Source organism: Callospermophilus lateralis, unplaced genomic scaffold (assembly GCF_048772815.1).
Source record: "Callospermophilus lateralis isolate mCalLat2 unplaced genomic scaffold, mCalLat2.hap1 Scaffold_89, whole genome shotgun sequence".
NCBI classification, from domain to species: Eukaryota; Metazoa; Chordata; class Mammalia; order Rodentia; family Sciuridae; genus Callospermophilus; species Callospermophilus lateralis.
This window is the reverse complement of record NW_027517018.1, coordinates 4039045-4111133: the sequence shown is the minus strand read 5'-3', so window position 1 is coordinate 4111133 and position 72089 is coordinate 4039045. Positions and strand designations below refer to the sequence as shown.

Sequence of the window (72089 nt, the reverse complement as noted above, 5' to 3'; positions counted from 1 at the left end):
GCAGAAAGAAGGGGAGACCCTTGTTGCCCAACAGTGCCCTGGACCTCACCTCTTGTGTCAGAATCTGGCTAAGTGGAAACCTTAGATGTGGCTCTAACCAATGCCCAGGTCAGTTCCTGGGGAATAAATATACATGCAGCTATTTTTCAGTTCCTGGGAGCGTTCTGCTGTCACTACCACCTCCTGTGTTTGGAAGCCTCTGGTTAACGTTCAGCACTGAGACCTGGACCAGGTAAGCCAACTTTACTAAGGTGAGCAAAATCAGAAAAGCAGTGCACCCCTTTCAGAGGTGTGTTAACAGGTTATATAAAGACAGAATGCAAATAAAAAGTGTGTTTATGGCTGGAATTTGGGGTTTGGAACATAAGGACATTGCCCAGTCAAGGCAACCCACAGTATCTGAGGATAGAAAGGAGGCTGATTCCACTTAAAAAGGAAGTGTAAGTTAAAGATATGACTTCATTCTTCCTCCATAACAAAAGCCCAGCAGCCCTGCCCTGAAGGGTGTGGGTTCTGAGGCTCTCCATCCCATGTCAGACCTCACTCTGCTTTGCCACTAAGACCTTATTCCTTTCTGCCCTGCCTCTAGCTTCATTGTTCCATGGTGCATTGACCTGGAAAATACTTGTCCCAACTCCAGTCCCAGGGAAACTCTGTGCTTAGCAAAGGCTGTTGGTAGCCCCTATTCACTTAGGACAAAGAAGCCATGATACTTCTTTTCAGTCCTACCCAGGCACACACTAGAACTTTCTTTAGGGTATAATTTCTGCCTTTTTGTTCAGCAGTCTGCAACCTCACAGGAATCATTCATTCACTGATTCCATCCCATCCTTCCTTGAACAAGTATGTAATGTATGGCATCTATCCATCATTTTTATTTGAACTCTTCCTGCATCGCACAGGAAGGTAATGTTGGGTTGGCTAGTACAGCTTATTCACCATTTGCTGGAAATTCTCCTTAGAGAGAGAGGTGAAATATGCTCTCTTGGATGTGGAGGTATTCAAGATTGTACGCCACTTTCGCCTCCTTCTGGACATAGACACATGAAGTCCTTATTCCTGTATGAAGACTAGTATGGCATTTAGATACCAGAGAGGACAGAAATGCTAATACAGAAATAAAAGCTAAAAGGACACATTTCATTAGCTGCTGAACAACTCCCAAAACATAAGCAAATAAATAAAAATTCCCCAAATAACAAAACCAAAAAAAAAAAAAAAAAACCACAAAAAAAACTACCATCAAAACCTGGCTGCTCTTTTACTATTTCTGGATTTGTTGGGTGCTGTTTGACTCTGTCTAGTACAGTCCTGAAGGGAAATAGTCCAATTTTCTAGTGTATTTATTATTTTCAACCTTTGTGACTGACGGTAAAACTTGATGGAACATTCTCTTAAGAAATAGAAGCATTCTACAGCCAGATCAAAAGGAGCCTCTCTGCAGCTATTTGTGATTTGGCTGCTGTATGAGGCTGCTTGTGGGTATGATTGCTCTTATCACATTGGGCCCATATTCTCTGCACTGTTTGCCCAGCTGGTGTCTATTTAGAGCACTATTTAGATTCTCCCATAGAAAAGAAAGCTTTCCATTCTCAGAGAAACCACAGTGATTAAGTACAGATAAGAGAAAAGCATTATGATGACTAATCGGAACAAAATCAATGATTCCCTTTTTGCATTATAAATGATGAGGTTTATAGTTGACAGCTTTTAGCAAGAGTGAGGGTGTGACTTTGGGATGGGTGGGAAGGGAGAGAACCACACAAATACCCCGGAACACAGCACTGGACCTCAGTTGGGGAAAGAATGGAAGCCTTCTTGATGGGATATTCTTACCTATAATAGGAGAAGATATTATTGAAGGAGCCAGAACTTTTGGGTAGCTTATGTATAGTCATTTGAGCACACTCGACCTAACTTTGGTTGTGTGTGGGAAACTTTCTGCAAAACCTGACCTTGAAGCCTGAAGAATCCCACATTGTCCTAAATTTCCATGCAGCAGAGCAATGAAAAGAAGCCTGTGTAGGAATACATCAGGAAGCTCATGATGTAATGAAACTGTTCCAGTTTTTGAATGGTTAATTATTTGGAAGTATCTCCCATTTAGCAGAAATTTGAATCTGTTAGTTTTAGTGCTGCCCTTTAGAACAGTATGGAAAAACCTATCTCTCTTCACATTTGGTTCTTGTGACATTTAATGAAGACACTAGTATTTGCACTGTCTTTCTGGCTCACTGGCTCCTATCATGTATTATGGCCACTTTCTGATGCTAAGGAACAGCACTCATCACTACTTGGCCACCTACCTTTAGGGGTTCCTCAGTTCTGATAATGTGGGATCTATATGTCTTAATCCCTCAAATTTCCATGTGCTTGAGAAGTTGGAAAGGAGCAGAAACAAAAACTTTGTCCTGGTTGCTATTGACTTATGTTCCTTTTATCAAGGATTTTTGTCAGTGGCATTGCATAGATCTTGGACAAATGGAAACATTATTCACTTTGCATTTTTTTTCTTATATAATGGGACAGAATCCTACTAAAATTCTTTAAGAATGGCACTGGAGCTTTTTTAGATTTTGAAAAAAACTCTACATTCTGGTCAAAGCCACATGAGCAGTTCAACAAGCTGAAGATGCTATTCTCAAGAAGGAGCTAACCCCAGCAGAATGAGAAGTTGAAGGGCATTTGTGTGAAGTTTTTACAGAGCCATGGTGTATAGTTTGGGTCTTGAATGTCCTCCAAAGGCCATGTGTTGGAGTCTTGGCACCAGCCTATTACACTATAGAGAAGTGGTGGAAACCTTTGGGAGGTGGGGTCTAGAAGTTAGGTCACTGGAGGTGTGTGCTTAAGAATATTGGGGGAGGGGTAGGGCTATAGCTCAGTGGTAGAGTGCTTGCCTTATACATGGGAGGCACTGGGTTCCATCATCAGCACCATATTAAAAAAATAAATGAAGATATTTAAAAAAAAAAAGAATACTGGGGCCCTAGCCCTTCCACTTCCTGTATTTGCTTCCCAGGTTCCATGAAATGAACAGGCCTCCTCTACTTTGTGTTCCTGCCATGATGCACTGTGCTGCCACAGGCCCAAAGCAACAGGGCAAAGTGAGAATGGACTAAAACCTCAGCCTGAGCCACAGTAAACCTTTCCTTCTTATAAGTAGTTATCTCAGGCATTTTGTCACTATATGGAAAGTTAACACATGGGGAATTCTTATGACATTCTGGAAATGTCATTTGTATGCCTGGTGCTGTGGTGGGATCTGGCTGATGCAAAATTAGCAAAGTTGGACCAGACATAGTCTCAGCCTTCAGTGTCAAGGATGGACTTTGTAGTAACTGCTTTTGATCAGGGCCTCCAAAATAATTTGTTATGTGATTCAAAACTACCTGCTTTGAGTGGACTTGAACTTGCCAGACAGTATCTGTCATCATTGGGGCAACTGTCAATTTGATGACCATCTTGGTATAGAAAGAGGACTGACTCAGGAACAGGGAGTCTTGGCTTTTGGAAAGGAAGGTGTAAAGAACTTCTATGTTTCTATGTGCTGAATCTTTAGCCTGAAGTCCAGGAGCTCAAGTGTGTGTCTCCTTTCTTAGAGTTTCTTTAGCGCTTATGGCTTATATGAAATATCTGGGCACTTGCAAATTTAATTAATAAACTTGTTAACTACTTCCTGTAAGTATGGGATTTTCACTATAAAAATAACTAGGTAAATAGATGTTTAGTTAAACTATGGATATCTAGAAGAATTGGTTTCTCTCTCAAAAGAAAGGACAAGAGAAAAAGAAAAATAGACTTTTAGGAAATTACTATTCTGTACCAGGCACTGAGCCAGGAATCTCTAGTTTTTTTAATAAGAAAGATACATTACTTTATGTAAATAACTTTACATTTGTTATTTCCAGTAATCTCAGTAAAACTCTCAATTAATATTATTATTTTTGTTTTCCAGAAAAGGAAACCAAGTCTCAGAGAAGTTAGGGGACTTGTCCAAGCAAGATACACTGTGGATATTCAGTCCTAAAATCATGTATTGAAATATGTAGATATCCTCCTGAAAATTTTTTTGGTAAGAGCAGCATCTGTGAAGAAGTCAGATATGGTAGAATGTTTTATAATGAAAATATCTCCAAGTCTCTGCAATTCAAGTTGGCTCTTGATAAATGCAAATGGAACTCTCTTATCCCTTTTTACTTTTGACTTGTCTTATATAATTGTAGTTTCAGACATGCAGACTACTGTCCCTAGCACAGACTTAGAATGCAGTCAGGGACATCCATCAGCCAGAGTGAGAGGCTATGAGAAGACTTAAAAGTTTTAAAGTGAAAAAGGGGGTGCATAATTTGTGCAATTTGACTGGCTACTTAGAGCAAAAATCCATATGATAGAGTAGCAGTAGTAAGGAAGTACCAATGGGATAGAATTTATGATGTGAAGCAATTCTGGTTTTCTACATTAAGTTTATTTGTTGCACAGGCATGATTCTTTGAAATTTGTGGTTAATTTCTCAGGTTCAATTAATAAAGATTTGTCAACATCTGAGATGTAATGTATCTTTCTTATTAAAAAACTAGAGACTTGAATTCCAAAAGGCTAAGAGGATTTCACATGATTTTGCAGGTTGTCGTATCTTTCTTTTGTATGCTGAAGTGGCCTTATTGATATCCAATTTGATGACCTTGTCCCTATGTAAGCGTGAGGCTCCTGTCAGACTTAGCTTATGTATCACCTGAATCTTTGTGGCTCTTGCTTAAGTGCTGGAGTAGCCCTAGAAATGGCTTGGGCTTTTTCTGCAGCCACAAAGCAGCTTTCTGCTGCTACCCTTCTCATCCATCAAGCTGGGCTCCATGCAGTACTGACCAGCAGAAAGAGGCAGCTTCACTTGAAGAGATTGGGCGATACATCTTAAAAGTGTGGAGAAAGAAAAACCCCATGGAATGCACTTTGCCCAATGGGACGTGACAGACAGGAGGAGTCTGGTCAGTTGGTTCTCATCTCCCGCCAACAGATTGTTGTTCAGTGGTCCACATGATATTTCTGAAGACCTCACATAGGACCAGACAAGCAGCGAAGCTGTCAAAAAACTTTGGCCAACTCCATAACTCACTTATATTTGGTCTTCCTCTCCCATTTATCACTCCCTTTCTCTTCCACTCCTGCTGCCTTCATTTTGTACTTTTGCAGTGAAGTTTTGTGTCAGCACATCAACATGCTCAGGCTCTACTGTTTGGGGATTACGAGCTAAGAGATTTGGAACCAGTGCTGGCCCTAGACAGCAGGTCCCTGCAAGTCTTGGTGGTAGCAAGTTGGTGGTGAAACCCCCCGAATCCTGCAACATCAGTTGCTAGAGCTTTTACCTGAAACTAATTAGGATAAGAAAGAGGTGGAAAGCTGAGTGTGGACATAGCAAGTCGCTAGGACACTTGATCCATTTTGGAGCAATAATGACCACTAAGGTTTGGGTATGAGGTGTCCCTCCAAAACTCCTGTGTTAATGCTCGAATATTCACAGGTGAAATGATCAAATTACAAGAGCTGTGACCTAAACAGTCCATCCTAGTTTGAATGGACTGACTGGGTAGTAACTGTAGGCAGGTGGGGCATGGCTGGAAAGGTAGGTCCCTGGGGGAGGGGGGCATGCCCCGAAAGGGTGCATCTTCCCTGTGGCCCCTTTCCCTTCTCTCTGCTTTTTGACCCTGCCATGAGGTGAGCAGCTCTTCTCTGCCATGCCTGTCCGCCATGATGTCCTACCTGACATTTGTCCCAGAGCAAAGGACTCCACAGACCATGAACTGAAGCTCCAAAATAATCAGCTAAAATAAACTTCCTCTCCTTTAAGTTGTTCTTGTCAGGTATTTTGGTGACAGTGACACAAAGCTAACACAATGACCATAAGGTTGGTGATGTGGCATGATAACCTTTGAAGTCACTTGAAGCCTTGCAAAAAGAAAATGATGAGTGCAAGGAGCTAATTGCTATCTGGAGGCCCTCTCTGAAAGCTCCTGCATTTCTGTGGTTGCTTTAAGGGAGGTTCTTATCTTCTAAAGCCTCAGGGAAAAAGGTTGGGAAACCCAGGATCTGAGTGGAAGGGTGGACAACATGCAAAAGAAGTGGAATATACAGTCTTAACAATTCCTCAGTGTCAAAGTGAAGTCTGTGATGGGGAAGGATTGGGTTCCCCAGACCTTCAGGTTTCCTGAAGCTTCTTGACTGACTCCCAGAACTTTGAGACAGCATCCTCTTCTCAGGGGATTACACCATGAACTTACCTGGAAGTGTCACAAATTGACCATTGTTTTTTCCAGATCTGTTTCTACTACCCAATCCTCATTGTTTTCAGATCTGTCCTCATTATCTCAACCTCATTTCCTGGCTGATAACCAGAGTTAGGTCTGAGCACAGCTTCTATGAGGAAGTACAATCCCTTGCTCCCAGAGAAAACAATCCGTGTGCCAAAGGACTTTCAGGAAAGGGGCAGGCAGGTATTAATAAGAACTATGTCATGGTCACCTGTTTTGGTCTTACTGTCTTATTGGGGTGGCTTCTTGATTTTAGACAGGATGATCGCCTCCATTTGATAAGGTGAAACTATTGGAGTATATTGGGAATAATTTTGAGGAAAGGGTTAAAGCTTAAGGAGTTGGGAATGTTAGAATGAATTTTCCATGAAAACACTGAGAACATACTATCTGTGTTTCTTCAAAAATTGGAAGATACTTCCTTTACGAAGCATTAACAAATGCACAAGTTAAGAGCTCACTTACGTCTTTGAGAAGCTCAGTGTTTGTCTGGACTGGGGTTCATGGTGATAGATACCACCATGGCACTGGGCTTCTTAATGTTAACAATGGGGGTGCAATCTCAGAATTATGAAAATAGATGGCAGCTCCTAAGCACTAGGGGCAAGGTGGCCATAACGCTCATAGTCAGAAGCACTGACTTCTAGATTATGGTGTTTCTAGACAGGACACAGATGAACCTCTGCCTATTAGAATTGTATTATAATAATAGAAAAGAAAGCTATAGAACTGAAAGGTAAATTTAGTCGCTGCAATGGAAAATTGTATCTTTTCAGTTTTCAAATGTATCCAGCTAATAGATCTACACTTTGTAGACTGAAGGGGAGGCTGAAGTCCTCTTGAAGTACCCTATTATTTTCCACAAGTATACGTGGAAATTTATTCTTCTAATCCTCCCTTTTAAGGTATTTATAGCCATTTCCTTGAGTAAGTAATACTAGAGAATGAGGACTAGCCAATCTTTTTAAAAAAATGTTTATGTTTTAATTGTAGTTGGACACAATACCTTTATTTTTTATTTATTTATATGTGGTGCTGAGATTAAACCCAGGGCCTTGCACGTGGTAGGCAGGCACTCTACCGCTGAGCCATAATCCCAGCCCCACTAGCCAGCCTTTTTATGGACTACTACATATAAAGTCTGAGCCAACACTGATACTAGGGGCTCTGAAATGCTATAGATTGCTCTTCCCCATTAGATTGGCAGCTTTAGGAGGCCAGGTAATAAATTAAGTTTTACCCAAGTCCATTGGGTCCATTAGGTCCACTGAAAACTACCCTGTGGTTATTTCTTAAGTCCTAAAATGTGTAATTGGGGTAGATGTATTTAGTAGTTGGCAGAACTCTGAATAGTTTTCCTGATTTGTACAGTGAGGGATATTATGATAGGAAGGGTCAAGTAAAATCTTGAAATTATTTTCCTCCCTTATCTGAGAAAGTAAATCAGAAATATTGAATTCTAGGAATAATTACAGATATTATTGTCATTACCAAAAATATAAAGAATGCAAAGTGGTGGTCCCCATATCTCCAGTCAGTTTGCCTCTTATATCCCTGTGACAAATAGATGAATCATGACAGATGTTATTAGGTATTGCCTCCTTTGAAGCTGTTACGGTGGATGTGCTACATTAAATGTTGAATATCAATACACATTCTCAGACTTTGTATGTGACTAGTGATCTGGCAATGCTTTTTTCTCTATCCCCATCAAAAGGGAGAATCTATTGTCATTGGCCTTTATATGGCAAGGACAGCAGTGGACATCACTGTCTATGCGTTTGCAGTAACCTTGATCATCTTGACATTTCATGGAATATTGTTCTGGTCCATCTATTAATGATATCATGTCACTTGGACTTTCTGATCAGAGAGTGGCAAGTTTCATAGATGGCCTGATGGTTCTCAACTAGGTGTGATTTGAATCTGGAGATTTGGGAACATCTGGAGACATTTTTGGTCATCTCAGTGGGGAGAATATGAGCAATTGCCAGGTAGTGGGTAGAGCCCAGGGATTCTGCCACACATTATATAATACAAAGGATACCTCTCCACCCCAACAAAGAGTTAATGTGGCCCAAAATGTCATTACTGCCAAGGTTGAGAAACATTACCCTACAAGACACCTGTGTATCAGGGGTGGGAGATTAACCCTATAAAATTCAGGAGTCTGTCATATCAGTGATATTTCTATGGCTTCAGAAGTTTGGAGTGTGCCATAACATTCTACTTTTAGTGAAAGCATAAATAGTACATATTATATAATTAAAAATATTTACTGAATAAGTGAGAGAAAGATATATAGGGAAGTTACTGTTCTCAGGGAAGGCTGCCTGAGAGAGATTACTTCCCAGAGCAAGACAGAAGTTTGCTATGGCCAGAGGTCAGGAGAGGGCCTGAAGGTGTATGTCAGAGAAAGTTGTGGTTTACATGGTTTATATACTGGTTTATATACTATACTATTCATTTGGGCACTTAGCCACCGAAGGTGGAGGGGAAACAACTGGCTTTCACCAAGAGAAAAAGCCTGGTTTATATTTTAGAAAGATCACTCAAGGGTTGATTAAAAAGGTTGTCTTCAACTAGCTTGGCTTCATTTTACAGTGGGCTAGTTGAGAAACCATGGGTACCTGTATTAGGGCAGGATGGAGATAGAGTAGAAGGAAAAACAGATTCTGGAAAGATTTGGGAAGAACAATCATCAGGAATTGGAATTACCACTGATTGAATTTGGGATGTGGGCTGTGGGAAGAGGAATCAAAAGAAATGTTTAAGGACAAGGTAGGTCAATAAGTGACTAGAGAATATAGGAAAATAATATAGCTTTAAATGTGACATCTTTGAGAAGAAATTTATTGAGTTTCATTTTGGATATTTGCAAGTTAATGATGGCGTACACACAAAAGGAGGTGTCCAGCTGGAAAAAATAGGGGGAGTTTCAGCTGAAGGTGGAGACTTGGGAATCTTCACATAATGGGGGTTGTTTGAAGCCTGTGTTTACTGAAGTAATTCCAGCAAAGAAGCCAGATTCTGCTTATAATGTATATTATTATGTTCATCATCAGAACTGTAGTATCATTTCCATTTTGTAGATGAGGAAACTGAGGCTCAGAAAACTTACCTAATTCACATTAACAAAGCTGATGAAAACTGACATTCAAATTTAGTCATTTCTTCCTCTAAGGCTTACACTACTGTCTCCAGACTTACCTTTGTTTATATGTTATATTTTCAAAAATGAGACTTTACTTTAAGGTACCTATGGATGGCAATTTATCAAAATTACCAGTATATTTACACTTTGAACTAGCTATCTCACTTCTATAGAAATTAACCTTAGGGTCAAGGCATGACTGTCCAAAATGACACATGTAAAATGCTTCCCATTGTAGCCTGACTGAAGTAGCAGGAAGACTGGAAACATCAGAGGGGAAGGGGAAAGAAACCATGGTATATCCATATGGCAGACTGTCCTGGAAGAGAGAAAACACTGTTGTGAATGATTCAGGTGGTGAAGAATGGAGTAGAAGGACAAAGTAAGTAGGAGCAGATTTTCTCAATGCATCACTTAGATTTGAACTGTGTGACAATAGCATCTATTCAAAACAATGGACACATTCAAAATGGGTTATATCCTACAACAAGGGAGAATGGGAAGGGAAAGAATAAAAGTTCATTGAATTAGACAAAGGGGAATGAAGGGAAGGGAGAGGGGAGGGGAATAGGAAAGACAGCAGAATGAATCAGATATAATTTTCTTATCCTTATATATGAATACATGGCCAGGTAACTGCATGTCATGTACAACAAGAATAGGATCCTAATTAGAATAAGTTATACTCCATGTATGTATAATATGATAAAATACACTCTACTATCATGTATATCCAAAAAGAACAAATTGGCAAAAAAGAAAAAAAATCCAAAATGGGTTATATCTACCCATTAGCTTTCATTACATCTGAAATTTATTTATGCACATAGAAATACATATTTTGCTTATGAATTTATAATATTCTATGCTTAGCCATCAATAGATCCATCAATTGATGGATCCCTTGATCTATTCATCCAGCCATCATAATCATTCATCTGCATGCCAGGTACTAGGCTAGCCACAGGGGGAATAATTGAGAAAACAGACATAATCTCTAACTGAAGTTGATGCATAAAGCATAGATTAGCCAAATCATTTGCCAAATACACTAAAATGTCAGTCATGCTACAGAGAACCAAGTTATTCTGGGATTGGGATAGGTGTGTGTTGGGAAAGGCTTTTCTGAGGAAATGGCCTTTGAACTTCAGGAAATGTGGAAGGCAATAGGCAAAGAGAGGGAGGAAAGGCCAGCGGGATCACAAAGACTCTGGGGACAGTAGAGCACATATTTGAAGAACCCCAGGCAAGCCAGCATTGCTGTTGTGTAGGAGGCTGAGGAAATGGGGCAGATGTGTTAAGGAAGATCTTGCAGAATATTGATGATGAAGATCATCTTCGTAATGAAAGTCAGATTAGAAGCCACCAGAGAGGTTTAGACTCCTGGAGAACAAAGTGATCCTATCTGTATTTTTAGAAGATCACTGAGCACTCTGTGGAGAATAACGGGATATGGAGCCAGAGTTAGACCATGGAGGGTTGGAGGGCTCTTGCTAAAGAGGAGGCAAAAGGAGACTTTTGTTTGGATTAGGGTGGAGGTTAGGGTTAAGAGAAGTAGAGGATTAGGGAAGAAACGACACCAGGAAGACTGGATTGGGTGACAGGTTGTATAAGGGGTGGAGAAGAGAAGCTGTCAAACTTGGATAAGTTTTGGGTGAGTGCAGTTGAAGAGAGGGTGCTGCCATTTCCTGAGAGAAGACATTAGGGCAGAGTGTTAGGAGCACACACATTCCTGAGAGAAGACATTAGGGCAGAGTGTTAGGAGCACACAAACGGAGGCTGAGGATTCTCTAGCTTCCTGGTAGTCGTCTTTTTTTTCTTCTGGTTCCCCTGTGAAGGCTTAGCTGCTAATCTTCTTTCCTTTATCTCCCTTCATGTTTCATATTTCATTTGTGCCCTTTTATTATTGTTCTCTTCACTAGTTCTGAATATACAAGGACTTTTTAAAAAAATTTCCTTGAGTCTTCCATCGAATGATTTTTGTAACTTGAGACTACCTTGGAGAAGTTAGCCGTTATATTTTCATCCCTTGCAACATTGCTACTGATATTTTCACAGGTCCTGGTTTGATAGTGCTGGGGTTTTTGCCTTTCTGACTTTTAAAATATGACACTGACACTACTTCTTGTAGCTGTGGAAGGGAAATTGGGTCATTGGATATTTCCTGAGGGGAACAGTTTTCTCTATAAAGGGAAAGAATGGGAGTTTTTTTATGTTTCAAAACTTGGCATAAAATTGAGTAGTTCTAAAAAATTTCTGTTTGTTCATGAAAAACTTATCCAGCCACAAAGCCACATTTAGCCAAAGGCACTGTGACCTGTGTGGGGAAACACAACACCCTGAACACCTGAACCAAACTTTGTGGCCTGAAGGCAGCTCCACTAACTTCTAAGAGAGTTATGAGGACAGTTTGTTTGGGAAATGTGTTGGCTTCCATGCTTAACATGAATCCTCTCATCCACCATTCATCATCATCCTCTGAATGATAGATGACTAAACTCTCATCTGGTTGGTAGTTATATGTTTGTGGACAGAACAACAATGGTTCATCAAGAGAAGCTGGTGAGTGACTGAAGGTTACAACTTTAACAAGGACCAGGCAGAGTCTCTAACTACTGAACCACAGGTATGTTTTTTAGAGCACTTTGGAGACTGTGAGAATTATGCCCAACTGTGGCAGGGGATAGTTGACTTTCGGCCTCAGATGCTATGCTCTGAAATGCATCACTCATGGGTACTGAGGCCATTTCTTCTGTGATTGGGCAAGATGGAATACTGAAGCAGGTCCATTTCTGGAAGAGGTAGGATGTTTCTGGCTGTTCCAGCCCTCACCTCTGGCCTTGTAGAACATTCTGGAGAACTGAGCTGCAGTGGAGGAGGAGGCATCCCTTCAACTTCCTTCCTTCCCTATCTCCTTTATTCAGGTCACACCTGCATCATGGCCTAATATCTCCTGTAGCCTCCTCTAGCTCCTCCCCCATGTTCTCTTTATTATGGACTCAATGTTTGTGTCCACCCTAACTTCATATTTTAAATTCCTAATCCCCAATGTGATGGAATTGAGAGGTGGGGCTTGTGAGAGGCAGTTAGGTTATGAGGGTAAAGCCCCTATGAATGGGATTAGTCCCCTTAAAAGAGTCCAGAGAATTCTTTTGCCCTCTATTGCCATGTGAAAATAGAAGGGAAGTCAGCTGTCTGCAACCCAGAAGAGAGTCCTTACTAGAACTCCACAAGCTTGCACCTTGGTCTTGGGCTTCCAGGCTCCAGGACTGTGAGAAGTAAATATATGTTGTGTATAAGTCACTCAGCCTATCACATTTTGTTACAGCAGCCTAAACTAAGACACCCATGAGCATTAACTAAATAACTTTTTACTTAAACCTGTCTTGATTTCTGATTTTTAGAAGACCTAGAACACAGGCCCTCACTTGTAAAAACCCATAAGAACTCTTTAGAGTACTGTTGAACCTTGTCTATTATCTTATATCCAGCTTGATTCACACTCTTATGTTATGTTATGTTACCTGTAGATATTTGATTTTACTTTTCACATCTTGCATTCTCTTCTATAGATAGGAGACATAGAGACAAAGGGAAGGATTGCCAATTAGGAGAATATTACTTATTAGAAATATAAAGCTAAGTTATTTGCTTTCTTAAAAGTTATAGATATCATAATAATATATAAATGGCTCATCTAGTGTGATTTTCAACCATTTTTAAAATTTCATTTTTATTTAATTTGTGAGTTCATACAGTTTTCTTAAAATTAAAAGTTGTAGAATTAAACATGCACTTTTCTGGGGCTGGGACTGCAGCTCAGGGGTAGAGCCCTTGCCTAGCATGTGTGAAGCACTGGGTTTGATCCTCAGCACCACATAAAAACAAACAAATAAAGAAAGACATTCTGTCCATCTACAAATACAAAAAAAAAGATAAAAAATAAAAAAGTAATGGGCCAATTGTAAAAAATAAAAAAAGATGAACTTTGCCTTTTATAAATTTGTGTAATTGTTGAATGGTTAAATTCTCTCCAGTATTTGCAAAGCCTTGCGTTATGCCTACTAATTCCTACTCTTATTCAGAAACAAGTGGATTAAACAACAATTCCCATTTGCACATGGTACATTTGTAGTAGAAATTACCATATGATTTCAATAAGTCACTTTTAAAGTTTCCAAACAAAAAAAAATACTTTCCCAGCTTCTCTTATTAACATTTCCAGTAATTATTTTTATAAAAGAATTTTCTCTATTTTTTTCTTCAAAGCAACAACTCATAAGCCTCCATTACTCTCCTTAATTTCAGATTTCATTGAATCTGAACATTATTATTGTTGTAAGGCAAAAGATGACCTTTCAAGTTGGGAGAACAGAACCATAAATGGAATGTATTTTTTCTACCTTAGAAAGTTTCCATCACCTTCCAGAAAATACATGGATATATCTAAGACCAACTACATAATTTTGGGATCCAGTGAAAAATGCAAATATGGGACTATTTATTGAAAAAGCAGGAAAAAGTGCTGTTAAAGGTGCTAAAATATGCAGTGTTCTTCTTTATTTCATGTGTCTCTTCTGTTTATATGCATACTTCATTGTCCCATTGGATTCCCAAAACATAAGTTCAAAGGTAAAATTATTAAAAATTTCCAGACAGGGACAGCAAAGCATGAAAACAAGCCTGGGGCCTTGCCGAGTGCAGGGCCCTGGGTGACTGCATGGATTTTCCCCACTCACCAAGGGGTCTTAAACCAGCTGGACACCAGAGGAAGCATTTCCTCTTCTCTCTGGAGTTTTAGGAGGTGTGGGTAGGGATCATGGTTGTCCAGCTCCTGAGTGAGTCCAGCTCCCAGGTGGAATGGAAAGCTTGAGGCTTTGCATCAGGTGTGCAGGCACAGGAGCAATCTTTCTTTTTTTTGTTCTTAGCTCACAGGGAATGACTTCACCACGTTGTCTAACCTTCATGGAGAGAAAGGTGATAACTTGTTCACAGTGAGCAATGCTATTTTGACTTCCCATTTTAAGACTTTATATCATTATAAAGTTCATTGAGTGCCTGCTGTATGCTGGCTTCTGTTCTGGATGTTGCTGAGATATCCCTGTCTTCATGGAGCTCATGTTCTTGTGGGAGGAGATCTGCAATAAACAAAGTAAAGGATGGACAAATAATGAATGCCTGGTGGAGGGGACTGTGGAGGTGTCAAATAGAGAAGAAGGATGGGATGTTGGGTAGCTGGTCTACATCCTCAGTAGGATTAGAAAGTGGCATCTGAATGAAGACCTAAAGAAGATAAATTAGGGAGCTCTGCTGACCCCTAAGAAAGAACATCTGGGATAATGGCAGTGAAGAGATTCTATAGGGAGAGCAGAAAACTTTGTTGATTTTTCATGAATGGTGCAGTTATGGCATATGAAGATTTACATGAAAACATCCCTTTCTTCCTTTTTAGGTATAAAAGTAATACTTGTCTTTCATTGTGGTTTAATAGCAATGAGACAGGGTTCTGTACCTGGACTGGAGGTGGCCACATCTCCTCCAGGGCAGCACAGCTGGGTTCTGACAACAGTAACTTGTACTGATGGACCTTTCTTATTAAAGGACATTTCTTGTTAATGGCTGACTTCAAAGCAAACTTTTAAAAAATCCAATCAATTTCTCATTTATTACATTTTGTTTTGTAAAAGATTTTATGTCAGAGATTGCAGAATGGAGGTGCCAATAGTAAAGCAATTGGTTTATAAATGGAAAGTTAATCAGGCATTCCTCTTTACATCATCCTCTCCAAGGTCAGGGCATGACTAAAATGTAAAACAAAACAACAATAACAACAAAAAATAATAAACCATGTTTGTGCAGTAGGTAGGTGACAGTTATATGTGGAGAGTTGCTAACCTCAGTGCTCCCTCTTCAAAGCAAGTGTTGAAGAAAGTAACTGGGTGAGCCTCACAGGAATGGGACATAGTACTACCCAGGGAATTTAAGAGTGGTGCCTATAGTCACAATAATTGGGGCTCAAGAAGTCTCAGGTTTTAGAGCCAGGATAGTCTCCCTGGTTGGGTATGGTGCTGCTGTCTCCAGGTGCATTCCTAAGATACATTGCATTTCCCAGACTCACTTTGAATAGTTCACTGCCAGGGGGGTTGCCAAAAGATTATTTGGTTTTAGCCTCAGCTTTCCTGGAGCATTGGTGCACTTGATGGAAACAAGGGTCTAAGTGTGAGCTACATGTCCTGATTTCAGTGAAATAAAGGGAAGGAATGCCAAGTTCTATTTCCTGTAGCTATCCATATTCACACATTGATAATGAATTTCTTCATGTTATTGACCCAAATGTAGTCAAATTTTGCTTGCTGATGAGGTCTGCTTTGTTGATTGGCTATTTTAGAATTTAATGAGCTTTTGTTGAAGGCCTGTTTTTCTGGAAGATGGAATATTAAAATAGTTGACAATTCTTCCATGACCTGAGCAAAGTTCCAAGAACAACACGTAGGTAGTCCTACCTGATTCACCTTTGAATCTCCACTTTGAATTCTGTCATGAAAAACAACATTCCTCACCTTTGAAAAGAAACGTTCACTTAAAAAAAGAAAAAGAAGAAACTGGGCTCAGTGGTGAATGCCTATAATCTCAGGTGGCAAGAGGATCTCAAGTTCAAAGCCAGCCTCAGCAACTTAGTGAGGCCCTAAGCGACTCTGTGAGACCCTGTCTCAAAATAAAAAATAAACAAGGGCTGGGGATGTGGCTCAGTGGTTAAACTCAGTGGGTAAAGACCCCTGGGTTCAATCCACAGTACCAAAACAAAACAAAACAAAAGATTGTGGGAAGTTATCATTTATGTCTCCTGTATGATCTTTACCTTTGCATGAAAACCCCTTTAATGTAACAAAAATATATACTATAAATTAGTCATTGGTGTTTGTGACATTACCTAATACATGTGTGAAGACATGAATGGTGTGAATATACTTTATGTACAACCAGAGATATGAAAAATTGTGCTGTATATATGTAATATGAATTGTAATGCATTCTGCTGTCATATGTAACAAATCAGAATAAAAAATTGCAAAAAAAGTCCTTATAGAAAACTCTTACATAGCATTGGAAGGATCATTGTGACATGAGTATTTTTAGTAACCACGGTCGTTTCAATCAGTGAGTACTTTTGAAGCCACTGGAAAAGTAAGAATTAGAAAAGTTAAGAGTGAAGTTTTTGAAAACAGAACATGTTATTCTTCCTTTTTGCTTCACTCCTTCACAGGAAGTACAGATTATTATGTTCACTGTTATCTTCTGAAATAACATTGCAATTTCCTGTGTTCAGAGCCATGGGTGGGTGTTCAGGTCATTGTCCCCCACCCCCGATGCTCAATTAATGATTTCTCTTCCTGTGTTCTTCAGAATATTTTATTCTTTTCTATTAGTGGGAGTAGGTTTAAAATGAAGCCCAAACACAGGCAGAGCTATTTCTCTAAATACTTCCCTCCAGAAATTACTGCCTTTTATGGATAATCTCCTGTAGATGTTGGTGACACAGGAAACTGAGGAGAATGTTGGAACTTCTAGCTCTTGCATTTCTGCTTTATTGGCCAAAATTAATAAGGGACTGGGCAGGCACAGCATTTAGGTTGATTTTTGGTATGGAATCCCAAAGGAAGCCAGGCAGGACACTCAGTACAGACCCATGTTCTTCATTCCTAAAGAAAAAATATTTTTAAGTTAAATTAACTGAAGAACCATATACCAGGAGAAGATGACTTCAATTAAAGCGCTGTTTAGTATCCAGCCACTATTGCTGGGTCTACAAACCTGCCCTCACCTCTGGCCTTTTATGTTGGTTCCTTCCTTCCTATTTCAGTGTCTGTGGGTCTGGTAATGAGTACATATTCAATCTTAGAATTTCTGTGGTTGCCAGAAGCTCACAGGTTTGTTGGAAACTCAACTGAAATGTCTTTCTCAGGAAACACACATAGTGTCATTGTGACACTTAAAATCTTAATTTTTAATCCTTTTCCTATCATAGAGAACAAGTTCTAATCTCTAGAAAACTACCAACTTTCCAGAAAGTCAGCTCTTGCAAAAACACCAATAGTAATAACAAAACCAGTAATGCAAACTGGTTTAAAAAGTCTCTGTGTAGATATTTGTACTGGATTTTTTGATAGTAGCTGGGAGAAGGCTTTGAAAGAACCATTTCAGCTTCACAGACATTCTTCAGAGTGCATGAATGGAGGAGAAGTTGCACAATGCACTCCAGTGCAGGAGATCCACTGCTTCTCTGGCAGGGGCTGTCTAACCATGGAGCATCCCTGTGTTTGAATGGTAATCATGCTCACTCTGAGATGGTGCATTTGGTATCAAGGTGGTCTTTAAGGTTCTTTTCTACCTCTTCTTCTGAGGGGTTCTACTCTTCATACAAAGAATCGTATCACTCTGCACAATACCACACGTACCAATGCTTAGCACAGATTGGTGTGGCAGTATCTTAGTGACTACTGGCTCACCAAGGAGCTCTGGTCCTTTATGTTCTTCTGCCTAGCTTGGCTAGGCATAGGAGAGGGTCATTTGCAGGAAGACTAGCTGGTGATCTGTCCATTAGCCTCCTGGGATAGTTTACCCTGAAGAATTTACCAAGCTTGCATTTGGGCTCCAGCTGGGAGACTCAGAAATGTGAAGTGGATCACACATTAAGAGAGAGTCCCTTTTCTCTCTAGCATAAACAAATGGGTACTTCACTTGTGATACTCAAGTATAAAACTGAATTTCAGTTCAAAACATAATACCAGAGGGGCTGGATTCTCAAGAACTCTAGACAGGTCATACTACTTGGGGGATGAAGTCAGAATCAGAAGGAGGTTTTTCTGCGAAACATGTTTCATGAATGATGGAATACTTATGCTTCTTTGGAGAATAAGTAGGAGTTGCTTTTTGGCTGGTGAGGAGGTGAGGATAGTCTGAGTGTGGAGAAATTTTGATATGCAGACACTTTGATGGACTGTAACATTGGCCACAGGAGAAGGGAAACAGTCTGCAGGGATGACCATATAGGTCATTTTCACTATTCTTGGTAGGTAACATGGTGCCATTGGAGATAATTATCACACTTTTATCATTACCCTTGAAGTTTTAAAGGAGCCCTTTGGTGCCATGGTTGCCACTATGGGTTGGAGAGGGGTGAGGGTGGAGGAGGCAGAGAACAGAGTTACTATAACAGAGTACTTGAGACTGGGTAATTTATAGAGGAAAGAAGTTTATATTATTGTTTTGGAGGCCAGGAAGTCCAGGATAAGGTGGTCACATCTGGTGAGGGCCTCAGGCTGTCATAGAGTGAAAAAGTGGAAGGGCAAGTGCATGCATGCAAGAGAGACAAAGCATTAGGTATCCTCACCTTATAACAGCCTGCTTTTGTGGTAACTAATTCAGTGCTGTGAGAGTGAGAACTCAACTCACTCCTGTGAGAATTATCTGAGTTCTGCAAGAGCAACAGTATGTACTTCACAAGGGCTTCTCATGACCCAGAAACATCTCTTCACCACTGTCATACCTGGAACCAAATTTCCACCTGAGCTTTGGAGGCAACAAACCACATCCCAACCCAGCACAGTAAGTAGTAAGCATCAAAGTGGAATTTGGTGTTGAGTTGGAGAACCTTCTACATCTAAATTCAGGTCACGTTTCCTTCTCTCTCCATCTTTCAAAGATATTGTGGAGTATGAATGAGATAAAAGTAATAAGGTCTGTGCAAAAGCTCATTAAGGATGATGTTCCATTGTCCTGGACAGACCAGGCAACCAGGCTTTCTACTTGAGGCATCTTTGGAGAAGGACAAGAGGAAGGAGTAGGATGGGATGGGCATGTGCCATGGGCATCATCACATGGGACCTGACTTTGTCATTATTACAGGAATCCATAATCCAGATGCTTTTTGGTTAAAGCCCAAATAAGCATTAAACACAATTAACACAATGTTAATTGTGAAGTATGAGGGAAGCAGTTCCACTCTTTTGGGATCTGGGGCCAGCTTTACTCACCATGGCATGGAGCTAGCACTGTGCCTAGCACACAGTGTGCTCATTAGATTAAAAAATAATAAGTGTAGGGAGCCCATGAAACATATCAGGAATTGCTTCATTGTCTGCCATTGTAAAATTTATTTTTCTTTGCAGTATGATGCAGCTTGAATTGACTGAATCAAATGAATCAAGCATTTGCCTTTACAAATGTTTATAAAATACTAGGAACTTGTAACCCCTACTCTGATTGTCTGTGCTTATGCCAGTTTTTTTGTCTTGGGTCATTTGCAAACATAGGTTGAATGGCAAGCCTAAGACCCCTTTTTTACTTTTTCTCCTTTTTCTTCTTTTTGTTAGTTAAGATTGGGAAGTAAAATACTGAATAAATAGAACTTCACTCTGGGCCTCAGGGCTTTTCATGAAGGTAATTCTGACCTCCAGCCACTCTGAATATTGGTAATTTGATCTCAAATTCATTTCCACATAAGCTTTCATTTTATACATCTAGAGAGAGCAAAGGAGGACATAAATGAAAAGGATTCGTTTCTAGTGGCACATGGAAACAGAATCAATTACCAAGTCTATCCTTGCCTAAGTGATAAAAGCCCATATATTTTCTTAAGTTTTGTTTACAGGTGATTATCTTGAGCTTCTGTGAGTTTTGGTATAGAATTTGTAATGACTTTTAGGTTTGGTTATAATGTTTTACCAAATGGGTTTGCAGCTTAGTATGAAAAAGTACTCATATGCTTATAATGTCTGTATATTATTAATAAATTGTAGATAATACAATTTATTTCTCTTATTAAGAAAGCAATACAAGCTTATTTTAGTAGATTTGGAAAATACAAAAGGTACTGAAGTCACTTAGAACCTATCATTTAGCTCTCATTTCCATTATTTGAGGTATTATTTTTTCATGTATAGAATGATTGTGTGTAATTATAGATACATTACAACATACAATTATTAATTTTACATTTTCCCCTGTACATTGATGTACAACTATTTCCTCCATGTTATTGACAATTTTTGACTTCATTAGAAATAGTTAAGACTTTAATTGGTCAATTTAAGGTTATTTGATCCTTGGCATGGTTGGATGCTTGTTGCTTCCAAACCAGCACTGCATAAAGGATCCTTTTCCCTTTGTTTATGAAAAATAAAGGTATCTCTATTTCAGCTACAGAGTGAGAGTTGTTGGAAAGCAATCAGGATCTGTATGTTTTATATAAAGAAGAATGTAGTCAGATATCTGTTGCTGCCACTCTGTTTCTTATTTAAATCCTGTACATTTATTTTCTTTTACAGAGTTAAAATCCTACAAGAAGTTAAACCTCAGTAAAGGAAGTAATTCCTACAAATCTGGAGGGATTAGCTCAAGCTGGTGTTATATATAAATGTAATACTTTTCAGAGTTGAAATCATCCCTGGTATCCTTGTAGACATCTTTTCTCTCCATACACCAGATCCAGAACAGTACTCACTGAGATGAGTAGTCCTTTCGTGGCGGAGTTAGAACTTAAGAGGAGTAGGATGGGAAGGGCAGTGTGCATTCATTATCAGGCAGCTAAATAATAGCACAGAAGGTTGGAGTCTGTAGGACAGTGTGTGACATGTTGGGACATGCTTGAGGTCAAAGACAAAGAATATATGAGGAAGGACTTGTATTTTTTCAGGGTAACAGCACTAAGTTCGGCTGGCTTTATTTGCTGTACTTCTGACCATAGGGGAAAGGTTGACGTAAGTGGATGGGAACCTGTGCTGACATATTACTGTCCCATCTCTAGGAGCTGAGGATATCCAAGGTGGATTGATGGAAGTCACTGTCATGAGATTGACAGGGATTTCAAATGGAGGAGCTAGAGTAAGGGACCTGCTTGCCTTGGGTGGGGCTGGCTGAGGGAGCTGAGCAGGTAGAGGCTTTTCTTGGCTCCAAAGAACTGGTAACCCCAGAAAAAGAGTGGGATTCCCTCAAGGCTTCCTTTATCAGCCAGTTAAATGGAGAGAGGGGAGGGGAATTCAATGTTTGCTGAGATGTGTGACTTGGCTCTTCCTCTGTGGGAAGCAGGGTTTGGGCACTATTCAGCCTGGGCCTGGTGCCTAGAAGTGACTGCCCTGTTGAAGATCAATGTCAGGCCTCTGTGTAGACCCTCTGTTGGCCAAGTACTGGGATCTGATGGTCTTGTGTAGGGATAGTGGGCCCCCAATTCTTCTTACTGTCTAATTAACATCAGCTTGTGTGTTTCTCTTGGATGCCCCTTAGTTCTTGAACAGTTAGGTTTCTGAGTTTAAGCAATTCCACTCCTGGTACTAAAATATTTATTTATTTCCTATAGCTGCTATAACAAAGGACCCAAAACTGCATGGCTTAACTACATCACTTCCTCAAAGCCTCATCTCTTAAACAGAAGAAATTCTCATACAGTTCTGGAAATCAGAGGTCTGAGATCAAGGTGTTAGAAGGGTTGTTTTCTTTTGAAAGCTGTGAGGGAAGGCCCCATTCCAGGTCTCTCTCCGTGGCTTGTAGAGATCATCTTCTCTCTGTATCTCTTTACATCATCTTCCTTCTATGTGTGTCTGTCTCTGTGTCCAAATTCTACCCACTCAAAGGTTTTTTGATTTAAAATTTTTATTGTATAAAAATATATATAAGCATCCCTTTATGTTCAAAACTCTAGAAAAACTAGGGATAACAGGAACATACCTCAATATTGTAAAAGCAATCTATGCTAAGCCTCAGGCTAGCATCATTCTGAATGGAGAAAAACTGAAGGCATTCCCTCTAAAATCTGGAACAAGACAGGGATGCCCTCTCTCACCACTTCTGTTCAACATAGTTCTCGAATCACTGGCCAGAGCAATTAGACAGACAAAAGAAATTAAAGGCATAAAAATAGGAAAAGAAGAACTCAAATTATCACTATTTGCAGGTGACATGATTCTATACCTAGAAGACACAAAAGGGTCTACAAAGAAACTATTAGAGCTAATAAATGAATTCAGCAAAGTGGCAGGATATAAAATCAACACGCATAAATCAAAGGCATTCCTGTATATCAGCGACAAATCCTCTGAAATGGAAATGAGGACAACCACCCCATTCACAATATCCTCAAAAAAAAAAAAAATACTTGGGAATCAACCTAACAAAAGAGGTGAAAGACTTATACAATGAAAACTACAGAACCCTAAAGAGAGAAATAGAAGAAGATCTTAGAAGATGGAAAAATATACCCTTTCATGGATAGGTAGAACTAACATCATCAAAATGGCAATATTACCAAAAGTTCTCTATAGGTTCAATGCAATGCCAATCAAAATCCCAACGGCATTTCTTGTAGAAACAGAGAAGGCAATCATGAAATTCATATGGAAAAATAAAAGACCCAGAATAGCAAAAACAATGCTAAGCAGGAAGTGTGAATCAGGCGGTATAGCTATACCAGACTTCAAACTATACTACAGAGCAATAGTAACAAAAACAGCATGGTACTGGTACCAAAACAGGCGGGTGGACCAATGGTACAGAATAGAGGACACAGAAACCAATCCACAAAATTACAACTATCTTATATTTGATAAAGGGGCTAAAAGCATGCAATGGAGGAAGGACAGCATCTTCGACAAATGGTGCTGGAAAAACTGGAAATCCATATGCAACAAAATGAAACTGAATCCCTTTCTCTCACCATGCACAAAAGTTAACTCAAAGTGGATCAAGGAACTTGATATCAAATCAGAGACATGGCGTCTGATAGAAGAAAAAGTTGGCTATGATCTACATACTGTGGGGTCGGGCTCCAAATTCCTCAATCGGACACCCATAGCACAAGTGTTAATAACTAGAATCAACAAATGGGACTTACTCAAACTAAAAAGTTTTTTCTCAGCAAAAGAAACAATAAGAGAGGTAAATAGGGAGCCTACGTCCTGGGAACAAATCTTTACTCCTCACACTTCAGACAGAGCCCTAATATCCAGAATATACAAAGAACTAAAAAAATTAGCCAATAAGATAACAAATAACCCAATCAACAAATGGGCCAAGGACCTGAACAGACATTTCTCAGAGGAGGACATACAATCAATCAACAAGTACATGAAAAAATGCTCACCATCTCTAGCAGTCAGAGAAATGCAAATCAAAACCACCCTAAGATACCATCTCACTCCAGTAAGATTGGCAGCCATTAGGAAGTCAAACAACAACAAGTGCTGGCGAGGATGTGGGGAAAAGGGTACTCTTGTACATTGCTGGTGGGACTGCAAATTGGTGCGGCCAATTTGGAAAGCAGTATGGAGATTTCTTGGAAAGCTCGGAATGGAACCACCATTTGATCCAGCTATTCCCCTACTTGGTCTATTCCCTAAAGACCTAAAAAGAGCACACTATAGGGACACTGCTACATCCATGTTCATAGCAGCACAATTCACAATAGCAAGACTGTGGAACCAACCTAGATGCCCTTCAATAGACGAATGGATAAAAAAAATGTGGCATTTATACACAATGGAGTATTACTCTGCAATAAAAAATCACAAAATCATAGCATTTGGAGGGAAATGGATGGCATTAGAGCAGATTATGCTAAGTGAAGCTAGCCAATCCCTTAAAAACAAATGCCAAATGTCTTCTTTGATATAAGGAGAGTAACTAAGAACAGAGTAGGGACGAAGAGCATGAGAAGAAGATTAACATTAAACAGGGATGAGAGGTGGGAGGGAAAGGGAGAGAGAAGGGAAATTGCATGTAAATGGAAGGAGACTCTCAGGGGTATACAAAATTACATACAAGAGGAAGTGAGGGGAAAGGGGGAAAAATATAAGGGGGAGAAATGAATTACAGTAGAGGGGGTAGAGAGAGAAGAGGGGAGGGGAGGGGGCGAGGGGGGATAGTAGAGGATAGGAAAGGCAGCAGAATACAACAGACACCAGAATGGCAATATGTAAATCAATGGTTCTGCAACTGATGTGATTCTGCAATCTGTATACGGGGTAAAAATGGGAATTCATATCCCACTTGAATCAAAGTGTGAAATACGATATATCAAGAACTATGTAATGTTTTGAACAACCTACAATAAAAAGTAATTAAAAAAAAAAGAACAGGGTTTGGGATCAAACAGAATCAAGTTTGAACCCCTTCTGTTTATGAACTGTGTGACCTTGAGCTAAGCACTTGATCTCACTAAGGCTGTAAAATGAGAAAAAATAGAACATCTAACATATGTTGACTACGGTTTATGTGCTGGGCACTGTGCTGATTCTGTCACATGCATTCATTATCTCATTTTATCCTCAAAATCATCTCATGAGGAAGGTACTATTAATATCTTCATTTTACAAATGAAGAAATTGAAGCTCAGAAAGGTTGGGTAACTTGTCCACAATCTCAGGATGGCAGAGCCTATAGTTCAACGCCACATTTTTTGGCTATAAAGACCAAGTTCATAAATACCACATTATACTGTGTTGATATTGTGTCCTTGGGGTAGTACTCTCCTTATAGGGTGAGTTGGGAGTATTAAACGAGATAACCCAAGCAAAGAATATGCCTGCACATTGTTGGCACTATTATTACGTATTATTCTTATTAAATGCTACCTGCTAAAATGGGTATAGAATTTTACTGTTGACAAAGACGATTTACAAAGTAACTCATTGGAAACTGACTCAGAAAGGTTAAAAAACTCAACTGAGTTCATTCCATTCATGAGCACCCCTATATCAGGATCCAAATCTTTTACTTCTAAAATGCAGCAAGCCTCACCCTACCTTTTAATTGCAGTTTTATATATTTCATTTGTTATTTCAAGATGGGTTATTTTCAGATTAGTGGGTTCTAATCTTACCTGCCTCAAAACTGTGGCTTTAACTTGGTGAATCTTGAAATTTGTTTCTTCATTTCCTGCTGAATCTCTCCTTTCTTCCAGACAGTTCTCCTTCCGGAACGTGGAGGAGAGAGAAGCCCCTCTGTCTGACACCCACATTCTTCCCCGCTGTTCAATCCCAGGGTAGGTGGAAGTCAAACTAGGAGTGGGCTGTATTTTTAAGGGTCATTGTAAGTTGAACGTTTAGAGATGTGAGCATTTTTCCTACACTTTGAATGGAACTTGAGCCCCACGATGAAGCCATGGGAAGCCATCCTAAGCCTGTGCCAGACACCAAAAAGGAGGGAGGCGAATGGGAAAGATGAAGCCAGGGTCTCTCAGGTCCCTTCAATCCAAGCTCATCCCAGATCAAGTCCCGAGAGTCTCCCAGCTCCTCAGGATTTTCCTAGTGTTCCTTATCTTTCTATCGCTCTGAGTAACACCCCCCACACACAACCAGGCCAACCTTACAAACTGAATTCCCAGAGCTATTGGGCCAGTGCATTGAGTTGCAGAAGCACCTGAAGTCAAGACCCCACAAAGCCCAATCGCAGAGATGAATGGCAGTGTATCTGGGGGAGGCTGCAGAGCAGCAGGTGTGCAATAACCATCGGTCTCAGCAGCCACAGGGCCACGCAGTTACAAGGAGTCGCCCAAATCTGAGCTTTGATTCAGCAACATGCGTTAACCATGATGCCTTCCCTTTTCCTTCTGAGAAAAAGTGTCATCTAAGCAGCCACCTCTCACTTCACTGTGCACAGTACCGGGGTCCGCTGGCTCTGAGCCTCCAATCCGGAGGTTTGGGGGGAGTGTACTGCGGTCGTGAAGTGATTCCAAGACCAGGACAGAGGGTTCCCTGTGTGGCTCCAGGTAGCACTGCCCAAGCCGGGCGGGGCCGAGCCCGACAAGGAAGGACACCCCGCCCCGCCCCCGGCTGCAGGACCCCAGCCAGAATCCGCTCAGGCGTGGGTGGCGGGGGTGCGACCCGGGCCGCCCCAGGGAGGGGACCTTGCGCTGCAGCCCCCTGGCCAGCCCCTATGTGACGCGAAGGCCGGGAAGGGCTGGGCGGAGCGCGCCTCAGGTGCGGGGAGGCGGCCTCTAGCTCGGGCCAGACCTTGAGCAGCTCACGACCGGTTTCGGCCAAAGATGGCCCAGTTCCCCGTTGCCCTTCCCCCTCGTGGCCTTTCCCGTCTCCTCCGGCTGCTCCCAGGGCTGCAGGCGGCGCTGGGGCACCAGGAGAGCACGCGTTAGCAGGGTGCGGGAGAGGACCGCCCACCCCACCGCCCGCGGGAGGCGCTCTTAGTTGAGAAAGAGGGCTCTGCCACTTTAAGGTGAGGAGTGGGCGTCGCCTCTGGCCCGGTGACGGGCTGGGAAGGGACCTGGTGGGCGGGTCCATGCCAACCAGGAAGCGGTGCCGGTAGGGCGGTCCGTAGTAAAACGTCGGAGGCGGAGAGGGGTGGAGGCGGCGAGGCTGCTGATGGGCGGGACAGGGGCGGGGCCTCCACGGGAGGGCGGGAAGGGTGGAGGCGGTGACGCGACTGGTGGGCGGGAGTGGGCGGGGCCTCCGCGGGAGGGCGGGAGGGTTTGAGTCGGCCAGGCCGCTGGTGGGCAGGGCCTCCGCGGGAGGTGGGGGGAGGAGCGAGCGGCAGGTTGGTACCATCGCGCACGCTCCGGGAGGGGCGCCTGGGACATTCCCCGGAGGGGGCGGCCCTTCGCGGCGCGAGGCGGGCGGCCCCTTCCCCCGCCGGGCGGGATGTCGGGCGAGGGAGGGGCTGCTGCGCCCGCGTCCGAGGCGGGGCCGGCCGTCCCTTTGGCGGCGCGGTGCGGCTGGGGGAGGGCCCAGGGGAGGGAAGAGGCGGTCCCTGGCCGGGAGCTGGAAAGGGGGAGGCGCCGGCGCACAATGTGTGCCCGCGGGAGGGGGACGGCGCCGCGCCGCCGCTGCGGCCGGCCCTGGCCCCTGGAGCTGAGAGCCGCGCACCCCGCCCGCCGCCGCCCGCGCCCCCGTCCGCCTCAGGGTGAGTGACCCCAGGGAGGGAGGCGGGCGCGGTTCGGGCTGCGGCCCGGGGGCCGGGCGGGCGCCCGCGGGGGTGCGCTGGGCCGAGCGGGCCGCGGGGCCTGGGAGGCCACGGGAGCGCCCCCCGGGCCGGGAACGCGGGGCGGAGCGCGGCCGAGGCCGAGGCGGGATCCCGCGGACCCGGCAGCGTGCGGCGCAAGAGAGTTCGCGGACCGCGGCGGCGGGGCGGCGGGGCGGCGGGGCGGCGGGCGGGTGCCGAGGGGCAGGACGGCAGGTGAGGTCGAGGCGCCCCGGGCGCCCGCCGCGGAGCAGCCGCCGCCTTCCAAAGTTGCCGCGCGACTGTTGAGATGGCACCGGTGTGTGTCGGTGGGACTGGCGAAATGGAGACGTCCCAAGGAAAGCACGGCAGGGCCGGCCATCCTGTCTCCAGGGGAGGTCCGAGGCCTGCGACAGTACAGCTGGGGGCCTTCTGAGGAGGCCACCGAGCCTCGAGGAGGAGGCCTGAACCTGCCCTCTTGGAGCCTGGGCTTGGGGAGCCGGGAAGGAACGGCTGTAAGGGGGCGAGCCCTAGGGGCAGCTCCGGGGCCAGGGAAGCTACCCGACCGACGGCCGGGGGGACCGGGGGACCAGGGGACCAGGGGACCAGAGCCTTAGGGAGAGTCTCCAAGGTTAGCCAGCAGCGACGCCAGTCACCTGTGTCAGGTGGACCCAGGTGCTTCCTTGGGAAAAGGAATGAGGGGCTCAGAAGCCACATTTTGGTCAGTGTTATATGATGAAGCAGTTGTTAACATTTGATTTATTGAGGAATTAAATGTTTGTTTGTTGTACCAGGGATTGAACGCAGACTCAACTACTAAGTCACATCCCCAGCCCTTTTTTATTTTTTATTTTAAGACACCGTCTCAATAAGTTGCTTAGGGCCTCAATAAGTAGCTGAGGCTGGCTTTGAACTTTAGATCCTGCTGCCTCAGCGTCCTGAGCTTCTGGGATTTACAGGCACCCACCACCATGCCGGGCTAAATGTTTGTTCTTGAGGCAGAGATTTGGGTTCTTATGCACTGAACACAAAGTGATGAATCAGAATTAGCAGACAGAAAGTATAAGTTGTAAAATAGTTGAAAGGTGGAAGGAGGGGACAAAAGAATGTTAGTAAGACTTAGTGTGTTTAGAACCTGTGATTGTGGAGACGGTGCAACATGACTGTTTGATTCCCAGTGCCTGGGAAGTTTAGCAAGGAAGAAATATTTGTGTATATAAACGTAATGCTCCTAAGTAAAAATTTAAGACAATCCTCTTTATTTACTGCTGAAAAAGACCCAGACTATTAGAGGGGTAAATAAAAGGACCTGTAAGTTAACTGGTGGTTCCATTAATTATTTGATGGTTGGATAAGAAGAGAAAATCTAAAGTTTTAGAAAAGTTCAGAGAGTGGGGTGTGTATGTGACATTTGGCAGTTTTATGCCCTAGAGATTTGGTATTGAACCATTAGCATGTTCTTTTGTAATAACTGTACTGAATTTAAGGTGATAATAGGATAGACAGACATGGAGGTCATTGGCTAAAAGATGAAATTACAGTTTTCATGTAGTTCTCTTTTTATAAGGCAAGTAGTACAAAACTGGCCCTTGTGCAAACCATTCTTAACTTGGATGTTTAGATGACTAGCAGAAGCAAAAAGTACTTGTATACGTTGAAATTTATTGTATGAGATGTTTCCCCCTTAGCCTTCAGAAGTGTCTGCTTTTGTAAATCAAAAGAAAAATACTCTGGGTTTGTGGGAGAAAAAAAGATTTCACAAGCGTGTAATCAACTAAATATTTGATCCTGGTGACTTGGATCAGTGGTTAAAGCCTGAACGTGGAATCCTTAGCTCTCCAATTGCCTTATGGTGACTTTGAACAAATCTCTTGTTATTCTCCCATCTATGAAGTGGTAATGCTACCTGCTCTAACCACACATAACTGCATTTCAGCCTATCAAGTTAATGCTTATCTGCAAAGTACTTTGAACATCTCTGAGAATGAGGTTATATAGTCTTAACTGTTTCTCACCTCTACAAAATTACCATCTCACTAGCATACTAAATTCAGCTGTTGTAATAACAATTATAGCAACAAGCTTATCAAGCTGTCTTGTTCTGTTTGAGTTTTGGTTTTATATTAATTTTGAAAGGTACTACCTCTGTCCATTTAGTGGCAAGATAGGAATACTGATGAAAATTGCAGAAATGTAAGCAAAGGTCACCCAGAGAGAATGGAAAGATAGATGCTGTGAGTTCTCACCTAGGCTTTGCTAACTCTGAGTACATGTAGCCTTGAATTTGTTTCTCTGCTTCCTGGCAGTTTAGTTTTCTCCAGCTATGAAATAGTGTGGTGGGATGACTTAGCTTCTGTCGGCTTGGGGAATATGATGGTTGAGTTTGTAGAAATTTTATTTGCTTTAGGTTGGGGGTTCTTAACTGTTATATTCCATGTACCCCTTTAGCAATTTAACAAAGGACCCCTTCTGAAAATATTTTTTAAACGCACAAAATAAAATGCATAGAATTGCTTATAAAATGTAAACAGTTATCAAAATGTTAATTGTGGTATAGTGATGTATGTTCTTCTTTATAACACACTGAATAATAAAATGTAGCCTCAGGTCTAATGATACTATAATTTTGAAGTAGCAATGACTGAACTAAGTTATGTTAGGGTATCTACAACAACTATAATGTTGACATGAAAATGTCTTGTGGTTATTTTGGTAGCATAGTCACAGGATTGCTAATACTTTTATGAATTATTATAACTATAACTACAGTTGAAGAAGTTTTTTTCCCAAAGAGTCCATAGACACACCTCCTCCCTGAAGTCTCTCCACAGAAGCCTTGGGAGTCAGTGATTCCCAGGCTAGGGAATGCCTGCTGCAGACCAATGGATTTTGTTTTTTCCTAGACAAAGCAATTTTGGGAAGTTAAATTATCATTTCTTATGGACACTTGCCTTTTAGGCTTTGTGATATCTTTCAGTATCTCTACCACTTGAAAAACAGGGACATATGAAATAAAAGTCTATTTTACAACCTATGGTGGCTATTCTTGACTGTGGAAAAAGTTAAAAATAATAATTTATATGAAATTTTTGAGTCTGGTGGATTTTGCTCTATAAGCTCTCAGTTACCTGTTAATCATAACTGTTGCTCAGTGGGCTAAATCTGAGCTTCAGGGTATGTATCTCCAACTTGTATTTTGAGTTCTAGCGGGTTTTGCCTTCCTTTCCCATTTTTGACCAGGGTGCTTTTTTTTATTGCCTTTTCCAGATAGTGCTTTGACCACAGAAAATTGTGGAATGGGTGGTTTTCTTTGGAATCAGTATGAACTTGGGTATAAACTTTAACTTTCATCTTGTCCTTGTAGGACTGAATGTGGGACTAGCTAGTGTCCTTCCACTTTTATTTAAAAATTTCCTTCTGTTTGGGTTCAGAGATCATTCTCAGAAAGCTCTTGGATCCTGATGTAGAAGAAGGGGGCAGATTGGACACCTTGAAAGGTAAAGAACTTGATAATAAGCCCATAACTTCTGGGATTCGGTCTGCATTTGGGGGGTTTTTGTTTTTGTATCCATAGGGTTGCTTCTAAGCTATATTGTATTGGTTCATTATTCTAGCAGTTCCTAAGGTAAAAGTCATCAAATAAAAGCAAGTCAAAACTAAAGTGCAGTTACCTTATACTTTTCTGTGAGCAGGGACTGAGCGTAAGTCACTTCAGAAGACTGAGGAGTAAGACAGGTGGTAGGGGGGTGGAACAGGCATTTGCCCCGTCACCTTTGGTTTCTAGAAATTCAAGGTGAAGGTGGCAGTGCTCAATTCCATTATGATGCATGTGTCAACCCGCTTTTATTGAGTTTCTCCTGGGTGTCAGGTGCTGAGGTGATGAAAGACATGGTCCTCAGGGAGTCCCCTATCTATATATAACAGTGCCACACTTTTATAGGTGTTATAGTAGTGTTAATACAATGCTATGTGGCCATAGAGGGCATATGGGGGACAGTTGGCAATCTAGGAGAATTTCACAGAGAAGGGAAATTTATTCTAAATACTACTTTGGGTAGCCATTATTCTAAATGATTCAAATCAATAGTTGAAATTCACTTTTAAGTGCTTGAATGTTGTCGATTCTTCAGTTTAATATGAATTTTTCTTTCTTTGAAAGTTTGCTAGTTATTGAAGGTCAGTACATACATTTTACCTCATAAGCACATTGATATTTTATGTGGACCAAGGTCTAGACATACCCTAGGTCAAGTTTACTTTCCTCCGCAGTCTTCCTGCTGGTGGGGAGAGATTGTTTTTTCCTATTGTGTACTGTTGCTGAGAAGAAGCCTTTTATTAGTTGGCAGGCCACAAGTTAAGAATGAGCTCGGAATGAAATCCTGAGGCCTTTTAGTTAATAAACTTGGAATAGGAAAGTAGGAAAGCATCATTGTCAGAGCTGAAATTGGAATTTTAGAGGTGATTCTGAGCTTGGTCAGATTTATTTGTGAATTAACCTAAAACTTTACACCAACCCTACAGAGTCTCCTTTTAAAAATTCTGAATAATCTGGCCGTAAGACAGTCTGGAACTCTTCTTCCTTGCAGTTTCAGAACTATAAATTCTGGGCAAAGGCGGGGCTCAGTGTCATGACTCTAGTATATGAGGACTAATATTGAAAATAGTTCTCCTTGACCAGTATTTGTTCTGCTGGCTTAATCTTAAGTGTTTTGCACATAGTAGGGGTTGAATAAAAGGAGATCACATGGCCAGGTTGCTCAGCCCTAAGTTCCTTCCAAAGTCTATGAAAATACATTTTCTCGCTAGATGCTTGCCCTGTAGAGATACAGTTGAGAGGAGGGAGGAACCATGAATAGTCTTCACTTTGTCAGTTCAAAAGCGCGTCTGGAATTTTGTCTTTTCACCTTTACAGTCAGTGCTCAATTCTCTATACTCATAAGAAATGGGCAGAAGCAAAAATACCCTAACCAAATGCCCAGAAACTTCAAAAGTAGAAAAATAAATTTTGATTTCACCCAGTATTTCTCTAGTGTCTGAAAGTAAAATATGCAGTTGGGAAGGAGGAAAAGCCACAGGGTCTTGAATTATCTACAGATTGTGTATCTACCCTTTAATAATTGGAAGTAGATTCTGTTACATGGAGATGACAATTTTCTTGTCAATTAATATTTTAGAATAAGTGGGAAACCTGTTTTTCTCTTAAGGTATTTAGTCACAAGTTGATGTGGTTCATTTTTTTAAATTTGTTTAGGAATTTTTTCCCACTATTTACCGTCTTCCAGGTGAGATCACCTTTAAGAAAGGGGTTTCCGGACTCCCCACCTCCAGGATGAGCAGTGCAGTGTCGTGACCAGGGGTTTTGGTGAGTACACTGGTGGAGAGAGCACTGGGGCACAGGCCTGGCTTTGAGAGATGGTCTTGAGGAAGTTTGGGCTTTGCTTCACGGACCTTTTCCCCTCCCTCTTCACCTCCTGTCCCTTAGTAAGCACCATCCTACTATTTACTTCTTTGAGTTCAACTTTTTCCAGTTCTGTGTGTGAGGTCATGCAGTATTTGTCTTTCTGTGCTTGGCTTATTTCACTTAAAGTAATGTTCTCTGGTTTTATCTATGTTGTAGATGACAGGATTTCAATCTTTTTTAAGGTCAAATAGTATTCCAGAGGGTGTGCATGAATGTAATGCACTTTCTTTAACTGTTCATCCGCTGACAGATACTTGAGTTGATTCCACATCGTGGCTATTGTAAATGCTATAGTGAGTGTGAGAACGCAGATATTTCTTCTCCATGTTGGTATCATTTTCTGGGTGGATGAAACCAGTATTTTCATGCCATTGTAGTAAGTTCTGGGAGTAGAGGGATGAACAGGTCGGTCTCTGTCCCCACCTTCAGGGAGCTTCTGGTGCTGTTAGAGATGAATGTCACACAGATGATCACATGATCACACATGTGATCATAAACACGGAAAAACGCAGGGTGCTGTGAGAAAAATGTGATGCAGACTCCCGTGTAGATTCCTGGTTTTAAGGAACCTTTCTTCTCTGAAGAAGAAACAAGCTGGGACTTCATTCTTTAAACAAAAATGTGCAAACTTGACGTGGGGGTTAGCAGAGTGTCAAGTGTCAAGAGTGACTCCCAGATTTCTGACATGAGCAACTGAGTGGATAAAGGAGACATTTACTAAAGTGTGGGAAACTGAAGGAAAGTCGTTTGGGAGGAAGACTACACAGAGACAAGAACTCATGTTTGATCCTGTCGGGTTGGAACTGTCTGGGGAAGTGTGAAGTGTATGGGTGGGTGCAGTCGCAGCTGGAGGCTGAGCCGTGGGGATCTGGGAGCTGTCGGCATGGAGAGGACTCCAGGATGAGCACAGCCAGGGTCCACAGAGACTCCTGAGGAGCTTGGGGCTTTAGAGCCTGAGTGGAGAAGAGGCCTCAGGGAAGCAGGCATAGAATGACTGGAGCGCTAGGAGAAAACAAGGGAAACCAAATGAGGTCATTTTCAAGAAGGAAGGGATCCTTGGCAGAATCTAGATGAGCTGGACGTCATGGTGCACGCCTGTAGTCCCATCACTCGGGAGGCTGAGGCAGGAGGATCACAAGTTCAAAGTCAGCCTCAGAAATTTAGTGAGGCCCCCTAAGCAACTTAGTGAGACTCTGTCTCAAAATAAATATAAAAAGGGTTGGAGATGTGGCTCAGTGGTTTAGTGTCCCTAGGTTCAATTCCTGGCACCCCCTGCCATCCCCCGCAAAAAGATGAGAATTTTGCTCATTTGTTCTTACTGTCAGAAGGCCTAGAGCTTGGGGTGATAAGAGAATAAGGAACTATATGTAGAAGTACTTTGAAAATAAAAGTGTTTTATGGTCACAGCATTATTACTAGAAAGAGTCTGTGCTACCAGCTCATAAATTCGTGGCAGATTAATAGAGATCTGATATTTGTAATATGTTTTGCATTGCTTTGGAAAGAGATTGCAACACAAATGCTGGGTGTTTCCAATCAGTGAGAAGCCAAGTAAGTCACAGAAGACCCAACCCTCTTAGTGTGTTGTGCTGAGTGTTATAGAAAAACCAAAGACCTTGAAACAGGGGGTTGTCTTCAGAGACACAGCGTTCACACAGGGGTAAAATATGCACATGGAGTGGTCAGTGTGTGACACAGATGGGAGGGAACAGGAGCTACGGGCCCTGTACAGGGGTAATGCTTTTCTTTCCTGAGGTAAAGGGTTTGGAATAGCCTTGTCTGTGCGGATGCATTTGCTGCTTCCTCCCTACCAGAGGTTGCTGATGTTTGTTGGGGAGTTACAGAATGCTTTATGATTCTCTGTCAGATTGGACAAACACAATCCATTTTATAGTTTAAACTGGAAAAGCAAAAAGGCTGAAATGTGATAGGGATGAAATATAACCTTAAATTAAAAACAAAATGTTTAGCCTAGCAACATTCCCTATGTTTTGTTATAGTTCTTTTTCCTGTCTTCTCTATTTAAAAAGTGTGTATATTCAGAACTTCCATGAATTCCTTCTGTGTCCCAGGTAAAGTGGTTGGAACTGTAAAAATTTCTAAATGACAAAATAGACACTTGGCATTGATCATACTGCCAAAACCTAGAAAATAACTGACCCTCCCAGTATTAGTCCAGTTTTCAACTCTGGAAACACATGTAAGCTGCAACACCTGAGCTGTTTGTGACACGTTTTGATTCTTCAGCTACTAATCCTGCACTTAATAACCTCCCCCTTCAGTCTTGTTTTCTGAAGTAAGACACCAGTAGCAGAAGGGGAGGGAGGGGAGGGACTGACTCAGGGTATACCTGGATTTTCCCTTAGCCAGTCTGGGCTTCCCTAAATAAAGGGCTTTCTCATTTATTCTCTAGCTAGGTTTGGGAATATTTACTTGACCTTTATGCTGCACATTAGCCTTGCAGATTGGCTGAAAAAATATATTAGACTTCAAAGATGTTCTTTTACCTTCAGAATTATGGATCATTCCCTTGCTTACCCATGCCTAAAGTCCCTGTCATTAAGCAGTGAGAACACAAGACACATATTTGGCATAATTTAATAGAAAGATCATGGAAATCAGGAACAGAACTGATTGTATTTAGTATTGGCTCAATATTTGTTTTCAGAAGTACCTCCTTTCATGTCTCCTCGCCCTTGAGGCCCTAAGAAAATAAGCATAGATTCATTGGATTTGTGGTTTGAAATTGGGGTGGGTTTGTTACATTTTGGTGCCATTGTTTCGCCACCAGAGCTAAAATAGCAGAGAGTCAATGGATCTGCACTTCCCAGTGGTTTCAAAGCATTGTTTTAGAAGGAAAAAAAGAATAAAATGTTTTTGAGGATTTTGTATTCAGAAGTAGAGAAATGTGAAGGAAACTAACTGGCTAAAGATTAAACTTCATTTCTCCTCTGCTTACAGATGCCTAGTTCTTGCTGCTTGGGTGGGAGGTTGTGTGCTGGGATAAGGTCTTAGTCACTCTTCAGCTACTTCAGCACCAGAGCCTGTGGCCAGGATAGGAGTGTTGCCCTTTCTTTTAACTCTGCTGGAAGCTGAGGGATGATCTTGCTGGCTCTTTGTTGGCTGGTGCTTTCCTCTTGATCCTGTTGTGATGTGGTTTTATGTTTCCGTGTTATGTTATGTCTCACCATTTTGGGGTGTTCTTTTCTTGTAGAGTGCCCTGGAGATGCGAGATTTTCCTTTGGCAGCAGGAGGCACACACCCAGAGAATGCGGGAGCTGCAAGGAGAAAGGACCCACTTCCCCAGCAGAGAAAAACAAAGAGGAAAAAGGTGTACAAGTGGTCAGTGCTAAGGGACACGCCAAGCAAGCAGTGGGCCACTGCTGCTGCTCCCAGCAGCTGCTTCTGCGATAGCCTGAGAGGAATTCGGTGAGCCCGTCCCTGTTTGTGACTGCAAGCTCAGGATTTCAATCAATGCATTCCAGTAACCCTAAAGTGAGGAACTCTCCATCAGGAAACACACAGAGGTGAGGACAAGGGCCACTCCCCACGGCCCCTTGGGGATTCCTGGTGCACCACAGACACTTACTGATGATACGGTGTGTTGGGTTAGAAACAGATGACACCCAAATGGGAAAGAAAGGGAAATGGAATAGTAAATAGGAACAGAAGAGTCACCGGGCTAATGACAAAGCTTATGTAGTTTCCCTGTAGTATTCTTTACTCATCGTTCTCGGACCTCTCCTCTTTACCACTGCACACCTTGCCAAAACTCGCATACAAAGACCAACAGGACAGTTGCTAAACTTGGCAAGGTGAGGGCCTGAGGTTGCCCCAGTCCCATGCCAGCTTTCCCTCTGCTACCCAGTTCTTGAGTTTCATTTTGAAAGGAGCCTTTCCTTCCCACACTGGGGCAGTGGTTGGTCTACCCTGTTTTGGTAAAATGCACTGTTGGGAGGGATTCGCGTCCTGGAGGATCTCCCTAAGCTTCCAGGCACCAGTGGGTTTCCCTCTTGCTCTCTGGGACTGTCCACATTTCCCACCAGGGAAGCTGGCCTGTCCTCACAGCTGTCTGTCACCAGGCTGGGGGTGCATGTTTGTTGACTCTAAACTAGTCTCCGTGTGAGAGTCACTTCCCTATATACATAGAAACCTTTGTCCTTTATTGACAGAAGGCCTAGAGATGGGTCCCCATGTGACCAGGGTTCCTGAGACCTGGCAGTCCACTGTGTTCAGTCCTCCTCTGTGGATGGCTCTGAAATGGGAACGAGCAAGTGGCTGAGGTGCAGCATGGGTTGGTTATTTAGTCCTTAGGGTTTCCTGGACCCACTGAAGAAATTGCTGCTCCTGTGCCTGGTGTCTTATTTCCTTTTGTTATTTGTTTCTTCTAGTAGCCCTAAGTCAAAGCAGGAGGTGATGGTCCGTCCCCCTACAGTGATGTCCCCATCTGGAAACCCCCAGCTGGATTCCAAATTCTCCAATCAGGGTAAACAGGGGGCCTCAGCCAGCCAATCCCAGCCATCCCCCTGTGACTCCAAGAGTGGGGGCCATACCCCTAAAGCACTCCCTGGCCCAGGTGGGAGCATGGGGCTGAAGAATGGGGCTGGAAATGGTGCCAAGGGCAAGGGGAAAAGGGAGCGAAGTGTTTCCCCCGACTCCTTTGATCAGAGAGATCCTGGGACTCCAAACGATGACTCTGACATGAAAGGTATGTCTGTAAGATCCCTGAGACTCAGAGGGAAGTCGGTATCCTGAGGGAAAGCCTCTGACATGGGCTGGAGGCCAGAAAGGCCAGCTCGGTCAAGTGGGGAGAACAGGAGTCAGATTCAGGAGTTCTCCCAGGGTGTAATGGAACTGTTCTTTCTCACTTTTCTACTCACTGGAGCCTAGTCTGGAACCACCTTGTTGAGTGCTGCCCGGGGGGTTGCACATAGTTTGACAGGGTACCTCACAGGGCTGGCCACATTTTTATGCATGTCTTTGGCCTCTGTGCTGATTCTCCTTCAGTTTCCAGTCAGTAGCTCCAGCCTCTCTGCAAGTGGCATCCCCTCCTGTTCTCCATCCGAGTAGTCTCCCTGGGCTTGGGTTTGTGCTCTCTGGTTGCCACTTTGCTAGGCTTGAAGACACAAGGGGAAGCCTTGGTGGCCCTGACAGTACTCTAGACTTGTCACAGCTGATTTCACTGTGGCAGGAATGAGGGACTACCAGATGTGGTAGAGATTTGGCAGGTACCAAAGTGGAGTCAGCCAGAAAGGGGTATGATATGTGATTTTAGGTTTTTTTCCTCCTAGTGTAAGAACAAAAATCTAACTGTAGGCCAGAATGTGAAGTTAGTTTTCAAGAACTGGAACCCATAAGAAAAATGGAAAACCTTGCCAGGTGCAGCAAAAGCTGGCCTCATGGTTATCCCAGCTATCCTGGAGCCTGAGGCAGGAGGATCATCAGTTCAAGGCCAGCCTGGGCCATTTAGTGATGTGTAATGGAACTGTTCCTTCTCACTTTTCTACTCACTGGAGCCTAGTCTGGAACCACCTTGTTGAGTGCTGCCCGGGGGGATGCACATAGTTTGACGGGATACCTCACAGGGCTGCCCACATTTTTATGCATGTCTTTGGCCTGGAGACTCAAAATGAAAAATAAAAGGCCTGGGGTTTTAGTTCAGGGTAGAGCGTTTGCCTAGCATTCAGAGGCCCTAGGTTCAAGTCCCAAAATTGTGAGAAAAAAAAAGAAAACCTGGGTGATTGTTCCCCCTTTCTTTCCTCCCTACCTCTATTCCTTTCTTTTCTTTTCGTTCCTTTCCTTCCTTCCTCAGGTGTTGGAAGGCCTCCTTAAGTTTTGGAGGCCTACTATGAGGGCCAGCACTATGCGGATGCTAGGGGTACCATGGTCAATAAGATAGACGGAGTAGCCGTTCTTAAGGATTTGAGTGTATCTAGAAGCTGATCGTTAAATAAACAATGAAATTTCATGAATGCTGAAGTAAAAGAAGTTAGGGGACTATGAGTTCCATTAGCTGGGGCATCTAGGCAAGTCCAAGAAGTTTGAAAACTGTTACCAGGTTGGAGGGACAGTTATACTGATATCTGAAGGATGTATTCTATTTACAGAAATGAGGAGGGAGGGTGCTTTGTAATGAGTCATATAGGGAGAAGAGTGTTTGAAATTTTATAAGCAGAAAGAAGGTTTCCTCTTAACAAGATAATTTCTTCTTGAAATTCTCAAGGTGGGTTTGTGTTGTGATGCTGTAAATGCTGGCAGAAAAAAAAAGAGTCTCAGTCTTTCCATGATAATGAGTCTTTTATTCTTTTAGAATGTAATTCTGCTGACTATATAAAGTCCCAGGATTCCCAGCACACACCACACTCCATGACCCCATCAACTGCCACAGTCCCCAGGTCTTCCACCCCTTCCCATGGCCAAGCTACTGCCCCAGAGCCCACACCTGCTCAGAAGACTCCAGCCAAAGTGGTGTATGTGTTTTCTACTGAGATGGCCAATAAGTAAGTAGATGGCACTGTCTTGCTGTTAAACGTCACTTATCTGTGTGGGGAGAGGGGACCTTAATTCTTATTCCCCTTCCCCTTGCAGATTGATTTTTTCCCTCTTGTATCATGTAAAGTTGACAGTACAAAAAGAGATAAAATAAAATGTAAATCCTTCCCCATCTTACTCCCCAGAGGCAACCACTGATAATACTTCCTTGACTTTTCTTTCAGAATTTTTTTGTGCTAATACAAATATACACATCTACCTTTTTTAAACATAGAAGAGTGATTGTATAATAAACACTTTTTCTACAATTTGCTTATTATTATTTTTAAATGCCCCAAGTAGTAAATATCTATAGTCAAATAATTAAAATTAAAAAAAAAAAAACACTAAAAAGAAAAACCTCTGGAATTTAAACATAACTACCATGAACGTCTTGCTATATATGTTCTGAGTGAATGGCTGAATCGATTTTTATTCATTTATTCGTCAAAAATACCCTGTGTGCACTTTTTTTTCTTTTCTTTTTCACTTAAGATAAAAAGTGAATCTTAACAAACTTAAACTTTCCCTATCCCTGGGTGTTTTTGAGATTTTAGTGTTCACACTTCTCAGTTTGGGATTTTGAACTAGGATCTTCTATAAAATACCTTAATAGTAGGTTCATTAAGAAGAAGAAAGTTTGGGGTTTTGTTTTTTGTTTTTTTTGGTGCCTCTTTTGGGGTACATTCATGGCTGTCTTTTAGTTTCAGGTGTTTGATGATAATAAAATGTTTCCCTTAGTTTCTTCTTCTGTTCTTAAATTTATTTTTTAGTCATTGATTTACTTACTTACATATGGTGCTGAGACTTGAGCCCAGAGCCTCACACATGGCAGGCTGCGCTCCACCACTGAGCCACCCCCAGCCCCTTGGTTTCTTCTTATCCAATATCTCTGGTGGTTCTTGGTGCTTCTCCTTCCACTCCCTTAGAGGTCCAGCGTGGGGTCCAGTTGGGGTCACAGTGAGAGAGACAGAGTCATGGCCTAGCATGTTTTCCATATTGTCTCTGCAGAGCTGCCAAAGCAGTGTTGAAGGGCCAGGTTGAGACCATCGTCTCTTTCCACATCCAGAACATCTCCAGCAGCAAGGCGGACAGAAGCACAGCCCCTCTGGTATGTGGTTGAGAAGTGGGTCCACACTGACTGCCCAGGATCGGGTGGTGATTGACAAGGAGCTGTATTCTGGATATCTAGTGTGACCCTGGTATTGTGGGACCTTAGGCATGTCACACTGTGCCTTTCTATCAGATGCTGGTAAACTGATGACGAGTGAGGGGAAGAAGGTGCTAAACAAAAGAGGAGTTACACAGATATCTCAGGGTCACCATCTCTAGGAAAATCTAAATTCAATCTATATGTAGAGCAGATTTTTTAAAAAATAACATTCTTGAATTAGTTGAAGAAAAAATATGCAGTGTTTATTTTAATGCATATGGTTGATTAAATTGAACCAAACGACATTTCTGGTGTCTGGCACTGTCCAGGCATTGCACCAGATGCTGTGGGGAGTGCTAAGAAGCTCAAGATACAGTCCCTGTGTTCAGAGAGCATGAACTCTAATACTGGTATGAGTCTTAATCATGGGAAAGTTAAATGACAGTAAGCAAAGTTATAATTCCAGATAAAATCGGTGCCATCTTGTCTACTTTGTGTATCAAAGAAATCTCCATCTCTGTGGACATACCAGAGCTTGAGCTTTCCTCAACTGAGGGATTTTATATTTCCCAGGTTATCTGCACTACTCAGATGGAGAGTGAATATCGTTATATTTAAAATGCTTGTTGTCTGGGGGACCACTGGGTACCTTGCAACCCAGTCGAGCTTTATTGACTTAATGGTAGTTCTTAATACAGTTGTCACCTCCACCTTCTCTGGTGCTAAAATGTAATCAGAATTGGAGTTAAGGAGGGAATTAGTAATGATCCATTGCTACAAATCTGAAACGAAAGGGGTAGTGAGAAACAGTTTCCTTGACTGTAATTGCTTTATTAAAACTGACCCCACCTCTAACCTGGCCAACCAAACCAAACCTGAAACGGCACGACAAGGAAAATTCGGGTGACCTCCATGCTTCGGTTGAGGAGTTGCAAAAGTGGAATTGTGCAGAGTCAAACAGATTGAGCTGATTTTACCCATACAAATCTATCTACAGAAAAATGTGCATCAGTACTTCCAAATGAAACATTTGTGTATATATTTTTTTACAGAGTATAAATACTCAAAGATGTTTTTGCTTATATGAAATATAAATTCTTCATATACGTAGATACACATAATAATTCATGTGCAGATTTACCCAAAGGTAAACATTCCAGAGAGTAAGTGGGGAGGTAAGTTAAGAGCCTTGTGGGTTTAGGAATACAGAATGGATTAAATGAACAAGTAGGAACAAATGAACACCAGAAAGGGATTAGGAGGGTCACTGACGGCTGGTGAAAAATAACTGAGAAAGTTTGTAGACTAGGCCCTTCTTAACCCTCTGAAGTCTCAGCTGTGCTAAAGTTGAGACCTAGAACATGTACATCCTTCTTCCAGACAGTCGTAGTGTCTGTGTCACCAATTGTAGGTAAGGGAGCTTTTATCCAGGACTCAGTTTAGCAGTAGTACTTAATAAGTTAAAAAGGGCAGCCTGCTGTCCATTGGAAGGAACAGATCAAGGGACACCGCGAGCTAGATCACCTCAGACTTGTGTGCAAACGCTTCCTTCCTGCAGATTATCCTACTACAGTTAATGTACAAATTCTTATCAGATATGGAATCAGTGATCACAAACTAAAAACAGAAACCATAGATGTGAGGCCCCTGGAAACTCAAGGAGGGGAACACTTCAGTCATCACCCTACCGGAGGGGATGTGACATGGAGTGGCCTCCCGCTGTATCCAGCTGGCAGAGCACAGAACTACAAGTGAAGCATCAGACCTTTTGATTGATGACGATAAGTCTGCATACCCTATTGTACTTGCAGGAAAAAGAAAAAGGTGTTAGGTGTAGCCTCCCACATACCAAGGAACTAATCTTTTACCTGAATCAAAAACACATAGTAGACATGTGATATCAAACCTGTTCCTCGAAATAGACACTCAGATGTATTCTCTTTGGCAGAGTGGCTCTCCCCTGGCATGCTTATACAGTTATTGGAACCCGATCTTCAAGAAGGGAAAGAGGATGCCATTGGACAGTAAGGTTTAAAAAAAAAATCGAAACATCTCTATGTCCAAAGAAGGGTTGTACGTAAATAATTTCAGAATCAAGTGTCAGTATAGAGTTATGTCACTGGGACAAATCCTTTATAACATATCTTGCTCTTTTAATTGCCCCTCCGTTCAGTTTACCAATGATATAAACAATCTCATTTATCTTCAGAATACACAGATATCTGCCCTTCACAATGATCCGAAATCTCTCCCACAACAACCCCCAGATCCAGCCAACCAGGACCAGAATTCTTCCCAGAACACCAGACTGCAGCCAACTCCACCCATTCCGGCACCAGCACCCAAGCCTGTGGCACCCCCACGTCCCCTGGACCACGACAGTCCTGGGGTGGAGAATAAACGGATTGCTCCTGTAGGCAGTCCTGCCAGCTCCACTCCGTTGCCTCCGGACGGCACCGGGCCAAACTCAACGCCCAACAATCGAGCAGTGACCCCTGTCTCCCAGGGGAGCAGTAGCTCTTCGGCAGATCCCAAAGCCCCTCCACCCCCATCAGTGTCCAGTGGCAAGCCCCCCACACTGGGAGAAAACCCTGACGGCCTGTCTCAGGAGCAGCTGGAGCACCGTGAGCGCTCCTTGCAGACCCTCAGAGACATCCAGCATATGCTCTTCCCTGATGAGAAAGAATTCTCAGGACAGAGTGGGGGGCCCCAGCAGAATCCTGGGGTATTAGATGGACCTCAGAAAAAAACAGAAGGGCCAATCCAGGCCATGATAGCTCAGTCCCAAAGCCTGGGTAAGTGTCCTGGGCCCCGGACAGATGTGGGAGCTCCCTTTGGCCCTCAAGGACATAGAGATGTGCCCTTTTCTCCAGATGAAATGGTTCCACCTTCTATGAACTCCCAGTCTGAGCCCATCGGACCTGACCACCTGGAGCACATGACCCTTGAGCAGATGGCGTGGCTGAAGCTGCAGCAGGAGTTCTACGAGGAGAATCGGAGGAAGCAGGAGCAAGTGGTGGTGCAGCAGTGCTCCCTGCAGGACGTGCTGGTCCACCTGCACGGGCCGAGGGCTGTGGGCCGAGGGCCGCCCCCTCCCTACCAGGTGACTCCTGGTGAAGGCTGGGCACCCGGGGCTGCAGAGACGTTCTCTGATGGAATCAGCATTTCACATTCTCTGCCCCCCAGGGCATGGCTCCCCATTCCAACATGCCAGGGAGCCAGATGCGCCTCCCGGAATTTGCAGGAATGATAAACTCTGAAATGGAAGGGCCAAATGTGCCCAACCCTGCGTCTAAACCAGGCCTCTCTGGAGTCAGTTGGCCAGACGATGTGCCAAAAATCCCAGATGGTCGAAACTTCCCTCCCGGCCAAGGTGTCTTCAGTGGTCCTGGCCAAGGGGAGCACTTCCCAAACCCCCAAGGATTGTCTGAAGAGATGTTTCAGCAGCAGCTGGCAGAGAAGCAGCTGGGTCTCCCCCCAGGGATGGGCATGGAAGGCATCAGGCCCAGCATGGAAGTGAACAGGGTGATCCCAAGCTCCCAGCGCCACATGGAGCCCGGGAACAATCCCATCTTCCCACGGATACCAGTCGAGGGCCCGCTGAGTCCTTCCAGGGGTGACTTTCCAAAAGGAATGCCTCCACAGATAGGCCCTGGTTGGGAACTTGAGTTTGGGATGGTTCCTGGTGGGATGAAGGGAGATGTGCATCTGAATGTCAGCATGGGGCCCAGCACTCAGATGATACCTCAGAAGATGAGAGAGGCTGGCGCAGGCCCTGAGGAGTGGATGAAGTCCCGCCCAGGCGGCTCAGACATGCTGCCTGCCCAGCAGAAGATGGTTCCCCTGCCATTTGGTGAGCACCCTCAGCAGGAGTATGGCATGGGCCCCAGGCCATTCCTTCCCATGTCTCAGGGTCCAGGCAGCGGCAGTGGCTTGCGGAATCTCAGAGAATCAATTGGGCCCAACCAAAGGACTCACAGCTGGCTCAGTCATATGCCACCACTACCTCTCAACCCCTCGAGTAACCCCACCAGCCTCAACCCAGCTCCCCCCGTCCAGCGTGGCCTGGGACGCAAGCCCCTGGATATATCTGTGGCAGCCAGCCAGGTGCATTCCCCAGGCATCAACCCTCTGAAGTCTCCCACGATGCACCTAGTCCAGTCCCCAATGCTGGGCTCACCCTCGGGGAACCTCAAGTTCCCCCAGACTCCGTCACAGCTGGAAGGCATGCTGGCAGGCCCAGCTGCTGCTGCTTCCATTAAGTGCCCCCCTGTTTTTGGGTCTGCTGCTGCTTCGCCTGTTCACCTCAAGTCTCCATCACTTCCTGCCCCATCACCTGGAAGGACCTCCTCTCCCAAACCTCCCCTTCAGAGTCCTGGGATTCCTCCAAACCATAAAGCTCCCTTCACCATGGCCTCCCCAGCCATGCTGGGAAGTGTAGAGTCAGGTCAGTATGTCAGCATCCTCACAGTCGCACTCATACCTGGAGATTGCCAGACCCTGATTTTGCTTAAGAAAATTGGTGTCTTTGAGTGTAACCAGAGGAAGTGGCCTTTGCCAAAACTCGTGGCAAGGTGCATCATTCTGAGTACTGCGTTAGGCGTTTGCACAAGTACCCAGCCCTACAAAGTGTCTGTGTGTGGTGGGTGCTGTGGAAGGAGGAAGGGAGTGGGACGCTGTGTGTCAGTTGTCACAGTGACTTACCTTAGCACAGTGAACAAGGCTGGTGAGATAGAACGTCCTAACAGTGGGGAAATGTGACTTCCTCAAATCCTGGGCCCACCCACTTCAAGGGGCTATGACTGAGTCTTGTCCCACACATAGAGGGAAGCTATTCTAAGACTTGTTTGGTTCTTGTAACTAGTTGCCCACAGAAAACTCCATTTTCTAAGATCAGCTACAGTTTGTTCATATTTTCTTCTTGGGAGAGACCCTCACTGATGATAGTAGCTTTGTGGGTGGAACCAGAGCTCTGAGGTGTGTACTAGTTTTGGTACAGTCTCCACCTGAGAAAACTAGAACCAGAACAAGATGGGAGGCCTGTCCTGCCAAGCCAAGGGTCTTCCTCTGGGGTAAGCGGGTCATTAAAACAGTGGAATAGCTAGCTGCTTCGGACCTTCTTAGGTCAAGCATCATGGCCATTGTTTTAGTTAGCTTTTTTGCTGCTGTGACTAAAAGATCTGACCACAACAGCTTTAGGAGGGAAAGTTTATTTGAGGGCTCATGGTTTTAGAGGTCTCTGTCCATAGAAGGCTGGCTCCATTCCTAGGGACTCAAGGTGAGGCAGAACATCATGGCAGAAGAGTGTGGCAGACAGTAGCAGAGAGAGAGAGAGAGAGAGACTGCCCACTCCAGATAAAAAATACATACCCCATAGCCACTTCCTCACGAACCACTTCCTCCAGCCACAGCCCACCGGCCTCCAGCTACTACTCAGTTGGTCCCAGCAGGGATTAATTCATTGATTAGGTTAAGGCTGTGACCCAACTGTTTCTCCAAACCTCCTTGCATTGTCTTACATGTGAGCTTCTAACCCGTAGCAGTCATGGAAACGAAGAGTTTGTGTAGGGTGATATGGCTGGTCCTGGGGTTGGGCACTAGTCTGGCTTCATGGGGTTCTAATACCTGGATCAAGTTCTAAATTGTGACTGGAAGGGAAAGAGTTCTATTTATATTTCACATTCTTTTCAATGAAATGGTTGTTTGTAATCTCATTTTTCTAATGTATTCCTGCTGCGTTTTGTCTTCACATCTGCTGATCTGTCATCTCCATGTCACGCCACAGTTTCCTTCTGCACACACAGAGAACTTGACCAGAAGATTGATGACTCGTGTCCTTGGTCTAATAACACTGTCCTGCTCATCTGTCTCCTTCCTGGCCTTGCCAGTTCATTATCATAGGGCTCAGTAGCTCTCAGAACCAGTGGACTCCCTGCCCATCTTTGTTTTGTTTTGCTTTGTTCTCCTAGGTGGCCCTCCACCGCCTACAGCCAGCCAGCCAGCCTGCCTCTGTGAATATCCCTGGAAGTCTTCCCTCGAGCACACCTTACACTATGCCTCCAGAGCCAACCCTCTCCCAGAACCCTCTCTGGATTATGATGTCTTGAATGTCCAAGTTCGCAATGCCCAGTTCGACCCCATTGTACCATGATGCCATCAAGACTGGCCAGCTCTTATGATGACTCCCCTTCAGCCCGTTCTCCCAACCTGCCGTCAATGAACAACATGCCAGGTAAGAAGCCAAAAAGACGGGTGTGGAGCTGGTGCTGACCAGGGAGAGACTTCCTGAATTGTTTTCTTAGAGACAGGTGGACATTGAACAGTTAGCCATGTGCCATCAGAGTCAGTCTCAGTGGAGTGGAGGTGCCTGACTAGAGGAGGATGGCCTTCTTCATCAGCTCCTCTGAGGCTGAGAGAGGGCTTCCCTGCTCTGTGTACCTGGCGGGTTCTGGACTTTTTCCTTTGGGGTCATCCTGCAGTCATGCTGAGGTCATTTCTTTCTCACATGCTGATGGGAATGTTGTTAGCTCTCACGTGGTTTCCTGGAAACGCACCCTCGAGCCACCAGCCACCACAGGGTTCCAGAGAGTGGGAAGCCCCTGTTTCCTAGACGAGTCCTTTCTTAGAACTAGGGCCATAATAAAAGTCTTCCTTTCACTGTTTGCTCTGTCTGCCTTCATTCCTTCACCCACTCCCACCTCTGCCCCCACTAATCTCAGAAAACAGGCGTGATCTTCAGTGGTGAAGGTGATGGCAATCCCATTTAACCAGGTTAGGCTGCACTGTGTGAGAGGGACAGACGCCATCCCTGCCGCCCTCAGTGACGGTCCAGAGGGAGGCCAGAAGTTTAGACATCCCAGACACTGGCAGACAGGACACTTCCCCTTTTCCATTAAACGTCATCACTGTCATTGCCTTGATGTGTCTTTTAACCTGGAGTTAAATGGTCTCTTGGGAAGGCAACATAAAATAATGCCAGGTGTCAGTTGGAAAAAAAGACTCGTTTGGGTTCTTTGTTATAATTCCTGACCATTGGACTTGTGGAATCAATAATCCTCCATCTCCACAAAGGGCCGTACTTCAGTCGTTCAGGCAGATTATTTTCTTCCTGTGTTAAATTGTCTCCAGTGAAGACGACAACACTGTTTGCTTATTAACATAGAATTTTTCCCTTGCTGTCTTCTGCACAGTCATGTCATATGCGTGGGTCAGACGCCCCCCAAATATGTTTCAGTCTTTGATGGCAGAGATTTTGTTTTCCCACCAGATAACTTTTTTTGTTAATTTGATTTATTAGTTTTTCTGAGTTGCTTTTAATTGAGTTGATTCCTTTGATATCTTTATTTTTCTAGGAATGGGCATTAATACACAGAATCCTCGAATTTCAGGTCCAAACCCCGTGGTTCCGATGCCAACCCTCAGCCCAATGGGAATGACCCAGCCACTTTCTCACTCCAGTCAGATGCCCTCACCAAATGCTATGGGACCCAACATACCTCCTCATGGGGTCCCAATGGGGCCTGGCTTGATGTCACACAACCCTGTCATGGGGCATGGGTCCCAGGAGCCTCCGATGGTACCTCAAGGACGGATGGGTTTCCCCCAGGGCTTCCCTCCAGTGCAGTCTCCTCCGCAGCAAGTCCCATTCCCTCACAATGGCCCCAGTGGAGGATAAGGCAGTTTTCCAGGAGGGATGGGTTTCCCAGGAGATGGCCCCCTCGGCCGCCCCAGCAACCTGCCGCCAATTTCAGCAGATGCAGCACTCTGCAAACCTGGAGGCCCAGGGGGTCCCGACTCCTTCACTGTCCTGGGGAACAGCATGCCTTCAGTGTTTACAGACCCAGATCTGCAGGAGGTCATCCGTCCTGGAGCCACCGGGATTCCCGAGTTTGATCTGTCCCACATTATTCCATCTGAGAAACCTAGCCAGACTCTGAAATATTTCCCTCAAGGGGAAGTCCCAGGCCGTAAACAGCCCCAGGGTCCTGGACCTGGTTTTTCGCACATGCAGGGGATGATGGGTGATCAAGCCCCCAGAATGGGACTAGCATTACCTGGCATGGGAGGTCCAGGGCCAGTAGGAACTCCGGACATCCCTCTTGGTACGGCTCCATCCTTGCCAGGCCACAACCCAGTGAGACCACCAGCCTTTCTCCAGCAAGGCATGATGGGACCTCACCATCGGATGATGTCACCAGCACAATCTACATTTCCCGGCCAGCCCACCCTGATGAACAATCCAGCTGCTGCCGTGGGCATGATTCCTGGCAAGGATCGGGGGCCTGCTGGGCTGTACACACACCCCAGGCCTGTGGGCTCCCCAGGAATGATGATGTCCATGCAGGGCATGATGGGACCCCAACAGAACATCATGATCCCCCCCCAGATGAGGCCCTGGGGCATGGCTGCTGACGTGGGCATGGGTGGATTCAGCCAAGGACCTGGCAACCCAGGAAACATGATGTTTTAAGCTGCTAAGATTGGATGTGCCGATGCTTGTCGAGATGGGATTCCAGGTCCTGAGCACTGCTCGGAGGGAGCGCCAGGAGTGCTTACTGTTGGTCATGCAATAGGGGGACAGAGACCTGAGGGCTGCTTTGGGGGAGGGGAACTCGAGAATGTATGGATCTGTCTGAAAACAAATTCTTCATTTAATCAACAGGTGTGTTTTTTTTAAGATTTATTTTTTAAAAATTATTTTTGTGGACTTGGGTATCCCATGATGGCACCTACTTTTGGGAATCTGTAGCCGTGCTTTGAGAATCGCCATCGGTCACATGTTGCACCATTCTCTGTATGTTTACGTCATTTGGACTGGCTTCTCCCAGGATTCTTCTATGGTTTTTTTTGGTTTTGTTTTTGTTTTTTAAATTTGGGCTTTATTTTTTTGTGTGTACTGTACTATATTGTAAAAGGGATTTTAGCAGAGACGTTAGTCTTTGGGGCAAGAGGAGAACAGGAATGCTGGGCTGTTTACTTTAGGTGGAGAATCCATCTTCAGACTTTGGACTATTTTCTCTCAACTCCAGTGTATAGAAAAACCAAACTACGACCTCAGAGCAGAGTATTAATGAAAAGCACAAAAAAGGAACTAAGTTCAGCGAGGGGTGGGGGGAGGGGGGAAATTTTTCTTTTTAACAATAATGAAGCTTAGGACATTTGTTTCAGTTGAGTGCTCACCAGCACTGTCTGTCTCAGTACACAAACCCACCATCAGGTCTTCTCTGTTTCCCCCACACTTCCCGTCTTAGCTAAGTGTGTTCTCCTCCCTCGGGCCCCCCTGGTGACCCTGGGCCCCCTCCTCTCCCCTCCCCTGTGGCAGCTGCAATACCTGGTGTTCCGCTGGGGACTGCTCCAGAGAAGCCCTGTTCCTGCCGAGTGTCCTCCTGGCCCTGCAGGGAAGCTCTGTCTTGGGAGGGCCCTTGGCCTTCTCCCTGGGCCTTTCCACCCCCAGCCCACTCCCCCTGCCCACCTCATTTTCTGTTCTCTTTTTATTAGGAATTCCCAAGTGAATTTTATTATTGTGGGAGTGGAACAGATGCTAAAAGCTATCAAGAATTTTGTTTTTGTTTTAGATTTTGTGGTTCGTTCCCCTTCCTCCCCTCCCATGCATAAAACGTTCTGTGTGACCTCCATTAAATTTGATACAAAACCACTCTCCAGAGCTGTGGTGTCAGAAAAATAAACTATATTGTTTCTTACAAAACGGAACTGCCTTTCTGCTCACTTGGGTCCTGTGTGCTTCATGTTGGTGTACTGGTTGCCACGTGCCCAGCAGCGGAGAATCCATGGGGCGACAGGGGAAAGTCTCAAGAGTGCCTTCTCGGATGAAGCCTGTTCCTTGCTACGGAGGAGTCATTACTCAGGAAGTTCATCCTGTACTGTCTCAGCCCCAAAGTCCTGGTTATGAGCAGAAGAGCAACCCTAGAGTCCTTGCTGACCTTGACCTCTCAGGCGGTTGATCATCCTATTTATTAGGAGTTTTTGGTGACAGTTTAATGGTATAAAATAATTAAGAAGGCAAAGATATGTTCAGCCATTTGAACAAGCTGAGAGGTGTCCCTGCCTCCTGCCAAGATAAAACGGTACTACACCTGCAGAGTTTGGTCTGTGAATGTTGCTCTTTCTGACAAGTGCATTTAAGAGCCATTTTCTCTCACCTTCAGCAGTTTTCTAGCCTGAGCAACACAAGAGCCCCAGACAGCAAACATGTGGAGGAAAGTGTCAGAGAGCCTACTCTCCCAGTCACCTCCATGTGTTGTCCTGCTGATTTTTGAGGGGCCCTATGAAGGAGGTGGTTATGATTTCTTCTGCACTTGAGAAAATTGAGCTTAGGACTTTAAGAAACCCAACTCAATCAGATCTATTCTGTTGGTATTGGGTGGTGTGACTTTTTATGTTCTAGAGAAATTAGGATAGTAAGAGGTTTTCATTTTGCAAATTCAGCCATCTCGCTAGGTTTCTTGCTAGGTTTCTTTCTTAGAGGACAGGGTAACAGCCAAGCATGTGGAGCATGAGATGAGAGCCTTGAGGAAGGCTGGGGACTGGCATTTGTACATGGGCTCGTTTCTTAGCTGCGCTCCTTGCACATAACCATGGAATAGTGTCACAGTCACTGGTGGTGTGTTGTCCCCTTGCTCCTGCCAGGCAGTGGGGAGCCAAGTCAGGAAAGGGTTGCAGAGCAGGTACCACCTTGGAGGGCAGGCAAGAGTTGGGCGGCCTCTGAGGAGGCAGTTACAGTTGGCTCAGGGAGTGCTGCCCCCTTCTGGAGAATTGCTGCAGTACAAATCAACTTTCCCATTTCCAACTAGTTGAGACTTTTAAACACGTCAAATCTTTCATTTATTTACTCTATCAACATATGCCAACATTTCATCATGATGTGTCTGATAAGCCAAGTTTATTTGGAGCTATTACAACTTTTTCTACTTATTATGAAATAAAATCAAATTTTGAGAGACTTCATGTGATTGCATAGGGAACTAATGATGCAAGATTTTTTTTTACAAAAAATCAATAAGTGATAAAAATTTCTCATCCATATACAATCCTGTAAAGGCTCGGCCAGTCTTCTCTTACCCGTTCTCCCTGAGTTTGGGATTGGATGGAGGAAATGCAGTCAGTCATGGCCTGCTGCTTCAATTCAGGGGTAAGGGGTGGGGCATGGGTCATGACATTATTTCTTAAGAGCATTTTTACTAACACAATCTGAAATAAAGTAATTCTGCAGTTGTAAATGAACACATACTGTAGTGATCTTATGAAGGATGTGGCATGAGAAAATAAAATTCATTCATTTTGTGGTGTTGGGGATCAAATCCAAGGCCCCACACTTGCTAGGCAAGCTCTCTGCTACATTCTCGACCCCCAATAAAATTTAAGTCACTCTTCAAAAAATTGATCCAACCTCTTTCCCAGTTTTCCTGCTCTCTCACAACTTCTCAATATTGTGATTGCTGTTCAGCTGCATCACTGGGGCTGTTAGACCCCAACTGGTTTAATGACCTGCTGTCACTGTTTGGAATTCTTAACTTCTTGATATTGTGCCGCACATTTCCATTTTTTGGTACTGGGATTGGAAGAGCACTCTATTACTGACCAACGGCTCCAGCCCTTTTATTTTGAGATGGGGTCTTGCTAAGTTGCTAAAGCTAGCCTCAAACTTGTGCTTCTCCTGCCTGAGTCTCCTAGGTAGCTGGGGTCACCGGTGGGCACCACGTGCCTGGCACTGCATTTATTCTTACTATCTGCTTAACCAGCAGCTGGGAGCACCCCAGCTAGACAGTCGTGTTCCAATTAAACTGTGTACCCCTCTGTCATTTCCTTTTCTTTCTCTGAGCACTTTCAAAGTCGTGAAAGGAGAAAGAAATAGTCTTTAATCCAAGGACACATGTATTCAACAAAACTGGTAGAGGAGCCACTGTATGTAAGAACAGGGCTAAGGCTGGGATGAAACAGTTGATGTTTGATCAACCACTAACAGACAGGTCCCCACTGGTGTGAAAGTGCTGACCCTGGTCCAGCAGGCCAACAGGCCATCTCCATAGAGCCTCAAGCCAAGGGGATGTTGTGTGACTCTTGAAGGAGGGAGTTTCCTGTTGGTGAAGGAAAGGGAAACAGCAGGGTGGTCTCTTTAAGGGGGCAGAGTACACCATGAGCCCAGAGGAAGGGGCGATCCTGAAACCCTGGAGCGGCCCACTTCAAGGTTCTGAGCAAGAAGGCTTAGGGTGTCACTTAGTGGTAGCGGTCGGGCTTAGCATGTGTGAGGCCCCGAGTTTGATCCCTGAACCACAAAATTTGTAAATCAGTTTTAAGCAATGGAATGAAGTGATCCGATTTTTTTTTTTAGTTGTAGTTGGACACAGCACCTTTATTTTATTTATTTTTATGTGGTGCTGAGGATCAAACCCAGGGCCTTGCACATGCTAGGCAAGCGCTGTACCATAGAGCTGCAGCCCCAGCTCAATCAGATTATTTTTCATAAAATTTACAAACTGGAATGTGTGGAAGACAGCTGGGGGCTGGGGGAGGGAACCACAGGAAGATCACTAGTAAAAACTTGCTTATTTTACAAAATCCTTAAACTCAAGACTCATCCCTTTTGCTTTAAAAAAAGAAAAAAGAAAAAAACATCAAATTGCATCACATTTCCCATACTGTTTAGACAATTTGAATCTTAATGCCACTTTCTGTTCTCTAGCTCAGATCTGTAATTTTTTTGGAAGTCACAAACTCTTACAATTAAGGAAAATCATATAATCTTAATTTGGCGGTTAAATTTTTAATAACACATGTAAAGCAAATAGTCTAAAAAGCACAAAAACCATTTTATGGCCAAACATTTCATGGAGGGAGTTAAATAATAATGTTTAAAGAAAAGTATATTATGAGGATTGTAATAAACTTTGTCTCCCCCTCCCTCTCTCCCTCCCTCTCTTGTTTAACCTGGCTTCTTATCTGGGTATGAATCTGTTTTCTGCCTGTAGGTGACCACACTCCAATGTCAGCTCCTGGCTCAGTGCTTAATTGCACTTGGCAACCAACCCTGCTAGAGGAGGAAGGGGAGTGGGCATGCGATCACACAAAGATGGCAAAGAGAACCTTCACGGGGGTTGTCTCACACATGCTTCCTCACACAAAGTTAAATGATGAATTCATTTATTTCACCAAATGCAAAAGAACTCGGGCTTCCCTTGCAAAATACCCCACTCAGAGTCCAACCAATTTTGAGGGCCCTAGGATTCTAAAGAACTGGTTCAAGAAACCAGTCATAGGAAAGTCAGTCTTTGCTTGCAGCCACAGGTGGGAGGCAGCTGGGCTGGCTTACCTGTGTGTTCAGTGTGGTCCTGGGGGGTTGGACTCCTCATACCTTGCAAGAGGTGAAGTCCAAGAATTTAATTTTTTTTTTAACATGGGAAGCAGCCCCCAGCGCACAGCTGTGTGCAGGCTGCCATCTTCCTTTCTCCAGTGGCCAGAGCAGGGTAGAAGGCAGAATGGCTCACAAGTCCCAGTGGTGTCTGGCTCCAATTAATTCATGTTAAGGGTGAGTTTCAGTTTCAAGATTTTATGTATTTGTTTACTATAGAAAAGGTCTTTCTGTAAAATCTTCTGGGACCATGTGTCTACTTCTGATCTTCACCAAGCTTCCAGGGCTTTCATTTCCTCACTTCCCGTTTAGGGACTCCGCAGCCACCCTGTGAGGACCTCTCCTGAAGACTCTGCCTGTCCCCAGGAGTCCGTCTGTGACCTGAGAATGTGCTTCACCGGCTCTGATTTGGCTGCTCAGTTCTCAGTGTCAAGTGTGATCGGGGGCTGGGCCCGGCACCTTCTAGGACGGGGTCATCACCATTACATTCAGTCAAAATGTATTGGTTACAGGGGATGGAGGATTGCTGTGATTTATTTTGTTCTCCAAATTACAAAGTCTCCTAGTCTTTGAGCTATTAAAAAGTTTCATACACACACAGATTTATTTATACAAGTATATATGAACATTTAATTGAGTAAAATGTGAAAATAATTAAATGACAGTTTTGAAATGTCAACCCACTGCATGCAGTTACACTCCATGTTTGTATAAATATATCAAAATATACTCTACTGTCATGTAACACAAGAAATAGCAAATAAGATTTTTGTTTTTTAGAAAGTCAGTGCAGTCAGGGCCTCTGAGGCCGCACGCTGGGCAAACCCTTGGAATGTCAGCTGCCCCGTCTTCCTCAGGACCCTCCTCTACTGCCCACTCCCACATTAAGCCACTAATTCTGAGGATAAGCCGAATGCTCTTATTCTAACAGAAAAAAGAGGCTTCTGACATTTGTAAGAGGGAAGCCTTTCCTTTTGGTGGCCAAGAAGCAGACCTTCTACCAACAGCATCCCCACTAGCAGGAAGAGAAAGAGCAAACACAGGCCTGTCCGTCAGAGGGCTGGTCCGAGTCCTGGCTCTGGCACGCACTAGCTCAGCTCAGGCAGGGCTGCTGACTCTCAGCCCCAGCTTCTCACCCACCTGACGGTGAGAAGATAACACTCATGTGTAAAGTGTAACATGATGAAGAAAGTGAGAAATACATTCTTCCATCAGCTTCCACACCTCCCATTAAATCTTTTGAACCTTGGAACACAAGGAAAAAGGGAATGCTGAGACACTCAGCATGTGGTGCTCTATATTCTTTGCAACACAGGGTGGAGGCACCGGGTCACCAGCCCGGATCAGAAGAGTAAGGACCTGGGAAGGCCGCAGAGCAGGGGCTCTGTCTCCCAGGCCACGGTGGTGCCAGCAGATGGTGTGAGCAGGCCTGAAGGGCCTCCTTCCCACACACTCGGAGGTCTGACCAAGCATGACTCTGGGCCAGCAGCTGCACAGGCCACTCACCTGTCTTCCCGCTGTAGGACGTACAAGGCCGTGTCCATGGCCCTCTGCTCAACCACCTGGGTGAATCTCTGCAGGGTGAGGCAGCTCGAGAGGCTGTGTACCTGGAAGACCACAGGCAGGACTTCAGATCACAGCTTCTGCCCCCAACCTGGCAGCTGCTCGGCTCCCACCCAGGCTGCAAGGACCTGTCTTCTGGGAAGGGGCTAAATAGCTCAAAACACCATGGCCCCAGGTCCTTCCAAAGCCATGCACTCCTGGTGGGTTGAAGAGCCAGAATCGAAAAGATTTCCTCCATTTCTGATGGCTCCCAACCACTCTACATTTTTTAAAAATTTTATTTAAGTTAAAAAAAGAATAAAACACCAAGGCAAGGGATTCACAAATTTCCACTTGACTTTCATTTTCCCTAAAATGCTTTCTGAAGATCTGCCATACAAATGCTCTACGTGATCTCTCGCCCATGACCTCAGACCACTGCACCTAAGCACAGGTGCGTTTGTGCCTCTGCGGCATGAGGTCATTTTCACAAGAGAAGGAAGGAGGCTCCTACGCTGCCACAGTGTCCAACTTCTGAATCTAGAGAGATATTTCCCATGTGTGATCTTCTTTATGTATTCATTACACAAAAGAGGTCCTATGGCTAGATTAGTTTGAGGAAAACAGACTTAAAGATTAACTGGAAAAAAAGATTAGCTGGAGGCCGGACCCCGGTGGTGCACTCCTATAATCCCAGCGGCTCAGGAGGCTGAGACAGGAGGATCGTGAGTTCAAAGCCAGCCTCAGCAATGGGAGGCACTAAGCAACTCAGTGAAACTGTGTTTCTAAATAAAATATAGAAAATAGGGCTGGGGATGTGGCTTAGTTCAATCCCCGGTAATCCCCCCACCCTGAAAAAACAAAAGATGAACCAGAGTTCTTGTGTGTGTGTGTGTGTGTGTGTGTGTGTGTGTGTGTGTGTGTTGCTAGGGACTGAACCCAGGACAGCAGGGCCTTGTGCATGAGAGGCAAGCACTCTACCAAAGGAGCTCTACCTCCAGCCCCAGAGTTCTTTACTATGGGTTTCTCAGATTTTTAATATGATGATATGCATATACTCTTTAAAAAATATAGAATAAATAAGGACCCAAAAGTTTTAGATCCTAGCAGATACTGACTGAATGTAAAATTCACATGTAAAAATTGAGCACCCTGGGCTGGGGTTGTGGCTCAGCGCGTCTAGCATGCGCAGGGATGTGGGTTCAATCTTCAGCCCCACATAAAAATAATTAAATAAAATAAATGTGTTATTAAAAAAAATTGAGCACCCCTCCCTACCCACAATCCTCCCTAGTCATCACCCACTCGACCCCTACTCTATCAAACACACACACACACACACACACACACACACACACACACACACACACCCCAGGTATTCTAAACACATTTCAAGAAACTGATCTAAAGCTGGATATCTGTACTTCTGACTGATCTAGAGCTGGATGTCCGTACTCCTGACTGATCTAGGGCTGGACGTCCAAACTCCTAACTGATCTAGAGCTGGATGTCTGTACTCTTAACTGATCTAGAGTCGGATATCTGTACCCCTGAATAATCTAGAGCTGGATGTCTATATTCCTGACTTATCTAGAGCTGGATGTCTATACTCCTAACTGATCTAGGGTTGGATGCCCGTACTCCTGACTGATCTAGGGCTGGACATCCCATCTGTACTCCTGACTGATCAAGAGCTGGATGTCCATACTCCTGACTGATCCAGGGTTGGATGTCTATATTCCTGGCTGATCTAGAGCTTGATGTCTATATTCCTGACTGATCTAGAGCTGGATGTCCATACTCCTGACTGATCTAGGGTTGGATGTCTATATTCCTGACTGATCTAGAGCAGGATGTCTGCACTCCTGGCTGATCTAGAGCTTGATGTCTATATTCCTGACTGATCAAGAGCTGGATGTCCATACTCCTGACTGATCTAGGGTTGGATGTCTACATTCCTGACTGATCTAGAGCAGGATGTCTGCACTCCTGGCTGATCTAGAGCTTGATGTCTATATTCCTGACTGATCTAGAGCTGGATGTCTGCACTCCTGGCTGACCTAGAGCTTGATGTCTATATTCCTGACTGATCTAGAGCAGGATGTCTGCACTCCTGGCTGATCTAGAGCTTGATGTCTATATTCCTGACTGATCTAGAGCAGGATGTCTGCACTCCTGGCTGATCTAGAGCTTGATGTCTATATTCCTGACTGATCAAGAGCTGGATGTCCATACTCCTGACTGATCTAGGGTTGGATGTCTACATTCCTGACTGATCTAGAGCAGGATGTCTGCACTCCTGGCTGATCTAGAGCTTGATGTCTATATTCCTGACTGATCTAGAGCTGGATGTCTGCACTCCTGGCTGACCTAGAGCTGGATGGCTGCACTCCTGGCTGATCCAGAGCAGGATGTCTGCACTCCTGGCTGATCTAGAGCAGGATGTCTGCACTCCTGGCTGCTCTAGAGCTGGATGTCTATATTCCAGACTGATCTAGAGCTGGATGTCTGCACTCCTACCTGGGTGAGGAGTCCATGACTATTCCCGTCCCCTCCTCATTGCTCCCTCTCCCTCAGCCCCCACATCCACTCCACCCGTAAGCCTCACCACAGTGGCCTACACACCAGAGGGCCTCAACCCACTTCTCCCCACCTAGTTCCAAGTCAGGAGCCTGTTCATCCAAGTGCCTGCCCCATGGTCACCAAACCCCAAGGTTCAGGGAAAACTGTCATCCCACCTGTTAGCAGCCATATTGTCTAAGAGAATGAAGAAGTCCACTTCGATGCTACTGTTGAGGCCCATCCCTTCCTTCACCTCTTTCAAATCCTCTGAGATCTATGGCTGCGAAGTAGCAGTCTCCTTCCGGCCTCTGCCAAAGCAATTTTAAAAATATTTTTTTACATCATCTTTATGTTGTATAGCAATCAAGAGTTTACTAAATGTGTGTTGCTCAACCTTTTGAGATCTCCTTCAATCCTCACAAATAGCCAGTGGAGCTAGCTGCATTATTCCCATTTTATAGATGAGGAAATTAAGATTCCACGAGGTCAAGTGATTTATAAAAGTTAGCAAGGATCAGGAGAAAAATTAAGGTCAAACTTTCCAAGTCCTACTCTAGATTCCTATCGTGCCCACCACCATGCACAGCCCAGGTCTGTCTGGAGACGGCACTCTCTCTCTCTTCTATGAACACATCTCATATCACTTTGGTGCAGCTCAGAATGGCTGAGGACTAAAAGGGTCATCCGCCCAAACCAACGGACCTGCGTGGCAGCACACCAGCAGGGACAAGGAGGGCAGTCTGTCTTCTTGGGCCAGTACACCTGGATTCGCAGGCTGATGACCGGCTCACTCACTACCTTATCCACCCACTCCAGAGACCAAGTGTAAAGTCTGAATGGGGAAAAGGCCTGTTCACGATGTTACACCACCTCCAGACTCCCTGCACCTCCGCTGTGAGCCTGCGGCCACGAGTAAGAGCTCCTGCACTCCCTTGGCAGTGGCAGCAGGAGGCAGCCACGAGGGTGGGTCTGGGCAAAGCATCAGGGCAGGCAGGTCTGCCAGCCAAGGTGGGGAGGGGCACCCTCCACTAGGCAGTTACCTGATCCTCTGCCTCAGATTCTGGCAGCTTTGGTAGTTGGGGTACAACACTTCCGAGTCTGCCTCAGCAGTGTGGATGATGACAGGTCCTGGGAGGAATGGGGTGCACAGGCAGGAAGAGGCTTCACTGGGTTCTTCCCAAGCCCCACTTCCTCCTCCTCCTCTTTGTCCACCACAGAGATGGAGCACAAGGTCTCCTTAAGGAGAGCAAAGGCCCCAGCACACACCGGCCCTGCTGAGTGTTCCCATGGCCCAAGCATCGCACAAAGCAGGCAGCAGCCTTGTTCTGCCCAGCACATGCCCTCCTACGGGGCCATGAACAGACCAGAGGGGAATGGACCGCCCCCACCCTGTCCCACCTCAGGCATTCTGAGGAACACCCTTCAAGGTCTAGAGTTGAGTGAAGGTCTAAGTGAAGCATTCTCCTTGATTTTCTTATCCCACACTCCCCTGTCTCATCCCCAACACTCCTTGCCTTCAAGCCCTGCCAGCAACTAAGCATCCTAATGAAGAATGGGCTATCCCTAATTTGATCAGAACTAGGTTATTTTCTTCCCAAAGTTCAATCTCATAGGCTAATATGGCAACTTATCACATAACAATCTGAGAAAGGTGGCCACAAAGCCATAAATCTCCTCAGGCTGGAGTCCTGCACAAAATGAAAGCCAGCCTTCTAGAAGAATTGCTAGGAACCAAAGATCAGACCACAGTGTTCCTATACCTAGCTGCTGCTCAGAGATCACTAGCTCTTTTTCCCTCTGGCAACGCCTGGAGGTATCCTAACACCCTGCCAGAAGCAGCAGAGTCCTGTGGCGGCTCTTTTTTTTCCCACAGCCCAGGCCCAAGGTCAAAAGGAACATCTCCCATCAGCAGCAATCTGGAATTCACTGCGGTCAGTCCACACGGCAAGTAGGTGAGCCCGAGTCCCAAGGAGCTCTTTATTCTCCGATTACCGATGACCGGAACCCCAGGTTTTTAAAAGCAGCCATGGTAGCTTTACTAGAACATGAGAATCCAAACACACTTCGTTGGTCTCCACAGAAGGAAACCCCACTGAAGGCCTGTCAGTTAGGTGTTGAGTCCGTAACTAACCCACAGGGCTGCCTTGGGAAGCCACTTTCTTTCTCTAGGGCTCATGTGCAATCCCAGGGGTGGAACCCTATCAGTGATCTCGGGAACCTCGCCCACCACTATGTCCAACAGTAACAGTGCTGATACCTGCAAGGTGGTGGTTCAAAGCAGAGTCTATCTGCATGTCCCATGCCCCCTCCTTTCCTATAGTCCCTTGACCTCTGAAGAATCATGGGCTTCTGCATGTACAAAAACTCAAAAAATGATCTACATGCACATATCCTTGGATAAGTAGTTGAACCTATAGGTGACAGCATGGTTTTCGATACCAGACTGTTTGAATTCCACCATTTACCATTTAGTGTGCCTGGGCAGGTTATTTAGCCCCTCTTAGTTCTCTTATTTGTAAAATGGAAAATGGTACCTTCCTCATAGGGTTATAAAAAGACTTAAACAATATATGTGAAGTCCTTAGAATACCGTTTGGTATATACCAAGTCTTTAGTGCTGGGATTTTAAAAACTGATAATAATCTAGTATAACATGAATGGCACTACAGAGTATTATACCATCTGGAGTCTGCTGCTGTATTGGCACCTTGGAACTACAGTTTTCAGTAAAAAGACACTCTAAATAGATACTCAAATATGAACTGAGCCAAGGACTGGCCAAATGGGGCCATCCAGCAGTCTCTAGCTTCCTCCCAGCCTGCGTCTCCACAGTTCTCATGGAGCCCCCTGGGGCTTCTCGAAGATTTCCTTCCTAAAGCAAAACCCAGTGTCGCACCACTTCCATTCATGGTGGCACCTTCTGAGGTTCTTTGGCTCATTCAACTCCCTTGATGCTGGGGAGAGCACAGAAGTAGCTCTAACAGGAGTCAAACTGAAGTCCCCATCTCTCTGAGTCCCATGCATACAACCTCTACCCAGGAAGCCACACAAGAGACATGTAAGGACCCACAGAATTCCCTGCTGGAACCCTGGGGCATCCCCAATTTGTGACCTGCCTGAAGAGAAGGGGTCACCTAAAGACATCTTTCCTCCTTTGTCACGCCTCTGGTGTTTCCAGGAAGAGGGAATTTGCCCTTCTGAAGCTGAGCAAGTGAGGACTTCAGATCAGGCCCTGTGGGTGATTCTTAAGCTCTGGGCTCTCCAGGAGGGAGGGAGAGCTGCTCTGTTTGCTTTCTGTTGGCTATACACATCTGTGCTTAGCAGCCAACTGCAGCAAGAAACCGGCCGCAGCACCCAACCCAGCTAGGGATAAGGCAGGCTCCTCTGGCCTGAAGTTCCTATTCTGTTACACATTTTTAAAAGTTCGATGAATGTTTTGTTTCTATTTGAGATACTGCTAAAGAAGCTAAAGAAAAGAACAATAACCTTTGCCTTATGGCACCCTTTACTATTTTAATTCTGATGAGGTAATGATGCTCTGCAGACGCTCTGCAGACCAGGGATTCAAGTAAGTCTGAATCAATAACAAATGATAAAATGCAGCCACCTTTTCTGGGGGGTGGGGGTTCAGGGGTACTCGACTACTGAGCCACCACCCAGCCCTACTCTGTATTTCGTTTAGAGACAGGTCTCACTGGGTTGCTTAGGGCTTTGCTAAATTGCTGAGGCTGGCTTTGAACTTGTGATCCTCCTGCTTCAACCCCCCTCCCCCAGATACTGGGATTACAGGACTGTGCCACCATGCCCAGCCAAAAATGCAGCCTCCTTTGATGGCCAAGGACCCTAGATATATGGGATCCATGAGGGGAAAAAATGCAGTCCTTGGGAGTAAAAAGTTGGGGAATTTCTGACCGCAGACATACACAGGTTTATCGTCAAAACTCAACTAGGAAACGCAGCTAATGCTTGGGTCCTACTGTGAATCAGCACTCTTCTGCCCTCCTCTCCCTTAGCAGGTCACTACTGTCCCCGGGATGCAGCCAGCACGGCCCTGGGCAGCCTGTGCAGATGTCTGGGAGGAGAGGCCAGAGCAGGAGGCACACTGGAGACACTCCTGACAGGTCAGGCTGAAGCTGCAGCACACGGCAGGCAGCAAGGACCCTGAGGACAGGCACACCCGAGGCCACATGTGCAGAAGAGAGATGGGGAAACGGACACAGAGAGGGACTCTGGGAGGCCGCTCCTCAAGGGCCAGGGGCTGGCTTGTAGACCCCACAGACAGACCTTCTTTCTGACGTTGGAAAAGCCCAGCCAGCAAACATCGAGTGGACTCCAGATTCCGATGCATGTTGGTGGAGCGAACACTGGAAAAAACAGAAAGGCAGAGACGCGCGGGAAGGAAGGCTGAGTCATACACTGCACCACGAGCAGCTGCAGTCTCCGGACACCCAGGGCCCTGAGCTCAGGAAGACGCTTCGCTGCTGCTTGGTGGGATGGCTGCCCCCAGAGGACGCACAGGCCAATGAACGCGACCTCCAGTCACTACTGCTCTCAGGACCACTGCATCAGACAACTCTCCCCCAAACCTCTCTGGGAGAAGACAGGAGCCCCTGGGTGTCTGACCCCTCACACCCCAGACCTCACTCAGTGCCACATCTCCTCTTCTAATGACTCACAAGACCTCCTGCGGGTGGAAAGTCAGCGAAAGGAAGGGGACGTCTTTGACATAGTTCTTCCTCAGCCTCTCCCCCAGGGCAAACATCTGCTGCATGCCCACCGTGGTCAGCTGCCCAGCCAGCATGCCCCCCTGAGGTGGGGAAGAAAGAGAATCAGACACCTGCCAGCTGATCTCACCCAGAGACCCACTGAAACTCGCAGTGGCCCAGAGCAGGACACATGCTCACCTTCAAGGTAGTCCTGCTGTACTGAGAGTCATAAGGAGAATGTGGTTTCGGGCCACCAGCTCGGTGACTGTGCGATCAAACTGAGTTTGGGGTGGGACCTCTAATAGCTGGAGATTCCACTCTACCTGTTGTGATCATAAAAATCAAGATATGTTTTTTTAAAAGTTTCTTGAAACTCACAGCGTTAACATCTGGTGGTCGCATGGAACATTAGGCAGAATCACTCGGACATTAGGCTACAGACCTTCCCGTGGGAGGAAAAGGGAGAAACGACCGATTTAGGATTCAAGGTGTTCTTGGCCCAGGTCCTATGAGTGCTGCACTAATACTGTCAGGAGCTACTCTGGCCCTGAGCCCAGGCTGAAGGGGAGAGATGGCCAGTGCTGGCGGCAGGTGCTTGGCATGCATGAGCATGGCCTTAGTGTCCATGCCTGGGAAATCTCCAGGGAACCTGGACCCCCACGTAGCACACCACACATGCTGTGTCCCTTGTTATCAGTTCCTGCTATCCAATTTCTGAAATAAACAGCTGCCAACAGGAAGCCTTGGCTGCTCCCCACCTCCCTTTATTCCCTGCAGTCTGGCACTTGCTCCCGCTGTCCTGCAATGGCTCCCAGACATCCCAAGTGGCCACAATCCCCAGCTCCAGCTGTTGGTGACTCTCGCAGCCAGGAGTGCACCTCCACACAACCTCGCAACCTCAGCTGTCCTTTCCAGTGCAACCACACCCTCCCAGGCCCAGGACTCCAACTTGTGACTCCCTGCCACACACCATCCCTGCAGCCCTGCTGGCCAGAACAAAGTCACTCTGAATGCTCCTGCTGTGACCGCACATCAGAGTAGACCTTACTACCTCCTCCTTCCTTTTTCACAGTTGATCATCACTCCTTCTCCTCAGTTCTGAGCCTGGCTTGCATAGCATGGCCCAACCTCTTCTCAGCACCCCCTCAGGACTTCTCCCCTGCCCTACACACTACCTCTCCAGCCCCACAACTGTTTCCTTCAGCGCCATCTTCATACCTCCTAGTTTTTCAATGTATGTTCCTAGAATTTTCTTTCCTGTCATCTGAGAAGACTCCTTCGTTCCGTAAGACTCAACAAGCCTGACCATGGCTCTGAACTTCTATAGAAATACTGGTGGCTCTCTCTGGAAACCTTTACATACTGTTCTAGGAGAGTTCCTTTACTGGTCTGTCCTGTTCAGTAGATTCAGCTTCCTGAGAACAGAGACTCGGTCATTTATTGACCTTTGTATTCTGAAATCCTAAGAAGGGCGTAGCACACCATACATGCAATTAATAACTCTGACCATCTGCCAGATCCTGTGGAAGATATCAAGCTTGAGATAATTTGGCCCTGCCTTTCCCTGATTTTCAGATTAATAGAGGAAGCAAACTCTGAATCTAAATGACATAATAAAAGGGAATATGTGCTATAAGAAACCAGATGAAGTCCATTGTAGTTCAAGGTAAAACAGACATTCTCTTCTGCTTGAGGATTCAGGGAATATTTCACAGAACGGATCATATGTGAAATGAACAGAATTTAGACAAGCAACAACTGGGACTTGGGAGTAAGAAGCAGGTAAGAAGAAATGGTGGCATTCAGGATTCCAAAAACAGCTAGAAAATTGGAGCAAAGTAGAGATACTAAAGAATGTGTATACAAAGAAGTAGTCTAGTTTGTCTCAAACTGGGAATGGTTTTCAAGCCTTTTAATTAGCAAATGCCAAGAAAAGCTGAACATTCAATTTGTACATGTAAATGCAAAAACTGGAGTTTCTCCAGCTGCAGTAGGAATAAGAACCCAGAGCCCCAGGCAGCCAGCTCCTGGCCCACAGCTCCACAGTAGTTCAAAAGTCACAGGTATAATACTATTGGACTGGGAAGACCAATGCAGGAAAGCCAAGTTTATGATGTCTGCCATAGTCTACATGAGTACTGTTGGTCACCTCTTCACTGCTATGACCAAAAGGCCTAAAGAGAACAATCTAGAGAAGGAAAGGTCTATGTGGGACTCACAGGTGCAGAGGTTCAGTCCATGATCGGTTGGCTCCATTCCTCAGGCCAAGGTGAGGCAGACCAGGGTGGTGGAAGGGTGTGGTGGAGCAAAGCTGCTCAATGCTGGAAGCCAAGAAGCAGAGAAGACAAGGCACCAGAGACAGAATGCAAACCCCAAAGCATGCTGCTAGTGACCTACTGCCTCACCTGCCAGTCAGCACCCAGCACAGCAGTCCCCACCCCGAATCACCAATCCATGCAACGGACTGATCCACTGATCATGTCACCATGCTCATAATACAATCATTTTACCTCTGAATATTCCTGCCTTGTCTCACCCATGAGATTTCAGGAGATACCTCAGTCCAAACAATGAAAGGATCCAAGATTTCACCTAAGGCAGCAAGAACAGAGGAGGTAAATGTGAGACATCTGAATTAGTAGGTAAAAGTTTTATTTTGTGGCTGGGTTGGCAGTAACTAAGGAAAAAGAAAGGAAAACTACTACTTTGATTTTGAGCCTGTGTACCTAATGTGGAAAGGGTAGAGGAGGTGCTTCCTGACTAACACTGAGACAGAAGAAAGCAGGGAAACTGCATTCACTTTTGGTCACTTAAAAGTTTGAGTGAAGTCCTCTGTGCTCCCAGTACTCTTGGCATAACCCCGTCATTGAAATGTTCTGTCTCTCTCCATCACTACACTGAAAACTGACATGAAATCACCCTTCTCCAGGTCAGAGACCTAAGTCCACAGGGCCATTCAGCTTCACTGAGAAGGCTCTCTGCTTAGCCGCCTTTCTGGTTCCCAAGAGACAAGTCCTGCAGTGCAGGTCACACCAAGTCTAGAGCCCATGTTTTCAGAGGATCAACATAGTTTCATATATGGTGTCCATCCCACATACACACTCTCATCCTCTTTCCTCTTCTTAACTTAATGATAAAGACTGACTTGATAAATCTCCTTATATTTATACCCCATTTCCAAAAAGAAACAGACGACAGCAATATCTAAAATCTGGTAAGACAACCAAGTCAAAGTAGGTAAGAGACAAAACCAAATAAGCATAGGGGCAAAAACAGATGCAGTAATAAGGTTACCAAAAATGCATCTATCAAAAATCCATACACCTATCATAGATGGACCACAAGTTTGGCACCAACTTTCTGGCTTTTATATAAAAGGAGAAATTTGATCAGCTAGACAAGTTTAAAGATAAAAGCAAGCAAACTGTTCAGGAGAAGTACACCATATCTAATGCTAACAGACAAATTCCTCCCAAGGGTCCTCATAAAGAGGAGAGAGTAATATAATGAACATCTTTTCAGTAGTCACAGCAATGAGTTCTGTGGGGTTGTTTCTCCCAATTCCCTCAACACAGAAAGAGAACATCTCACCAAAGCACATTTCAGTGAAGCCAATTCTATACTGGGAGGATATGCTAAATTCCAAGTAAGAGAAAAAATTTTGCAAACAAAAAACTTCCAGGTGTAGATTTTTAAATAAAACCATAATTTTAAACCTGGGTTATACACTGGCATCAGCAGGACATTTTCTAAAAAGTTACTGATGCCTGAGCCCTATTCTGAACCTCCCTGGGGGGCAGGCCCTTTACTTCTTAATGATGAAGAGTCCAGACATATCTAAAGTTTCACCAGAGAAGATCTTACAATGTCTGGGCACTTGGGCCAATTAAACCAGGATTCTGGGAGGAAGACCCAGGCATCAGTATTTTTAAAATATCCCCACTTGAGTTCAATATCCTACCAAGGTAAAGAACCATCACTATAGAAAGATGGATGTACTGGCCTGGCACATTCTTCAGGTGCTGCATCCTGAACGCCACCTTTCTCAGCCGAGCTCTGGCTAGGTATTAAGTAACAAGACATTATGCTTCCCAGCTAATCTATCTTGTCAAATAAAACCCAAAATACCTTAACAATGAAGCTAGGGGAGGGTGAACTGTCTTTAATGAAAACAGAAGAACCTGCCTGGTGGTCATCCTGCCACTGTCTGCAGGGGAACTAGGGAAACCTAAAATGAGAGTCAAATCTATTCTTTTGAAAGTATACTAGGATCTACTGTAATGATCAGGAAAACAGCTAATTATGTTCCATAATTTTATTTCCAAGGCACATACTTTTATCAAGATAGGCTAAACAAATAGTTATTTAAGCCCTAAAAAAACCACTCATATTTTAAACAAGACTACTTTCTAAGGATTTGTAAAATAACTGAAATGACCTGTCACATGTGTTTATCTATAAACCAATGAGAAATCAGTAAACATGTACCAAAAGAAATTTTAGTTTTTGAATGGCTGCTACATGGTCCCACCTGAATATAATTAATATCAGAACTAGGAAGATAGAAAATCCCAATCACCTGTCTATTAAATGGGGTATTGAAAAGCCTGAAACGCAGACAGCCAGGATACAGCGACTGTCGCCACGTCTTCCTGAGACTTCTAACCGCCTCCAGCTAACCCTGAAGAGGGAGTCCTGGAACCTGTCCCAAGGCAGCCCGAGGTCCCCTTAGGCAGGACCCTGACACAGCGCGACGGTCCCGACAGCACCAAGGCGGCCGTCCCCGGCTCGCGACACGCCACTTTTCGGCCCTGGCGCTCCGCTGACCACTGGCCAAAGGGCCCCCAGGCGAGTCCCGGGCTCCTCCGGAGGAGCAGCGGCGGCACAGCTGGGGGCGACCCTGGAGGTCTGGGGCACTCACGGCCAGAAGGGCCCGTCGGGGAGCCGGGGAGCGGGGAGCCGGGGAGCGGGAAGCCGGGGAGCCGGGGGAGCCGGGGGAGCCGGGGGAGCGGGGGAGCCGGGGAAGCGGGGAGCCGGGGAGCGGGGAGCCGGGGAGAGGGGGAGCGGGGAGCTAGGGAGCCGGGGAGAGGGGGAGCGGGGAGCTGGGGAGCCGGGGAGAGGGGGAGTGGGAAGCCGGGGAAGCCAAGGAGCGGGGAGCCGGGGAGCAGGAGCCGGGGAGCGGAAAGCCGGGGAGCCAGGGAGCGGCTCACCTGGTCTGCGCAGGGCAGCGGCCACAGCGGGCTCCGCGCGACATGCGGGAACACCACCTGCACCTGCTTCAGCTCCAGGTGGCCGCGCGCCTCCGGGCGCAGCTCGCCTGGGGCCGCCCGCCGCGCGCGCAGACAGCAGGCCAGCGCGGCCAGCGCGCCAGCCGGGGCCCACAGCCGCGCGCTCAGGGCGCGAGCCGCCATGGGGCCACCGCGAGCGCAAGGGGACCGCGGATGAACACTCCGGCCCACCCGACGGGCCACGCCTCGCCCTTGCCCTCGCCCTCGAGTCCTCAAGCCCGCTTTCCAGTCGGGTCCCTGCGCTCCTGAAGGAACAGGCCCCGGCACGAAAGGCTATGAGTAAATCCATTTGTTTTATGCCACTCAGGTTATGGTGTTTTTTTATGGCAGACTAAGACAATGACTTATTCTGATCTCAGTAAGGCATCCAGGAGATCAGACGGCACTGCTTTGACACTTGTGTAGTGAGATGTAACCTCAACAGTTCAGGCTTTTCTCAACAGCGGGCCAAGATGGTTCAACTTCAGTGCAGAACAGCCTGGTATTGGAGCACTTCCATTTCAGCACATGAGAACGCCTTGAAGGCAAGGTGTGTTGGCAGTATCTTCTGCAGTAATAGGCCAGGCACCTAACACACACCTTGCACTCTAGGCCAGAGTGAGAAAACAGGCCAAACGGGTCTGGGTCCAAAGGTTGGAAACTGGGCAAGTGGGAGACAGACAGGCTAAGGTCTCCAAAGCCGCCTGTTCTGCCCATTCTAAGGAATCGTTAAAAACTCCCGAGCAGACGGGGACCTGCTCATTAGGTCCTCCCTGGCCTCAGCCCACCTGCTCCCCACCTTGTGGCCATCCCACCAAGCATCTCCTGGGCCGAATCACACAGGCAGGAAGGAGAGAGAAGAGAGCAGGAGAAGAGAGGAAGCCTAAGACAATGACAGCAAGTCAGGACGCCCTCACCTCTTGGGACACCAGGACACCAGCTATGCCCTCCCTCCCTCCCAGGAGAAGCCTGTGTACCCCTTCTTAAATAGACCTGCTTTGTATGCTTGCCTCCGTCTGCTGCTCTAACTCCTACTCCAGCTCGAGGGAGAGCAGGACTGTCCGGAACCCGCAGGGACTTGGCGGCATTGTGGGCAGGTCTTCTCCTGCGGAAGCAGTGGCAGGGACCGTCCTGCAGAGCAGCAGGGGAGGGAGATGTGTGTAGGAGGCCAGAGCAGGAGGGGTTGGAAATGACAGATCCCATGTGGTGATCAAAAGTACCATTTTTTTTAAGAGAGAGAGAGAATTTTTAATATTTATTTTTTAGTTCTAGGCAGACACAACATCTTTGTCTCTATGTGGTGCTGAGGATGGAACCAGGCCACACGCATGCCAGGTGAGTGCGCTACCGCTTGAGCCACATCCCTAGCCCTGGAAAGTACCATTTGTCAGCCCTGAGCCAGCCCTGGGGAGTTCGTAAATACTGTGTGTGTGCATCCTGGATCCTGGTGTAGTAGTTGGTGAGCTGCCATTTAAAAGGAAGGAGAGAATCCTGAAATCACGGTCTGGGGACAGACTGAGGAGGGGAAAGAAACTGAGCAACTGTTATTCTGACCATGATTTTACCACCAGACAGGGATGGGTGGCTTGAGAAACAAGCCCTCCTTCCACCAAATTGTCTTCAGAGATCATATCATGCATTTAATATCATGCAAAACTCAGGTTTTTAAAAGTCGTCCCTTTGGTCACACAGGATGGTAGGGTGTATTTTGGCAGATCATAGGTTCAGAGTGTGACTCACTCTGTTCAGGATCCACCTCTGTGGCCGTCCTGAGGTGGACTCACCCTGGTCACATACTCAAGTTCAGGCCAGGAAAGTCATGGCCAGGTAGCTCTGTCTTCCTCCTCCCCTCTGTTCAGCAGGCTCACTGAACAGAGCAAACTCAACTGTTCGGGCCAGGCTCATGGGTCTGCAAAGGGTGGGGCCGAGAGGGAGGCTGGCAGTAGGGAGGCCACCCCACAGCAAGTCGGCCTGCTGACTAGGGCTGATGGGAGATGACAGGGTCACGTCTTCTGATTGGCCATTTTCCGTCTCCTCAGCCAGTGGAAAGTCCCACCTGCAGCCGCCCTGTAAGGGGAGGGGGAAGGGGAGCCTGCAATGAACACCCTCCACCCTCCCACCCCCGCATTTCCCTTTGTCTAATCCAGTGGATTCTATTATTCCCTCCCCAACCTCCCTTGTTTAGGATTAACATCCACAAATTAGAGGGAACATTTGGCCTTTGGTTTTTTGGGATTAGCTCATTTCCTTTAGCATGATATTCTCCAGTTCCATTCGTTTATGGGCAAGTGCCATAATGTCATTCTTCTTTATGGCACAGTAATATTCCATTGTGTATACATACGCCACATTTTCGTTATCTATTCATCCATTGAAGGGCACCTAGGTTGTTTCCATAGCTTGGCTATTTTGAGTTGAGCTGCTATAAACATTGATGCGGCTGTGCCACTGTAGTACGTTGCAAATCTCAATCACAAGATTAGATAAGAAACAAACATGTCGACTGGTCAGTTTCCAGTGAGGACCACAGTACCAGGCTCTTATTAAGTACTCCATAAATACTTGCCAAGTGGAATTACATCTCTTTTGCTTCCTATATAAATCTCTTTCTGAGGAATTTGGTTTACAGAAAAGTATTTACTTTATCATAAGCATTAAGAAGTACGAAGGTTAATTTTCCTTCATTTCTTACGGTTGTCAAGAGGCATGGAGTCTGATTTCAAGTTAACTAGAGCAAATATCTAGAACCTAGCGGTCATCCTAACGGTGATACCTCCGTGGTATCATTCTGAATTAGAAGGGAACTAGGCGGGTTAAGAGGCTGTTGCAACCTAGGAAACCTAGGGGTCGTTCATGACGTGGTTCGGGGGTCAAGGGTGACTTGAGTCTGACTTCTCAGGCGGTGCCATTCACCTGGAAAGGTTAGGCAGAAGTTAGAAGTTAATCTTGAATGAGATCCTTGTAGGCAGGTAAGTGACCTGTGACAGCTGGCCGTGGGGTGGAGTGCAGAGTAAGTTTGGGTGAGGAGCATGCATGTGGGACTCCTCTGCACATAGCTGATAACTGGAATAACAGAAGTGAAGTCTCAGAGTGAGGGAGAGATGGGAGGAGAAACAAGCAGGTCCTAGGGCGGGACTCCGGGAAACCACCATTTATGGTAAGGGCAGAGAAAGACGGAGGAAGAACAGGGTGATAGAAAGAAAGTCAAGACGTGGGCACGCAGGAGGCCAAAAGGAGAACGTCTTGCTTTTTTTTATAGTATTTTTTAGTTGTAGTTGGACATATGCCTTTACTTTATTGTTGTGTGGTGCTGAGGATCGAACCTGGTGCCTGCACATGTAGGTGAGCGCCCTACACTGAGCCCCAGCCCCAGCCCAGAAGAAGGTTTTAAGAAATGGACAACGGCGTCAGTGACACTGAGGAATCAGGTAATACCAGGCCCAGGATCCACCGGGTTTAACATCAGAGGAATCACATACAAGTGAGAAGTCTATGGGAAGTCAGTGTAGACGTGTCCAGGAAGGAAGACTGAGAGGAGGTGCGTTAGGTGTAGTCGTTGGAGGCTCGTGGTTCACGAAACTAAGGGAGAACTATCTTTTGAAGATAAGAGAAAACTGTGTATGTGTTTAAATGTTGACAGCAGGCTGCAGACAGAGGTGGAAAGAGCAGGAGAGGTGAGAGGCCAAGTCAGAGGAGCAGCGCGTGGCTTCCCACGGAGAGAGGAGGGGACTTGAGTGGAGGTGCTGTAGTACAGGAAGCTGGGCCTTTGTTCTTAGATGGTCTCTTTCCTTTCTGTAAAATGAGAGAATGACTATTTGTGCAAAATGGGGTGGTGAGTGGTGAACTGGACAATTGGAGGAGAATCGAGGTTGAATTAACTGCAGTATGACCAGAGACTTGCCAGAGACCACAGAGAGCCCAGCAGAAGAGTGTTCTCCAGCATTTTGGTGACAACATCACCAGGGGGTATTTGTTGGAATACAGGAATGAGCACCAGAATGTCTTACTAGATCTGAGGCGAGAGCCCAGGACCGGGCACTGACAGGTGTCAGTTAATTCAGACATAACACCTCTTCAGATGGCACTCTGAGGATGACTGATGGAC

At 45.1% G+C, this 72089-nt stretch overlaps 2 pseudogenes; one reads left to right on the top strand and one right to left on the bottom strand.

The window, feature by feature from the left end:
- The first annotated feature begins 36331 nt into the window (after nt 1-36331).
- LOC143390094 (B-cell CLL/lymphoma 9 protein-like) lies at nt 36332-49011 on the top strand (annotated as a pseudogene).
- Nucleotides 49012-55409: 6398 nt separating this feature from the next.
- On the bottom strand, nt 55410-68128 carry LOC143390085 (lysophosphatidic acid phosphatase type 6-like; annotated as a pseudogene).
- Nucleotides 68129-72089: the final 3961 nt, after the last annotated feature.